The sequence below is a fragment of the Phoenix dactylifera genome, chromosome 18 (genome assembly GCF_051530095.1).
Source record: "Phoenix dactylifera cultivar Ajwa chromosome 18, Ajwa_hap1_PhDact_Kaust_v1.1, whole genome shotgun sequence".
Classification (NCBI taxonomy): Eukaryota; Viridiplantae; Streptophyta; class Magnoliopsida; order Arecales; family Arecaceae; genus Phoenix; species Phoenix dactylifera.
The window spans coordinates 19,552,021-19,623,181 of record NC_143207.1 but is presented as its reverse complement, the minus strand read 5'-3'; the positions used below and the strand labels follow the sequence as shown (position 1 = coordinate 19,623,181).

At 38.2% G+C, this 71,161-nt stretch overlaps 5 protein-coding genes and 1 pseudogene across 19 annotated transcripts in view; 3 read left to right on the top strand and 3 right to left on the bottom strand.

Moving 5' to 3' along the window:
- Nucleotides 1-9,440: 9,440 nt before the first annotated feature.
- LOC103705216 (pentatricopeptide repeat-containing protein At4g14850 pseudogene) lies at nt 9,441-13,132 on the bottom strand (annotated as a pseudogene). The gene has a single exon (XR_015974573.2). The product of XR_015974573.2 is annotated as a pentatricopeptide repeat-containing protein At4g14850 pseudogene (transcript).
- Nucleotides 13,133-15,390: 2,258 nt separating this feature from the next.
- Nucleotides 15,391-31,007, bottom strand: LOC103705175 (trafficking protein particle complex subunit-like protein). The gene is made up of 9 exons (XM_008788799.6): nt 30,449-31,007; nt 27,524-27,585; nt 26,727-26,841; nt 26,312-26,435; nt 20,117-20,197; nt 19,032-19,373; nt 18,743-18,918; nt 17,821-18,665; nt 15,391-17,410 (listed from the first exon to the last, which is right to left on the bottom strand). The coding sequence occupies exons 1-9, from the start codon at nt 30,787-30,789 to the stop codon at nt 15,939-15,941; spliced, it is 3,558 nt and encodes a 1,185-aa protein (XP_008787021.4). The 5' UTR covers nt 30,790-31,007; the 3' UTR covers nt 15,391-15,938.
- A 1,627-nt stretch (nt 31,008-32,634) lies between these two features.
- On the top strand, nt 32,635-44,236 carry ERS (glutamate tRNA synthetase). The gene is made up of 13 exons (XM_039117655.3): nt 32,635-33,017; nt 34,355-34,473; nt 36,407-36,528; nt 38,578-38,760; nt 38,917-39,035; nt 39,149-39,197; nt 39,302-39,403; nt 39,579-39,681; nt 39,801-39,864; nt 40,671-40,785; nt 42,278-42,378; nt 42,710-42,866; nt 43,781-44,236. Exons 1-13 carry the CDS (start codon nt 32,770-32,772, stop codon nt 44,012-44,014), a joined length of 1,716 nt encoding a protein of 571 aa, XP_038973583.3. The 5' UTR covers nt 32,635-32,769; the 3' UTR covers nt 44,015-44,236.
- A 1,390-nt stretch (nt 44,237-45,626) lies between these two features.
- Nucleotides 45,627-48,714, top strand: CDKB2;1 (cyclin-dependent kinase B2;1). Its single transcript, XM_088714515.2, has 8 exons — nt 45,627-45,896; nt 46,607-46,748; nt 47,128-47,189; nt 47,291-47,402; nt 47,550-47,643; nt 47,749-47,818; nt 47,921-48,059; nt 48,318-48,714. The coding sequence occupies exons 1-8, from the start codon at nt 45,679-45,681 to the stop codon at nt 48,423-48,425; spliced, it is 945 nt and encodes a 314-aa protein (XP_088570641.1). The 5' UTR covers nt 45,627-45,678; the 3' UTR covers nt 48,426-48,714.
- A 391-nt stretch (nt 48,715-49,105) lies between these two features.
- Nucleotides 49,106-60,990, bottom strand: LOC103705173 (protein PIN-LIKES 3-like). Of its 12 annotated transcripts, none has more exons than XM_089928339.1 (14): nt 60,792-60,990; nt 60,581-60,661; nt 60,006-60,148; nt 58,807-58,982; nt 58,225-58,304; nt 57,157-57,281; nt 56,360-56,481; nt 55,585-55,830; nt 54,339-54,383; nt 54,057-54,149; nt 52,444-52,544; nt 50,054-50,106; nt 49,752-49,937; nt 49,106-49,545 (listed from the first exon to the last, which is right to left on the bottom strand). In XM_089928339.1, exons 4-14 carry the CDS (start codon nt 58,939-58,941, stop codon nt 49,421-49,423), a joined length of 1,311 nt encoding a protein of 436 aa, XP_089784465.1. In that variant the 5' UTR covers nt 58,942-58,982; nt 60,006-60,148; nt 60,581-60,661; nt 60,792-60,990; the 3' UTR covers nt 49,106-49,420. The 12 variants fall into 12 exon arrangements, with proteins under 12 accessions (XP_089784465.1, XP_038987246.3, XP_038987247.3 ...); XM_039131318.3 differs by having other exon boundaries at nt 60,029-60,148; XM_039131319.3 differs by having other exon boundaries at nt 60,104-60,148.
- Nucleotides 60,991-66,943: 5,953 nt separating this feature from the next.
- The window catches only part of LOC103705171 (ARID/BRIGHT DNA-binding domain-containing protein), a 14,228-nt gene continuing 10,010 nt past the window's right edge, over nt 66,944-71,161 (top strand). For all 3 annotated transcript variants that reach the window (XR_015974777.2, XR_015974778.2, XM_088714638.2), the window contains exons 1-3: nt 66,944-68,350; nt 68,436-68,475; nt 68,654-68,706. Coding sequence is in view for 1 of the 3 variants with exons in the window: in XM_088714638.2 (XP_088570764.1) it covers nt 67,734-68,350; nt 68,436-68,475; nt 68,654-68,706 (710 nt within the window). In the remaining 2 variants the exon portion in view is untranslated. The remainder of the gene's footprint in view (nt 68,351-68,435; nt 68,476-68,653; nt 68,707-71,161) is intronic.

The window sequence follows — 71,161 nt, the reverse complement described above, 5'->3', positions numbered from 1 at the left end:
TTAACTTTTTTAAAAAAGTAGATGCAGTACTAAATATAAGCAACTTTGGAATGTGCTGCTTTTTCATCGTCAACTAAATATACAAAAGTGCTATTAGTGGGCATATTTCGAAATCAGCAACTGATAGCATTTATCAGCCATTATGAAGTTCTGCTTTTAATGGGCACATTTCGAATTATTCTTCATGGAAGGCTCATATTAATTTCTGAATGAGAATAAGAATAATTCACGGAGCATAGAATGTGATACCACCCTTTCTCACTAACACTAACTTTCTTATGTGGTCAGATCACCTCCACAGTCACTTGCTACTCAATTGCATGTTACCGGCCAAACTTTATCTCACTGGGTCAGCATTTTTTTGTTGTGTGAGAGATCCAAGACACCAAGATGACCGGAAATGAATTGCTAAAAATATCTAAAATGAAAAGATAGTAACATGATGCGCTTGCTTGTTGCAAATAAACCTCACCCACCCAAAGATCATTGAAAACCTCAAAGAAAAGAAGAGGAGGAAACATCTAATGACGACAGCAAGTACTACAGTTGAGCTCAGCAAAGAGGCCAGCCAGAAGAAGATATAAAGGAAGAAAAAAGATCTGATGAGAGTTGGCTTATTTTCACTTCAGTGAGCAGATCGTCACACATGTTAAGCTCAAGAACTATTTATCTTTTTTATTTTGGAAGAAGAAGAACCATTTACTACTGTTGGAGAATAAACTCGAGCACTAAGGTACCATTATGTACAGAAATGATGCTGCGACCCATAAAAAATCCAGCTCCAATATGCTGCTCTCTCTTTATAAGCTCAAGTTTCTTTCCATTTTCCAAACTAACATGGTTTGCTTGGACATCAACACAAAAAGGTAAGTCTCTCCTTGGAAGCTTTAAATAGTCTTTAGTCTGGCTTTACCAGTTTTTTCTGATTCTTGGCCTAATATTTGCAGCCAGTATAGCTTCTAGTTCCTGGCTGAAAAGGAGCACACCTTCGGATGGTAAGCTTTAAAGTGAACCTAGAGTAGGAGTGCAAATTGAAGCCATTTTATAAAGATCTACTTCTTGAGAGAGTTAGTTTTGAGGGGGGCGAAATCTGTAAAAATGTTCTATATTAATGATTTCATTCATGAGAAAGAACCACATCTAGGAGGTTATCAAGTTTCTAATTAGTATGTGTAACTAGGCTATTGTAGCTAGGCTCGAGGGAATAATGGTTTCCTCTTAACAGTCCTCCAGGCCAAACCTGTTTTTCTATTCTGAAATCCTAGATTTTCTTGCAAGTCATTATGATATTATTGCTTTCCATAAACAATGAAATTCTTTTCTTTTTTGGTAATTTGGGATTTATTATCCCAGTCTATTATAAATACATCCGTTCCCAACAATGAGATTCTTATCAAGCTCGGTGCCCGAGGGAATCTTTCGCTTGGAGTTGAGAAGTGGGATGAGGTGTACCATGGTAGGCTCAGGCAGATTCTAATTTCGCATGGAGATGCCATCAACTCCATCCAAGTGTCTTATACTGACGGATCAGGCAGATTAGTTCTTGCTCCCAGGCATGGAGGATATGGAGAAAAATTCGATTGTGTAAGCACCCGAAGCAAGTTTTTGGCACCTTTCACATTTGTTTAAACGGACATGCTTGCACCATCTTAATTACATTGCTCTGCAGGTTGATCTAGAGTCCTGGGAGACTCTGACCATGGTGGGGGGATACTACGGGCCCCTGAGAGGAAACAATGCAGGCATTGTAAGATCCCTCGCTTTTGGCACCAATGGAGCCACGTATGGACCGTTCGGCATCGAGGAGGGGACACCATTTCGTTTCAATATTCCTTCTGGTGTTAGGTTCTGGGGTTTCCATGGGGGTTCCGATAGCCGCTATCTTCATGCGATTGGCATATATATCAAATCCATGGCTAGATACTATCTCGCGCCAAAGCCCGAACGAGTTTCTTTCTCACGCTCCACTCGTTCGGTGCCGTGGATGTAGAGGAAGAGGAGAGAGACGTAGAGGGAGAGGAGCAGCAGACGTGAGGAGAGAAGACTATGTTCTTTATTTCATACTTCAAACAGTGCTATAGCCTATAGCCCATCTTTTATAGTTGAAGGTGGCTATGTACGGCTCATATATAGCTCATATATACAACTCATATACAGCAATCAATACAGCTCTTATACAACTTATATACAGCTAACATCCTCCCTCAAACTTAAGATGCTATCGAAGATTCCAACTTAAGTTTGCTAACCAAATCACGATGACACCTCGGTAGATGGGCTTTCGAAAAAATATCAGCAAGCTGATCCGCAGAAGCAACATGTATCAACTAAAGAGTGCTTGATATGATGTCGAATGAAATGACAATCTATCTCAATATACTTTGTTTGCTCATGAAACAAGTCATTATGAGTAATCTGTATGGCACTAATGTTATCACAATGAAGAGAGGAGCGGCTAGTCAAAAGGAACACCCATGTCATGCAGTAGCCATCGAAGCCATGAAAACTTAGATGTAGTATCTGCCAGTGCACGATACTCGGCCTCTGTACTGGAGCAAGAGACAACAGTCCGCTTCTTGTTTTTCCAAGAGATGAGAAAATGATCAAGCGAGAAACAATAGCCAGTGGTAGAGAGACGATCTGTAAGGTCTCCAACACAATCAGCATTAGAATAGGCCTGAATATCCAAAGTAGAGTGGGCTGAAAATAAAGGCCGTGGAATAAGATACCCTTAACGTACTGGAGGATACGTAGAACTGCTATATAGTGTGTAGAGCGTGGTGCATGCATAAACTGACTAACTAGGATGACTGCATAAGAAATATCAGGGCGTGTAATGGTCAGACAGATGAGACTACGAACCAACTGTCGATACAAAGTCGCATTAGTTAATGGTTCACCATCAGTAGGAAGAAACTTAACATTCATTTCTAAAAGACTATCCACAATCTTGCTATTTGTCAACCCAGCACGAGACATCAACTCAGAAGCATACTTAGCTTGGGAAAGATAGTAGCCATCTGAGCTGGATGTCACCTCAAGATCAAGAAAGTAGCTGAGGGATCCTAAATTTTTCATCTCAAACTATCGTCTAAGAAACTGCTGAAGTGCATGAATCCCTAAGACGTCATCTTTAGTAATAATCATATCATCCATATATAGCAAAAGAAGAACAACACCAGCCTCAGATCGGCGAAGAAACAATGCATAATCATATGCATTAGGAGTAAAACCCTGCTGAGTGAGGACTGAACTGAACTTGGAAAACCAAGCTCGAGGAGTTTGCTTAAGGCCATAAAGCGCCATTTAAAGACGACAAATCTTTTCAAACGGATGAAAAAAATCTGGAAAAGGCTATAGATACACTTCCTCAACTAAATTGCCATTGAGAAAAGCATTCTTAACATCCATCTGATGCATCTTACATCGCTTGACAGTTGCAACTACAAGTAAGAAACGAAAAGTGGTAAGACGTGCTATTAGAGCAAAAGTCTCATTATAGTCAATACCATACTCCTGTGTGAATCTTCGAGCCACAAGACGAGCTTTGTAGCATTCTACTGAACCATTAGCACGAGTCTTGATCTTATACACTTACTTGAATCCTACTACAGTCTTTTCAAAGGGCAAATCAGTCAGATCCCATGTATGAATATCGTGAAGTGCTTGGAGTTCATCAGACATAGTCTTTTGCCAAAGAGGATTAGAATTGGCCTCGCAATAATTGCGAGCCTCATAGAGAGTAGCAGGAGAATAAAAACAATGGTAATCACTAAGATGAGATAGCTAGGGTGGATCTTACCCTAGTAGAGTGGCGGAGGTCAGTATTAAGAAGAAGCTCGGATAATCTAGTTGTGATGATTGGATTAGTGGATGATCCAGACCCAGTGGAGTCGGACATTGAAAAGTTACTTGATGAGCTCCCATCTCCTGCAATAGAAGAAGAATCTGGGAAGAGATCAACAATGGGGTTATTAAAGATGGGGGAATATTGAGGAGGACCTGTGAAGAGCGGAGATATGCTCGTAAACATTTTGTGTTTCCAAAATTAGATATATCGGAATATACAAAGCCGTTTGGCTATAGGATGATAATAACAATAACCTTTATGTTCGATACCATAACCAAGGAAATAGCAAAGACATGAGCATGGTCCAAGTTTAGTATGTTCATGTGAAGGAAGCAGGACAAAACTAGCAGAACCAAAAACTTTTTAAAAAGAGTAATCATGAACTTTCTCATAAAGAACTTCATATGGTGACTTATTTCAGATTGTGAGAGAAGTTACCCAATTGATGGTATAGACTGTTATAAGAGCAGTCTCTCCCCAAAAAAACTCAGACAATGCAGCAGAAAGAAGGAGGGACCTGATAGTGTCCAAGATGTGTTAATGCTTTCGTTTGGCACGACCATTTTGCTGAGAGGTGTTAGGGCAAGAACGATGAGATACTATTCTATCTTGTTTAAGCACTTCCATGAATGAGGTAGAGGTATATTCCATTATGTTGTTACTACGGAAAATTTTTCTAAGCCGGCCAAATTGGGTTTTGATCATCTATTGAAAATCACAAAATACGTCAAACAACTCACAACGATCACATAAAAGATAGAACTATCTATACTGTGAGTAGTCATCAAAAAATATCACAAAATATCATGATCCTCCCTTATTTGTAATAAGAGCAGGTCTCCAAATATCAGAGTGTATCAAATCAAAAGATACAGTGGAGAAAGAAACACTTTTATTAAAGGATAAAGTATTTTGTTTTCCTAATTGACAAGAGACACGTTCAAAAGGTTGAAAGTTAATTTTTTCTAAATGATCACCCGAAGCCAAAAACTGAACGTAAGACAGAGAAGCATGACCCAAACAAGAATGCCATAGACTTGAGGATACAACAACGATTAATGGAGTAGGACTAGAGCTAGGTATATGTAATGATGTGAGCTCAAAAAGATGTATCTGACATGTTTGTCTGATATGGAATTTAAAGCAAAAGGAGCTAAGTAATCTAATGCTTCAAAGTATATTTTTCAAATTATTTGGTAAAGTAATTATTAGTGGATTAAATTCTGATAGATGTTTTGTACTTAGTTAAACAAGTCAGGTATGTTAATAATCATTTTAAAATTATATTATATGTTATGAAATCTGAAAAATGTGACTGGGCAAATTATGAAAAATCTATTTTGGCCCTGTCAATTTGTAATATATAAGAAATTAGTTTCGATACGACACCACCAGTGATTAGAATAGTGGTATTTAGATATTGTTGCCACCGATGGTTAATAGCAGTAGATTTGGTATTTTGTGTAACCCATGCTGCTGGATTACGTGGCTATAGCCTATTGATGTTGGGACCCTATTTCAGTTGATAAGAGAAAATAGGTACACATGATCAACCGAAAAGAGCATAAACTCGGTTCCACAGAAAGGAGAGGTTTACGAAAATATTTAATAATTTTTTAAAAAATATGTTTATTTGTGATTTATTTTTCAGCTATTATTTTGTGTTTTAATTAAATATCTAGCATGCTTTAACTCCACTCTGAAGTATTATGTTGCTTATTGGGCTAGTATAGCTCATTATCATATTTTCTATGTTTTCAGATCCAAAAGAATGATAGCACGGGACTGGAGAGTGCACTAGATTCCAAAGATTTTTTTCCAATTATTGACATTTTAATTAGATTAGTTAGATTATTTGATTTATGTTAGCATATGTTACTTTGAAACTTTTGTAAGAGCCATTTCAACAAATTAATGATTAAATAAATTTTAAGAATTTGTTATCGCTTTGATATTATCCATTATCTTACAAGCATGTGCGGTCCGCCATACAGGCATTCGACGTCTGTCACCCTCCAGGATCTGCTGATGCGACAATATTCATGTTCGATTGCTGCATGTACGGTTCCTTCCTGAAGTGAGTTAATTGTATCCCATGATAAAGTCATGGACATAAATTTCTTTTTGATGTAATTATTTTGGAAATTTCACCCAGAAAAGGCACTCTCCTTTTGCCACTTCTATATCTGGCCTCGAACAACAATGAAAGCATGCATTGACTTCACCCGAATTCACCAACTATTGGAATATCTTAGGACTTGTTTGGTTCGCAGAAAGAGGAGAAGAAAAACTGCAATCAACAAAAAAAAATAGAGAAAAGCCTCATGGTTAGTTGGAGTTTTCAAAGGAGAGAGACGAGAAAGTAGCATTCAAAGGAGAGAGATAGAAAAGTAGCATTTCTATGAAAATAAGATTCCCACATCTTATGGAATAAAAAATCCATATAAGATGTGAAAAAGTTCAATTCCCAACGACTGAAAATTAGGTAAAATTTTTTTTAAATGTACTCTTAAGCTTTTAAATAGAATGGGTTAAATTCTTTTTCTTTTTACTAAGGACATAATGAATAATTTACGTTACTTTTTCAAAAAAAGTAGATGTTGTACCAAATATAAGCAACTTTAGAATGTGCCGCTTTTCCATCATCAACTAAGTATGCAAAAATTATTTTTTTAGAAATTATATATCCAGGCTTCAACTTTTCTAAAAAAATATTTCAATGAGAAAAAATTCTTCTCATGAACCAATCGAGCAGACATAATTTGCCTTTCTTCTTGTTACAGAAAAGGCTATTAGTGGGCATATTTCGAAATCAGCAAGAGATAGCATATGTCAGCCATTATATGAAGTTCTGCTTTTAATGGGCACATTACGAATTATTCTTCATAGAAGGTTCATATTAATCTCTGAATGAGAATAAGAATAACTCGCTGATGAGCATAGAATGTGATACCACCCTTTCTCACTAGCCTCAACTTTCGTATCTGGTCAGATCACCTCCACCGTCACTTGCTACTCAATTGCATGTTACCAGCCAAACTCACTGGGTCAGCATTTCTTGGTTGTGTGAGAGGTCCAAGATACTAAGATGACCTAAAATGAATTGCTAAAAATATCTAAAATGAAAAAGATGGTAACATGATGCGCTTGCTTGTTGTAAATAAACCTCACCCACCCAAAGATCATTGAAAACCTCAAAGAAAATAAAAAAAGGAAACAACTAATGGCGAGAGCAAGTACTACAGTTGGCACAGCAAAGAGGCCAGAAGAAGATATAAAGGAAGAAATTTTTTTTTTTTTTTGGGGGGGGGGGGGGGGGGGGGGGGTAGAAGAACTATTCACTACTGTTGGAGAATAAACTCGAGCACTAAGGTACCATTATGTACAGAAATGATGCTGCGACCCATAAAAATCCAACTCCAATGCTGCTCTCTCTATATGAGCTCAAGTTTCTTTCCATTTTCCAAACTGACATGGTTTGCTTGGACATCCACACAGAAAGGTAAATCTCTCCTTGGAAGCTTTAAATAGTCTTTGGTCTGGCTTTACCAGTTTTTTCTGATTCTTGGCATAATATTTGCAGCCAGTACATAGCTTCTAGTTCCTGGCTGAAGAGGAGCACACCTTCGGATGGTAAGCTTTGAAGTGAACCTAGAGTAGGAGTGCAAATTGAAGCCATTTTATAAAGATCTACTTCTTGAGAGAGTTAGTTTCGAGGGGGGGCGAAATTAATCTTTAAAAATGTTCTGTATTAATGATTTCACTCATGAGAAAGAACCACATCTAGGAGGTTATCAAGTTTTTAATTAGTATGTGTAACTAGGCTATTGTAGCTAGGCTTGAGGGAATAATCAAAAGAACCTCGAAGCATGAAACTGTTGGCTGCATGAGTTTAACATAGAAATGAACGAAACAAAATAAATAAATATTGAAGCTAGGCTTGAGGGAATAATGGCTTCCTCTCATGTGAACATGTTCTTTTCTTCTATATGCAGTCACCCTTCCTGCATATTTTGATTTACATGGAAAGAAAGGAACGAAACAAAATAAATAAATATTACACGTACGTAATAACTTGTAACAATTTGTTTCCACAAACATAATAAATTAACAGTCCTCCAGGCCAAACCTGTTTTTCTTTGCATTCTATTCTGAAATCCTAGATTTTCTTGCAAGTCGATATGATATTATTGTTTTCCATAAACAATGAGATTCTTTTTTTTTTTTGATAATTTTGGATTTGTTGTCCCAGTCTATTATAAATACATCCGCTCCCAACAAGGAGATTCTTATCAAGCTCGGTGCCCGAGGGAATCTGCCGCTTGGAGTTGAGAAATGGGATGAGGTGTTCAATGGAAAGCTCAGGCAGATTCTAATTTCGCATGGAGATGCCATCAACTCCATCCAAGTGTCATATACTGACGGATCAGGGACATTAATTCTTGCTCCCAGGCATGGAGGAGATGGAGATAAATTCGATTGTGTAAGCAACCGAAGCAAGTTTTTGGCACCTTTCATTCACATTTGTTTAAACGGACATGGTTGCACCATCTTAATTACATTGCTCTGCAGGTTGATCTAGAGTCCTGGGAGACTCTGACCATGGTGCGGGGATACTACGGGCCCGTGAGAGGAAACAATGCAGGAGCTGCCGTAAGATCGCTCACTTTTGGCACCAATGGAGCCACGTATGGACCGTTCGGCATCGAGGAGGGGACACCCTTTCGTTTCAATATTCCTTCTGGTGTTTCTTTCGGGGGTTTCCATGGAGGTTCCGATAGCGGCTATCTTCGTGCGATCGGCATATATATCAAATCCATCGCTAGACATCATCTCGCGCCATTACCTGAACGAGTTAATTTTTCACGCTCCACTTATTTTGTGCAATATTATTATTAGAGGAGTTAATATCGTTATTCACGCTCCACTATAATATTATTCGGTGTAAACTTCCTAAAGTGAGTTAACTGCTGCATCCCATGATAAATTCATGGATAAATAAATTTCTGTTTGATGTAATTATTAGAGGTGTTTCACTTTGAAAAAGCACCCATACGAGCTCTTGAAGGTGATAGATTTCTCTATTGGCAGTGACGATAGCCTTCATTCTTCTCCCGGGCAGATCTTCCATCGCAGAACGAATAAACCCAGAGTTTGCATGACGTAAAATTTGTTATTGTTTTGTCCAACATTTAGTCTGATCCATTATAGTACGAAAACAAGCTAAAATACACTTAATGTTCTTTTGCATCACAAACATTCTGAAGAGAGGAAAAACTTGATTAGAAGACCTCAAGAACTTTGATAGAATACACTTTGGATGTAGTTAAAATACACTTAATGTTCTTTTACATCATAATCATCCTGGATAGAGGAAAAACTTGATTAGAAGACCTCAAGAACAAAACTCAATAATGTTCATCCGCAAAACTAACAAAGCAGTATTTCGGCTAAGAAGTAATCAGCCAGGGATCGCTCTCCATAACTGTCCCCTAAAAATTTTAAGCAATTTCAGCAGGAGCAGCAGAATTCTGTAGAAATAAGCAGCCAAAAATCTGTGAAGATGAGAGCAACAAGATGCAATAAACTATACGGCATAACATGTATCACTAAAATCTGGGTAGATTCTTATCTTGTAATCAGTGAACAAATAGGGTACGATACATGGCCACACAAAGGTAAAAATGGCAACAAACAGTTTTGGCGGAGAATTGCCCTTGCTCAAGGAATTATACTCTTGCCAGTATATAACAACAGTTCATGGGATTTATATATATAACAGATATGAATTTGTTATACAGCCATACAACAGAGTAAACTATGGATGTTTCTAAAATCTCTTCATCCACCTGGGCTCTGAGTCCTATGTCTTAAATCCAAACAGCAGTCTTCACATAATTTATTCAACCAAACCGAAGAAATTCCCAAATCCTGCCAAAAATTCAGTGTCATGAATATCTTCATCCCCCTGGGCTCTCAGTCCTATGTCTCAGATCCAAACAGCAGTCTGTGCATAATTTATTCAACCAAACTGAAGAAACTCCCACTTCCTGCCAAAAAAATTGGTGTCATGATAAAATAGCCATAACACACCAAGCTACAACTCACCCTAAGTTAGTTTCCATGTTGCTGTTAGTCTTTGCATAAATAGAATGTAGCCTCTTCAGATGAGAAACAATCCTTATTCCTTCACACATCACCAATAATCACCACAAGAACATGACCCATCCCTGAAATGATGGAAACGATTGATATCTCTTATGATAATCTCCCTTGAAACAATCTTGCTGATGAACTTGAATGCCGTGTGACAATCCTTACACACGCGGAGATTTTTCTTCACTCTGATGGGGGCTCCAGCCGGAGTACTAATCAACCCAAATGCAACAGCAAGCTTCTCACTATGATGAGAAAGGAGCACCTCTTTTTCACTTTGCTCCACATCATGAAGGTCGATCTCTACCATAGGAACATACCCGGATTTGTTCATCAATTCACCCAATTCTTCTAGCTTAGCATATATTTCAGTAGTCCTTTCGTGGCTTCTGTCTCCCACAATGAAAGTGTACACTCTGTCCTTCACCTCCATCCAACTCATGCCAGGCTCTTTCTTCACGCTGCTATCTTTCATCAACCTTCTCGCCTTGGCAACATCATCCCACATACCGGCAGAAGCATATATATTAGCAAGAAGAACATGGGTTCCAGACTTCTCTGGCTCAAGAGAAAAGAGCATCTCGGCCGCTTTCCTACCCAATTCTATATTCCTATGCACTCTGGATGCCCCCAGGAGTGCTCCCCACACTGAAGCATTGGCTTCAAAAGGCATGCTATCTACAAGCTCCATTGCCTCATTCAGTCTCCCAGCACGGCCAAGAAGGTCGACCATGCAAGCATAATGCTCGTGAGTCCGTTCAATGCCAAACAGCTCTACCATCGACTCAAAATACTGTTCTGCCTCATCAACAAGACCAGCGTGATTGCATGCAGAAAGAACGCTAGTCAAAGTGATATGGTTTGGAGCAACACCCTCATCAAGCATCTTATGGAACAAATTTAATGCCTCCTTCCCGTGCCCATGTTGTGCAAGCCCTCCAATCATCGCAGACCATGAGACAACCCCCCTCTCGGGTACCTCAGAAAAAGCTAAGGATGCATCCTCTATGCTCCCACACTTGGCATACATATTGACGAGTGCATTCCCAGAAAACACATCAGACATGAACCCCATCTTCAGCACATGAACATGTATTTGTTTCCCTTGCTCATATGCAGATAAACTAGCACAAGCATTGAGGAGGCTACTTAAGGCAAATGAATCTGGCTTAAGCTCCCGGTTTAGCATCTCATAGAAAAGTTTCATAGCTTCCTCCCCTTGCCCACTCAGAGAGTAAGCCGTAATAATAGATGTGAAAGCCACCACATCTCCAAATGGGTGTTCCCTGAAAATTCCTGCTGCCTCCTCTATGCAATTACACTTCCCATATGCATCAATAAGACCATTTGCAACATGAGGATCTGATAAAAATCCTGCCTTGAGAGCAAGGGCATGAACTTCTTTATTCACATTGGTAGCTCGTAAGCTTGCGATAGATTTAAGAACTGCTGACAATGTGGTCCGATTAAAGCTCAAACCTTCCATCCTCATCTTAGAGAAGAGAGACAGGGCCTCCTGGTCACTCCCGCTGTGCGAGCATCCCGAGATCAAAGCATTCCATGAAATCAAATCCTGCTCAGGAATCAAATCAAAAGCTTTCCTCGCATCTCCTAAATGATCGCATTTGGCATACATATCAACAATCCCAACACCCACGAACATGTCTGAATCGGAGCCAGACTTGATCAGATTGCCCTGTATCTGCTGTCCCAGAAATAACATCCCTGTCCCAGCACAAGCCTTCAGAATACTCGACAAAGTGAACACGTTTGGAAGCATTCCAGAGTGCCTCATATCCAAGAACAACTTTAAGGCCCAGCTATCATGCCCATGAAGAACACATCCAGCAATGATAGCATTCCATGAAACAATATCAGGCCGAGCTATCCCCTTGAAAACTGTGGCTGCAGCCTCAATATTCCCCAACTTTGCATACATATCCACCAGTGCATTGGCAGTAAAAGGGTCTGAGTCATACCCAAGCCTAGTGAGGTAACCATGAACTTCTCTCCCATGACGTAAATCCTGCGAGCCCGTGCAAGCATTCAAAACACATGAGAACCCAAACTCGTTCGGCCTAATTCCACTCATCGCCATCTCACTAAACAGCCCAACTGCCTCCTCGCACCGATCATTCTTAACATGTCCCGCCAGCATTGCATTCCAGGAAACCACATTCCGACCAGCAATGCCGTCGAACAGCTTCCGGGAGTCTGAGAGGAGGCCGAATCTGGCGTACATGACAATGAGGGTGTTGGCGACGAAGGCGTCGGATTCGAACCCAGTGACGATCGCGACAGCATGGATTTGGGTGCCAGCAATGAAGTCCGAGGAGGCCGAGCAGGCCTTGAGAACGGTCGGAAGGGTGAACTCGTTGCTCCGGATACCTAAAGATTGCATCTTTTGGAAGGCCAGGAGGGCCTCGCGGGTGAGGCCACCGCGGACGTAGTTGGAGATGAGAGCGGACCATGAGACAAGGTCCGGGTGGGGTATTACGTCGAAGACCTTGCGGGCGAGGTCGGGGGAGCGGGAATCGGGGCGCAGAGGGAGGAGATGGCGGCGGACGAGAGGGACGGAGGAGAAGCCGGACTTGGTGAGTTGGGCGCCGGAGATCGGATGAGAGTCGGCGGCGGCGGCGGAGAGGGAGTAAAACGGGGGCGGAGGCGGCGAGGAGAGGTGGGAACGGGGGAGGCGCGATGGGGGGACGGCGGCCGTGGCAGCGTTTTGCTCTTCCAGGAGAGATTTGGCGGCGGTTTGGAGAGAGCGAGAAATGCCGGTGGAGAGCGTCTTGGAAAGGGATAGAGGAGGAGGGAGGCGCCGCGATTTCATCACCCATGGAGCGTGGGCCTCGCCCGGCTTCGGCGTCGCGCAAGTTTTTTTGACCGGCGCAGTCCGGGTTTCCCGTTCGATGCAGACCGGTCCAGCTCTTTTATCTTCTTATTTTTTTTATTTTTCTGGGTACGAGGGGGAGGAAACCACGAACTAAGGTCTGCTGTATACCGTTCTCCGAGCATCAGCCTGCAGCAAAAGAGCAAGATGGGCTGGAATAGGAATAGAAGAAGACCCAGCATATCATAACAAATGGTATCAGCATACGATATTTTTTTTTTGTTAGTCAAGAGGAGACTATCTACAACTCTGATGCTTTTAATAACCATAAGACTTTAGTATAAAAAAAGCTTTTATGCTAGACGCATAGCTTTTTTTTAACTTGTCTATGATTTGTCTTTTAGCTTCTACTTTGTTCATGATATTTTTAATTTTCTAGAAGGGTGCATTCATGAAGGACATAGACTGTATCTTTCACAGTATAAAAGTATCTACATTCCTTCGCACGAATTCATCATTTGATCATCTATCATACAGATCTCAAAACACTCCAAGATTTGTGTACATTCATCTGTATAGATTTTAAAGCGACCCGAGAATGATCCAATGGTGGATTCGTGCTCAAGAAAGCAAACCTTCATACAGATCTCAAAACACTCCAAGATTTGTGTACATTCATCTGTGTAGATTTTAAAGCGACCCGAGAATGATCCAATGGTGGATTCGTGCTCAAGAAAGCAAACCTTCCTTTCATGCAAAAGATACACTCGTGTTTGCCAATAAAATCTTTTAACTTGTTTTACTTTGATGCTTTAATGCATTGTTTGTTTTGTGTCTAGATTGAAATAACCTCTCCACTCGCCTGGATTGGTGGGTGCTACAACCCTTGCAGCGGATATATAATTTACTAATCTCAAAGTTGTTTAGCACTTATCTCAAAGCTGTTGGCGTGCAGGTCGAAGGGACTGCCAAGCAACAGTTGAAAATGTCAAACCTTTGGACCATCATCCTTTTTAACTCTTGCTTTTGACCATAGATGAATGATGATTCTTTGCCTTAATTTCTACCTTCTGATATTGGTGATCTTCTATGGGTGTTAATTGGTTGATTTTACCAAAAGTCCACCTATGCTCATATCTTTCCATCTCTAAAGTTGGGTTTCCAACATAACAAAAAAAAAAAAAAAAAAAAAAGTTGGGTTCCCTGTAGATTGGATTCGGACCAGTGACATTGTTCAAACATTGTAAGATCTGGCCCTGGGATTGGCCTCCTCTAAGGTTGAGAAATATTGTTTGGCTAGATAAGACATCAAACTGATACACACACTTTAAGCTAATGTTCTCGTAATTCCCCTCCTGTTGATGCAACAATAAGAAGCTGATTGTGGTCAAGTACAGGTGAGCTTGTGATGTCAAGGATTTACATCATAATATGGGAGATAAGCAAGTGTTTCTTCGTCGTCAGGTAGAATATAATCCTAGTACTTACCCTTTTTAAGATGGTTACAAGAAAGTAATCAAATAGTGTAGATTAATTGTGTAAAATGAATGACAGACCGCATATCATGTACCCTGAAATCCTCGTGGCTTTCAAAAAATTGTTTGTACGGACTTTAAGCAGATATTTATTGCTTTCAAAAAATAGTAAAAGTTTAAAAGCAAGCAATAGCATAAGTTTTGTGCAAGTGCTATTTTTAACGTAGTATTTCAATTATTTGTTGAAAAAGGAAAACACAAAAACAACAATAATATAACCCTTTGAAGCATCGACTAATGAAAATATATATAACTCATTTTTTTCTCTATTTCACAAAGGAAAAGTTAGAGATAAAATTAAGATATGAGAGAAGACAAGGATGTCATATATAACACAACATTTCTCCTCCAATTCACATTATTTTCTTTTTGAGAAGTTCTTACAGTAGTCATTGCTTTTCTTTTCTTTTTTTTTCCTGCAGCTCGATCTCCTTGAACTGTTCAGCCTTTAACTGTATTTTTGCAATAAATAAAATGACATCAAAAGACAAAAAATTGGTTATGTAAAGGCTCAAATTTGTCGCCCAGCAGGCAAAGCATGATCTTCTTCCTATCTGTTTATTTATTTGTACATTGTTTGACAGATATTTGTGGCGAAAGAAGTAAACACTTCATTGATTTATTACTTCTGACAGTGTAATCAATTTCAACAATTAAATAAAAACAAGAATTGCCCAATACTCTCATAGAGATCTTACTGTAACCATGCAATGTCATTCTGCAAATAACTGATGCTTAAAGACGATCATGCAATCTTATTTTGTGATGCACCGATGCAGAATGCCAGAAAACAATCTGGGTATTTTCATAACCATAATCATTAGCATTAAGCCCTCTCCAAACCATCTGCCAAGTAATGTTTCTATTTTATCAAAATAAATTATGTTTCATGTGATTTCCCTGTATTAAAAACATTGGTTCATAATCAGTGAACGGAAAAAGGCAACCAAATAGGCATTCGTGAAGAAAAGCAGATGATATACAATTTATGAACAGATAATGTCAACTTAGAATAGATATAGAAAAGCAAAAAATGGTGGTTTTTTATTGATCTAAATGTAAACATGTATTACCGAGACAAGTGATATAGGTTTTTTTTGTTTAAAAACCTTGCCTCTTGGCCATCTTCACTATGGAAAAAGGCCTTCATAAGAAGCTATGCATCCTCAAATCAACTAATCTGATACTGACCAACAACAACCAAATGCAGATTGCAAGAATATTTCCATTTCCTATGAGGCTTGGTATGAGTAAAAAGAAATTACGAGTATATATGCTTTTGATCTGATGCAGCCCTGCAAGACAACAGCCCCAAAGAAAAATCAACACTGTTCACCAAAACAAAGTGCAATGATCTGATAACCAATTTGAACAGACAAAACCCCAAAGAATAACAAATTCTGGTGTATTTGCAACAAGCGCTCTCCCACGCAGCAATGCCGATTTTCTATATCAAGACAGAAAGTCTATATTGCCTTTGCACTTTACAGGGAAAAATTGAGCCTTCCAGCCTAAGCTGCATCAAAGGTGTGTCTGAAGCAAAATGATACACAAACCCAATAAGATTTCACTGAGATGAAACAGTTTCTTGCTTGCTCTCTTCCATATTAAACTTAGGTTCAGAAGGATACACAAAGACAGTTGCCGCAGCAGCTGTTGTGTTCAGCGCAGCTGAGTATCTCACAGAAGTTACAGTGATCCGTGGCAGCTGGTGTGGACCCGAACCCAATGCAACAAGCTTGTAGCTGATGAGGTGCTCAGCTTTTGGCAGAATGAAGGCAGCATCATTATGAGGACCACAAAACACAAAGCTCTGAGAGTCCCCAAGTGAGTACTTGATTTCCTGAAGTAAGCTTGTCAGGTTTCTAACCCTTACATAGAATGAGAAAGGGACTCCTAGAATAGCATGAGCAGGGCACTCCAGATTCACAACTATTGGTGGCTTCTCTGATTTCACATCAGGCAGCCTCTGTTTTGTGACAACAATAGAATCTTGCTGCTCACTACCAAGTTTTGAATCTCTTGTCCAATTTATGCAGACTGTCCCCACATCAAGATTTAGGGTATCAACATGTGGTGTGACTGAAAAGACCCCTTTGAATTCTTCACCTGAAACTAGAAGGACAGGGTTATCCATAAATCCACCGATGTGTTGCACAGAGCAAGAATTTTGGCTGTCATCATCATCCATTTCAATGGACATGGATAGTAACCGCAATGGCACCTCACTGCAGTTTCTAGCACTCACAATGAGGATGCTTATTGCATTCACAGCAAGTGACACCCTATGTTCATAACCAGGCAATGCTTTGACTTTGGATAGCAGCAAGGGTTCTTGGCGAAATGGCATCATGAAACGGTGGCTAATGATGATTGGGATCTTGCCTTCAATCTGCAAGCTCCTGTGCACATTAAATCTCTGGGAAGCAGCTTCTGTGGAGTTTGTGCAGTAGCCAAGTGAAACGTAGAGCATGACCGATTTTGGCCTGTGCCATTTAATCTCTAATTTGCTGGACCATGACTCTCCCACACCCAAAATCGGAATAGAGACCACTCCAAAGGAATGCTGAATTTTCCGGACGTTGTCCAAATCTGTCTGAGATTCATCTTCCTCAGGTATCCCAGAAATGCCGAGAAGTTCGACGTGCTTTCTATCTGAAGAAAATGATTCTGCATCTCTTGGACTCATCAACATGCCGCCACCTCTTGCATCCACAAGATTGATCTTCAACTCACCAGAATGAACTGCATGACCTTTGGATTCTACTGTGACAGGAACAATAAAGTTTTCTCCAACTAATGCAGGGCCAGAAGTACCCAGAATGAGATCAACCTGAGGTTCCGGCTCTTCAACCTGGATAACTTTTTGGCCATAGAATGCCAGTCCAGGGTCCTTAGTTGGAAAGCTCTCCACCCACTCCTCAAATTTCCACAGCGGCAAGTCTTCCATTGAAGCAGGGCTTTCAGCTCGGCAAGAAATCATGAAAGAATGCCCTATTTTAGCTGATACTGACAAGCATTCAAGCTTTCCACTCTGTCCTGCAAATACATCCCAGTTTCAGAAGATAGAAGTATGGTAAGCGCATGTACCAACTACTGGTTGCAGAAAGAAGGTAGCGAAATTTAAAAAAACAATGCTCTCATCCACTGGAGCAAAACACTCACGGTGGAACATCAATTATGAAAATCCAACAGATGGAAGAAATTAGGCATGTTGATAATCTAAAATCACCTTGATTATATTATTCAAATCCTCATGACAAAGGAGAGATCAGAAGATTGCAAGCAATAATATGCTGGGTCATCAATGATGAAGCTTGTTACATTAAGACTTATCATTAAATTCAGGTGCCGTATCACCAGACGGCAGGCCCAAAGAGTGCAAGCACCACTGAGATCATATGCCTACTGGATTGAACAAAGAAGAGGATAAAAATGTGAATGCCTACCTGATTTAACTTCATATGTCAATCGAAGCCACTTGTTGGTAGACAATGTAAGTGATGGAGCAGTCTCTACCAAGCTTCTTTGATCATCCTCTGTGAACTTTTCTGTTGAAGGATATTTCTGGGCATTGACAATTAAGAAATTACAGGTGGACTGATTAAATTGAATTTCCAACTGATCAACCTCAATAGGACAGGGTAGTTGTGATAGAAGTGAGACAGTGATCATTGTGGGTGAACCTGGCTTGACAGACTGATCATGAAAAGCAACGGATGCAAGAAATGCCACTCTGAGGGGGCTTACAAGATCAATATCAAGACAAATGGGTTCATCCTCTGTTACATGGAGAATGCAGCTGCCATCAGTTGTTACTGGCACATGTTCTCCTTTAAGGAGATTGAAAACTTCCTCTTGTACTGTCTGCCTCATTGAAAGGGTGGCAGGACCAGCAGGACCATACACCCTTTTATTCTCTGAATTTTCCACTCCAATATCAGAAAAAATTGGCAATGCAGCCATTTCAAGAGAGTATTCAACAAAATCTTTTGCTGAACCAAGTCTCTGTGAACACTCCCGTAAATAACCCAAGCTTTCCCAAAGCAAAGTGACCCAACCCTCTTGCCGATAAAGACAGGCAACACCATCAAAAAGCTGCTTTGCATTACCAAATTCCTTTGCTATGAAATACTCCCTCGCCATTCTATTACCACAGTACGAAGCTATCCTTGGAGCTTTAAGGCCACTAAATGATTCATATGCTTTTCTAAACAGGGCAATAATCTCGTATGTATCTTGAAATCTCTGTGCTTCCATACGAGCATAGCTCACATACTCTGAATCAGAAAGACTGCAAAATCACCATAAAGTGTCAGTATCTGCAAGAAACAGCATCACCAATTCCAGGACCCGCAGCAGAAAACTTACGGAAGCACTGTGATCGTATCTCCTTGCTCAAACAAGCGGGCATATTGACCAACATATGCTGAGGGCATCACAGATTCTGGGACATCGCCAACTTTAGTTGATAATTCAGAGTACTCCGGCATCGATGCACAGCACTCCAAACAATATCTCTTCTCCCTCAAGTAATTTGCCGCTAACTGTCACACAGATAAACAGTAATGTAAACAAAAATGGGAAATAGAAAATGAAAAATATATCCAGATCATGTTCTTGTGATTATAAGACAATACAGTCCAAGTCCTGGCAGCACCTGATAGTAGTATGCCGGTTGGAATTCCCAATCAGTCAAGGGATTTTCAGATGTGCCAAAACGAGGAGAAAGGGTGCTTGGAATAGCTGCTGAGCTTGTCTCTAGCAACTCTGCAAAAACCAGGAACTGCCTACTGAACCATTCCCAGTGAAGAAAAGCAATTTCAGGTGCCCCCACTAGCCGTTCATACCCTGCAATGTGTTTATTGAACCATGTAATTGCTTCTACAACTTTTCCACCATGGAGTAACAAGGTTGATATTTTGAAGTGCAACTGCTCAGCCACAGCTTTTATCTCAACTAGGCGCTGGATGGGCGGCAACCTAGTTGAGGTTCCAATCATCTGAATATTAAGAATAAAAATTCGTTGATTATAATTAAAATAAAAAATATATATATAATTTTGTAATGGAACATTAGTTTGTAGCTTGGTTATAAAGGTTCTTGGCACAGATAATTTTGCATAGTCTTACTTCATTGCACCAAACATGCACAGTGCAATCTACGACATCTGAAAAGTTCAGCATCAGCAAAGAAAGACAAGTAAACCACTATTAGATCAACACTATTTGCCAAATGAAGCTGAGTCACAAGGTTGGCATTTGGGAACAATTCAGACAGAAGTAAAGGCTCGGAATTCAGGAAAAATCTGGCAAATTTAAGACTTCAGAAAGTTAAATAACCAAAAATTAGGAAAGAAATAACAAAAATAAAGATATTTTTTTTTAAAATATCAAAATATTTATTTACATAGATATAAGTGAAAGGCAAAAATAATAAATGATGCAAGAAAAACACTACTAACTCCAATAAGTAGAATTATAAGTTTGCAACACAGAAAGATTCCTCAAAGTAGTGGTGGATAGCTCACGAATAAGTCGTAAATTTAGTGCATGATTTGTAAAAACTGGATCAATTCATTGATGAAGAATAATTCAGCCAAGAGAAAAACCAAGAATAATTTGAGAATTTTTCAATGATGTTGCAGACTATGACTATTGAATAAAACGTCACCTCATCAACAATGAAATAACTCCATTAAAATAGGGCATTAACAATACAAGGAAGAATTGGAGGGTGCAGTACCTCACGTAAAGCACGATAGCCATCCTCATAGAATCGCAATGCTTCTGCCCAGTCTCTTCTGAATTCCGCATAAACAGCAGCCTGATGTTATTCATATGAAATAATCAAGCTCTCACATTCCATGCCATTTGAAAAATAGAGTATCTAATCCAGTTCTTACTGTCTCACCAATACAAGAATACAAATGCAACATCCACAGAAATATTAATGTTAACAATATTATTAAGCAGGTTGTTAAATCAAGCAAGAACGGTTCACTCATTGTATTAAAGACAAAGTGCCAAACAAGGAAAAAAAAAGGGAAGGCACATAGAACTTGTATCCAATAGGAACCAATTTTTTGTTGAAATGAAGCAAAAGATTGACAACAGAAGGTGGTCCCCAAATTAATCTACCATGGATTAAAAGAGATGTTAATGGCCCATGGAGGTCCTTTGATTCAATAAGCAACTTGTGTGAGGTAAAGACAGGTTTAAGTTCAACCGTGCTTCATTCTACAATGAAGCTAAATAACATATAATGTTGTGGGAGGGGGGAAATGGCATCGCTAGCATGGTTCAAAAACTTGGTATTCACAGTTGGAGTGGTAATAGCGAAAAAATTGATTCAAGTGAGTGAGCTTCAAAGAGTAATTACTTTTTTTTTGCAGTAAATTAAAAAACGTGCAAATTCTAAATTTAAACATTATTTATCTTATAAATCAAGAATATCACAAGGATGTGCTGTAAATATATGATAGAAGATAGAACATTTTGGCAGGCATGCATGATGTTTTGTGCATGAGCTGAAGAGAAAGGCCACTATAAATAGCCAGATTTAAAATGCAAGAGGCAAAGAGCCTTGTCTACGTCATGTACTCATGTTTGACCCGAGATACAAATGTTTTAGGACATTCATAATAAGACCATATAATACATGCAGTTTTCATTTGTGGATGTAAATTATCAGCACAAAAATTTCAACGTAAGATCAGTCCAGCAAAAACTCAGGCAATCCAAATATAAAATCAGGAATTTTTTGTCCAATTTTAATTTATCAAAAATTTTGGACAACTTCAGGGCAATCCTAATTTTTACCCAATCAAGTTTTCACTTGGATTGGGAAGTTTCAAACAACAATCATTAGGTAGAATCTATGCATTAAATTTAAAATAGGTGCAAGGGTTCCTTTTGATCTCCATTTTCTTTCACAAAAATATCGTAATTGTCTGCAACTATAGGAACTACTACCCATAGGAGTTGCACTGATTTAGAACAAAATGATGGAGAATCGATTAAGATGGTATGGGCAACATATGAGAGAAATCGAAGGAAGCTCCAATAAGAAGTCTACTTGAATCTTTGTCAAAGGATTTCTGCAGGGGAGGGAAATCATTAGCAGACAGATTCGAATACCCAACCCAATATTTAGGACAAGGCTTGATGGTTATGATTATGATTATGTGTGTTGTGATTACAGAAAATACTAGCAAATTCGGAACAACTAACCCCAAATTGAGATAATGTTTCTGCTTGGGTTTATGTTTTATTGCTTTCCATTAACCAAATAATGTGCCTCACTTAATCTCTATGAGGATACCATTTGGGTTTGTTTTGCGACTGGTTCTCAACCTAATGTTGATTGTCTGTGCGTAGAACTAAATCCCAAGCAACTGCAGTGTAAGACAAAAAAGGAGTCTGATAGGAAGCCTTGATAGCAAAATTTATAGATTATGCAGCTGAAACTCATGCAATTGGGGAACAGTCCTTAAAACTTTTATACTTGGAAGTTGTAAGTGAAAAAAGCAAAGAATGATAAAGAAATTTGTTGCCCAAGGTGATAAGCCAAGAGGGGGGGGTGAATTGGTTTCTTTTACTTTTAACTATCTTACTTGTGTTAAATGATGAGTTAGTAAACTTAAACAAATCACAATACAAACAACAAGAAGTATAGTGGTTCGGTGCTCTCCTTAGCACCTACGTCCACTCCCTAAGCGACCCCTTGGGAATTCACTATAATCCCGCGGATTACAGTTGGATTGTTTTCCGGGCTCACAATCCAAAAACCTTTACACTTTGGTTTTCCGGGTTCACCAAAAACCTATATTGGTTTTACGGGCTCACCAACGAACCTTTGTTGGTTTTACGGGCTCACCAACGAACCTTTACAATTGGTTTTCCGGGTTCACCAATCAACCTATTCCGTTGGTTTTGCGGGCTAACCAACCAACCTTTACAAGTAGTTTAACAAATAAAGAAAGAAGATTTAAACTCCTAGATGAGCAAATAAAACAATATAATCTACAAAGAAGAGTTTAGAAAGTATTTATCGCTTGTAGTGACTTCTCTCTTCTTTGTCAAGGATGCTTCACTCTTCAAGGGAGGATGGAGCTCTTGATGACTCTTTGAATATGCTCAACCCCTTTCTTTGATTCTTGAATGAAGCACTTGGATGAAGAAGATTAGGGCACTTTCTCTTTCTTGTGTACTCTTTGATATTCTTTGGAAAGGATGTTCTATCTGATGAATAGTGCCACTTTAAATAGTTTCCTACATCCATTGGACAAGCCCCAATGGTTAGAATTCAAAAACTAGCCGTTACTTACTGTTGGAAGGACAAAAAGTACATCTGCAGAACTAGCCGTTATGCTTCTGCCCGTGTTTGGGTCGGCTCAACCTGTCCTTGGGTCGACCCAACTTTTACTTGGGTCGACTCAAACATTCCTTGGGTCGACCCTCTCAGAAACACAGAAACTTGCAATTCAGCCTTCCTTCACTTGGGTCGACCCAACCTTTCTTTGGGTCGACTCAAGGTTCAGTTGGGTCGACTCAACTTCTTCTTGGGTCGACCCTAACAGGATTTCCAGAGAACCTTTTCTGTCTTCTGTTCTGTCTTGCCTTTGGGTCGACCCACTCAGGGTTTGGGTCGACTCAAGCTTGGGTCGACTCAACTATATCTTGGGTCGACCCTCTCAGTAAATCCAGAGAACCATTTTCTGAGTTGTTTTGAGGATCTTGATGTTTGGGTCGACTCATGCTTTCCTTGGGTCGACCCAACTCACTGTTCATTTGTGCCATTTTTGCAGAAGTGTGCCAAATGCTTTCTTGATGTGCCGGGGTCGACCCAATCATCCCTTGGGTCGACTCAATCCACACTTTGCTGCATCTCAAGGTTAGATTCATTCAAATAAACAATGAAATGTATCTATATCAATTTATACAAATATACTGAGAGTAATAGACTTATAAATGAAGTATCGATTTAACTTATAACATACTCTAGATAATTGCTTGTTAATCATCAAAATAACACTATCATCCTCAAAATTTAATCGATAATATATTCATACTTGCTTGCACATACTCCTATGTGGAATAAATCTGTGTACAATTTAGTAATTAGGATGTATCAAATGATTAAAGTGATTTTTTTATACAGAAATGAAAAGAGGAGAATTTATAAGTCTGATCCACGATTGTTGGGTTTTGGAGGCAGTACTGATATTATTAATAAATATCTACTTTTTCTTTGTAAAAACTTTCTCTTTCTCCTTCAACGTCCTTCTGTATACTCTCCCACATGCCAAGTGCATTAAACTAAAACTGGTAGGATAACCCATGGGAGGGTTTGATGTAAATCAGGTCGATAACGATAATATCTGGCTTAATCCTTTATCTACCATTTAAAATTGTGTCTTATAGCTTACTCCATATTGGATAAAGCTAGGTTGGCAATTGAAGTTGACACGGAGACAAAAGAAACACAATAGAAGTTGCAGAAACAAGCCTTAAGAGGATATCTTTGCCTTCAAGATAAAAGAGTTAATAGACTGTTAACTTTATTGCAAAATCAATAATGGGCCATCCAAATTAAAGATTCACACCATTGATCACGATCTATATCATTAAAAATGTTTAGAAACCAAAAGGCACATATTTTTCCTAGCCTCTAACCTATGCATCAAGTTGGAGCAAGAATGAACAGTTAAAATGATGTGAGACTATGTTTTGCTATGAACTAAGCATTATGATTTGTATATTTTCAATCTATATATGTTTTAACATGTGTAGATCTTGCTATATAAGATGGATTCTCAATTTAAATGCTATAATATATTTTAATATAATATGATAATAGAAACTGTATTTTTTGACCACATGATGCATAGGTTAGAGATCACCAAAATAATATAATATTTACTTTTAGGCATTTTTAGCAATATATATCATGATCAATACTGTGAATTTTTACTTTAAATATCCCATCATTGATTTTGAACTTGAGAGGAGCGGATACCCTCTCATATCGAGAGGAGCATAATATGGATGTATGTGTGTGTATGTGTGTGCATATGTAGGGTTTTGCTACAATGCTTCATAAATTCTATGTGCTTTATTCTGAACGATCAATACTCTTTGTCCATTGCAAAAGCAAGGTTAGAATGGGACAAGAAAGAAACAAAACTATTACCGATTAGAATTGAAAGAGGGCATGTATACAAGGCAAGTCACGAAAATAATTGAGAGAGGGTATATGGCTGTAAAACAGAGAGAAGAGGACTGTCTCTCTCCCGCAATATCTGTTTAACAGAATCATTTCCTCCCTCCCACCGGCAGCGACAACAACCCTCTCTCCCGTGAGACCCCTCTCATCTTGAGGCCACCACTTTCATCTTCCATATACCCTCTCACTCTCTTTCTGTTGACCTGCTTCTCTTAGCACTATCAAGCTAGTGCTACCACAGTTGCACCACATCGATTAGGCAACTACTGTGTCATAAACAATGATAGATGGTGTTGAAGTGGCAAGTGAGAGAAGGCAACATGCAATAGGCTGAAGCAGTAGAACAAAGCAACAGTGAAAAAGTGAGGCAATGGAAAGGAAGTGCAGCAAAAGATCAAGGCAAGGGCAACAAAGTGGAGGTGGAAGAGAAGGCAGCAAACTATGGGCCGAGGCAGGGTAATGGAGTGAAGGTTCAAGAGGGGAGGTGATGGAGAGAATGCAACTAGGTGATGGAGAGGATGCAACTAGCTGCGAGCCAAGGCTAAGGCAAGAAAGGTGGAGAAAGGAAGGGGATGGGCAATGGTCTGAGCCCTGAGGCAAGAGAATGGGAGGGCGTTAAAGGATGTGCGGCAGTGGAGAGAAGGTGCAAGGCAGTGGGTGAGGCGAGATAACGGGCGAAGGCAAAATGGTGAAGAGTGGAGAGGCAGTGGCAGGCAATGGTTCAAGAATGGGTAAAAGGGGAGGTTGGAGGCAGCAGAAGCAGACAACTATCCGTACAAAAATTATAACTTTATAACAAGGCAAGCAGCTATTAACTGCTTGCCTGTTTGTTTCTTTTGCTGAAATTTAAAGAAGTCTCAGATTCATCCAAAAATTTCTGAAGCATTACCAAAAAGCACTTTAGCTCTCTTTCTATACACCCAAGCATATGTATGTATTCGTAGAGGTATATGTATTGATTTAAGCATGTATATATATGTATATGGGGTATAAGAGACTACTTGCATTGCCTTAACAATCTTTCTTGACATAGAGGAGACCACAATATAAAGACATCTCATCTTGGCATCTGATGCAGTGTATTTCCATATCAAGAGATTGTTAAAGGAGTGCAGATAGTCGTCCCTTATACCATATGGTGTAAGGCATGGAAAGAAAGAAACCTCAATACGTAGTGTCATATGGTTTCTTATACTTGTCTTTGCACTAGGTATATAGTTTTATTAATTCCTAAGTTTGCTGTAATGCGTGTTCCATTCAACAGTACAGGGCATGCTTTTCTTCTTCTCACTATGTCCATTCTTGTTTTTATACTGAGCTAAAGAGCCACACCGCAGAAGCTTCTAGAGTTCACTGTTGTTTTTGATAATTTAATTGCTCCCCTAAATAAAATTTTAAAAAATTACAGTGCCAAATGAAAAATTGAAAATGAACGTTGGGGAACTTCCATTTGTTCATTGAAAAAGTGAGCTTGCAATGCATAGACGTAACATTCAAAAACTAGATGGATGAATATAGGAAACATAAATCATGTGGCTATTCGTGAAATCCACAAACTTGGATAAAAAAAATGAAAGTAATATCATGCAATGATGCACTTCCCATGCAACTCAAAAAGTTTTCACTGTGTAAAGAATGGCACATGTATAATTTTGAATAATCAAATAATACGAACTATGTTTGCAGAATCAGTAAAAAGAACGAAGCTCTTGCCTCAAAGCAGTAGCGGACATTCAACTCACTAGAAGTAAAGCTCTTCTTCTCTATGCGGGCTTTTATCTTCCGTCCTTCTTCTCTATAATATGTGTTGCACAACTCAGCAAATATGCTTGCAAGTCTGCATATGGTTTCATAGATGAATTAGCTTGATCATAATACCACCAGTTGCTAGTCTGCCACATAATGAACAACCTTTGCTCTAACCATATCGGAACAACTTTACAAATTCATGTTTCACTACATTCTAAGGTTTGCAAGACGCAAAATCCAGAGACTTATACACTGAGGAATCTAAAAATTCATTTAACAAATAAAGAACGTTCAAATTTCTGCAATCAGTTAAGCTTACCCATGGAAATATACATTAAAGAGCATACAACAATCAAGGACCAACGAAGTTTTTACAGACCTGTTGAGTGATATTCTTAATTCTGATGCATCATTCTGAACAAACACAATCAGGTGCTTGGAATCGATCTCTGCACGCTTTCTCAGTGCAATCATAAGGTCTTCACTCACTTCATCTGCATTAAACATGCAAGTGACCATACATCTTACTTGATTGATGACCAAAGGTTTAAAAATCTTCATATGTGGAATGGAGCAATATGCACAAACATCATACGCATCAAGAAGAACGACTAAAAGCATGGTCGGCGGAACCGTCCGATTCAAGGCGTCCCATGCCGTACCAGCAGCGGACTAGGACGATTCCGGTAACAAAATCGAGACCTTGTCACTGGAGGGGGAGAAGGAGAAGGAAAAAGAGAAAGAGAGAGAGGGGGAGGGAGAGGGAAAAGAAGGAGAGAGGTCAGTCGGGGCCCCTGCCTCCTCCACACGGAGGCTCCCCGGCCTCCGCCGACCTCTCTTCTCCTTCCTCTCCCTCTCCCTCCCTCCCTCTCTCTCTCTCTCTCTTTCTTTTCCTCTCTCACGTTCTTCCTTTCCCCCGCCTCTATTGTGTCAGTACAGGGCCGACACGGCACAGCGCGGGGCCGTACCGACCCGTGCCGCCGGGCAACTGGTACAGGGCCTAGTACCGGCACAACAGATGTTGGTTAATAGGCTACACCATAGATTGATTCATTAAATGTAGATCAATAAATAGTAGTCATTTGGCATCTTGCACTGACAACATAGAACCTCATATCACTTGTTGTTCTAATAAGAACAGATAGGGTAACTTAAGAACCTAACCTAATTACTTACCATTAACACTTGTCTGCACGAGCACAACTACCAATTTGGTACTTCTTCCACGAAGCACAGCTCTGTCAATTTAATGCATGAGATTAAAGGCATCAAAAAAGAATGGATATGTTGTAACACTTAAGACCAAAGTACGGAATACACCCACTAAAACCAGATCTTTAACTCAATAAGCATATGTTACTTTCAAATAAGAATAAGAACAGCACAAAAATGGAAAGTGTAACTAAAATGATTTATAAAGAAGATGAAAAACTAAGATTTCCATGCATGAAAACCTTCAAAGGTTAGATACTTCTCCAAATGGCATTGTAAAAGAATAAGCAAGCCATTTTCTGTAAGTTTCATATAATAGGATCCCAGTTCCAACAGTTTACACTGCAAACATCTCTCTCTCATGCATGCACGTGCAGAATAGTAACACTGCAGCAGTCCAATACTCCTCTCATATGAGTTATGAGGGTAAAACTTACCCCTATTCCATCTTTTTTCTTAATGGAATTAAAGCTCTATGTAAATTATTCCCTGTCAATAAAATCATAGTCATCTTTCGATCTATCTGGTCTCAACCTTTGACCAAATCCACCCTTTCTCTTGGTATAATTGCCCATATATAAGCAATTAGGACCTATAACCAAAGTACTTCATTCAACATCGTGTGTCATCATAATATTAATTACTAAATCATTTAATATGCATCACGTATGTCCAACAATAGTATGAAATAACCACAGTAACCCACAAGCAACATGGATTGATTTTTTTTCTGAAATACTTTTACTACTGTGCTAAGGTTCACTTTTAATTGTTCATTACACAAATTCATTTGGTTTCATTTCAGATTCCATTAAACCAAAAATTTTCTTGCATGCTTATCTATCCTTCTAATATAGTGGTGTGAAAGCCTTTAACATCTCATTGCATACATTGCACATGTTTGTGAATCTCTGTTTGCCACCACATTTGTAGCTCCTCTGTTGCTACTCCTATTTTTTAAAAAAATTAAAGAAATATTTTTAGTCATATTGGGGGCCTCAGCCTTCAAAGATCCTTTGATGTTATACACATGCCAATCACTAGTTATACACAATGCAAGTGACGGCTAGTATTTTAGTAGACCCAGCTTCTCCCATGAAACCCAATCTAGATATTGCAAAAACAAAGCTAAAACTGAAAAGTTGCACATTCCCTTATTGTTAGATATTACCACTACTCTTTACTCTATTTGCCTTTGCCAGTGTCTCTCATGCATTATCACAACTATTCACCACTTCTACCCTCTAAGGGCACAAAGAACCATCTTCAAAAGCTTAGCATAATAGGGGAAGGTAACGATTCCCAAGAACCTTATATAACTTTACAACCTCCATCCTATTAAATCATATTGTGCCACCAAAACCTCATAAATCTCCTGCAATGTCCCCAAATTCCAGAGAGGAATCACACATAACTGTAAAATTACAGTTATAAACAAAGAGGTTGAATAAGCATTAATTTCCCCAGAATCCAAATCCAAATGAGTTATAGCAAAGGCATCAGCACACATATCGACGAAGTGATCAAAGTTAAACATATCGGCATATGACAAAATAGAAGAATGGATTTCATTGCCTTGAACAACCCCAAAGAAAGCATCTGAATATTTCTAGTTCAGATCTTCCCATGACAAGATCCTGGAAAAGTTTTACTGATTTGCAAAGAAGGCCTGCATCAATGCCAGGTTAAATTTCATAGGTGAAATGCTTAGCTCCACCCTTAAGCCATTCAATAATGCAAATTCCAATCAAGTCCTAAGCATGTGTGTTAAGCGCATATAGCTATTAATTCGAACACGGGACACCAGCCTTGAAGAAAGGCCCCTCTGGGGTACTTTTGTGGAATAGAGTTTCAAGGGCTCCTGGTGCAGGAACAAGACCAATGAAATGGGGTGCCACTACGTGTGATATTTAGTATAGCTGAATGTTATCTAAGCCTGCATTTCCCAAGAATGTCCAAACAAGTGTTAATATGTAGAAAATGGGAAAAATGATTAATCCCTGATATCAAATCAAACACATGCATCTCCTTTTTCTATTTAAAAATCTATGTTGTGAAAAGGGGGGAAATATTTTTACCAAAAAAATGGGGGGGAAAATATAAGCAGGATCCCCTTGATGATTATTTTGTTTTAGATTCTGAACATCCTTTTAAGAATGTATTCGCAAGCACCATGGAGCAGGTTATGATGACTGCTCTTCATCTGACCAATTCATCTTTGTCAAAATCCAACTTTGGCAAAATGTTAACTTCCGCACTTCTAGTTTACTTTGTCATGTACTATTTCCAGATATGCCTAACAAGCACAAAGCCTGTTACCTTTATGTATTGAGCATTAATGCACTCAGAAGAAACAAGAAAATAACTAATAATTCTTGTTCTATTCTATAATGTAGTTTATCTGGTACTCATATCTATGTGCATGATCACCAAGCGTGCATCGAAGGATGTCCTCCTTGGCTGAAAAACAGGCGCACTCATCTGCATTTCTCTAAACCAAACTGCCTTTTACTTAAGTCAACAGCAAGACTCGAAAAGTTCTAATTTTTTTTTAAAAAAAAGCGTGTAAGAAAAGAAATAAGAATTTCAAAAAGAAAATGCACTAAAATAGACAACAACATAACGCATCAAAGGTCAAAAAAAAATGAATTAGAAAAGGAAGAAAGAAGAACACAAAGAGAATGGGCACCATAAAGTTGATCAAAAGTTGATCTTTTCCTAACATTGCCTAGTGACGGTTTAAGCCAGAGAAGTTAAAGTCAATTTAACACCTGAAAAAAATTTGAAATTTGCGCAAAGTTCCATCTTTTTTTCCTTTCATCTGATGCTACAGACCTGTATATAAACTAACATACAAGAACACAGATTCGAAGAGGAAGGGATCCGTACTTTAGGTTCTCAAGATCGGTGCAGAGCTGTAGCCACTGCGCGGGGTCACCGGCGACTTGCTCCGAGCTAAAAAGGGCGGCGGCGACGGCGGGGATCTTGGTCCGGTGTTTTAAGAGCCAGTCCCTCTTCAGGATCCCCGCCGGCGGCGGGGTAGAAGCAAGGGGATCCTTCTGCTTCCGAGCCAAAACGGAGATCTTGGAAAAATCCGGCAGCGCGAGGGTGTTTATGGGGGGCTGCTCGGAGTGGAGGAACGCCGAGATCGCGTGGTGGAGCTCCGGGCACCCGACGAGGGAGACGAGGGAGACGGGCGGGGTTCGGAGCTCCTCGGGGTAGTCCTCCATTCTCCGCGACCGAAGGGATGGGAAAGCTAGGATTTTGAGATCGGGTGTGGTAGATTCAACTGGATCACGAAAACCCTACCTAGGGTTTCGAGGGGAGAGAAAGCGAGAGACGAGCGAGAGCGAGCAGGGAGCGAGAGATGCTCTCGCGCTCCCAGAGATTCCACTCTCAAGGTAGACGATCAGAGGACTCCACGGTCTTTTGATCAACCGTTCGTTTGTTGTCGAACGGTTCTGGAGATTTTATAGCTCCAAATCAGTGGAGACCAGACCATTATTAAATAGATGCGAGCTAATTCCAGACTGCGAGGTATGATACCGACGAGAATTATAACGGAATGTGATCCTAACATAGGTGCCTCAACTCAAGTCGGCAAACCATTTGCCTAAAGTATTTTTTTTCTCTCCTCTGGTAAAAAGAAAAGTTCTAAAGTCCAATTACTTAAATATTTTGAAATCAGCAACCAATGGAACCCTAAATCAGCAGGAGCCAAAAAGACTAACATACAGCAGATCAGACAAATGGCTCAGGGTTATACCACCATGTAGCTGAAGTTTGCATCTTAAAAAAAAAAGTTTGCAGTAAAAAGTTTGTACCTATATAACAAGTTTGCAATTAAAGTGTATTTTTGTCTATAAATTTAATCGGATTTATTACAAGATTGCATTCGGCCATTTTATAAAATCATAAATGTGACATCTGCCTATGCTTCATCTTTAATAAACTCCTAATATCCATCCTTCCTCTCTCTTGATGCCTTGCCTATCGCTCATCCCATTTTATCCTTCCTCCTCCCAATGTCTTCTCTCTATGCACAACAGAATAGCATATCTTGAAATATATATCTTATATACATAGAAATATACATATGCATGTATTATTATATATTTTTGATTATTCATCAATTTATAATTTTTAGAAATATTACATTGATTTATCCAAAATTTGAAATGTCACACTGCGTCCGGAATAAACTCTAAGAAAGAGTATATTTGTATATATAAATTTTATATTTTCTTAAAACTTTATTTATTTATTTTTACAATATACCATTCTTTTTTTTTTTTGGTCAAAAATAGGAGGGGAGGGGAAGGGACCAGCCCACCTGCGTAGCAGCCCCATTATTGAGCCCCCCTTCCACTAGGGAATATTCGTGCCTTCCCCGACCCGTGGGGTGAGCCCGTGCGTTTCGAACCCGGGCAACTTGGGCGGAAATATCGCCCTCTTACCACCAGGCTACTACCTTGGTGGCACAATATACCATTCTTTAAAAAATATATATATAATGTCTAATCATTAAAATAAAGTACCGCATATTTATAATTTATAGATTTGAGCTATTAGGAAGAGAATTGGTGCAAGCTAACAAAGAAATCTCTCAATGAGGAGTTCATATAACTAATAAAGATGATGTCGCACAATAGTTCTGGCTCTGATGCTGCTTGTCCAAACTGATTCTAAAAGTTTAAGTTGTTGAGAAGAGAACTGGCCAAGCTAATAAAATCTACATGGCATCTTTTTAAGAGTTTAGATTGTATCTTTTGTGCAAATCAAAAATTCGCTTTTCTTCGTACAAATTTATTATTGGATTGCGAAATAGTTGTTTTGAGATTTGTGTAGATAGACGAATTAAGAAGTTCGAAGTGTCTGATATTTATGCGAGATGCCATCCAATGGTTGATATCGTGAAAAAAATATCTATCAATTTTTTAGGAAAAAGATGTAATTTGGATATTTTTTTATCAGTTAATGTGAGATTATGATAATAGACTATTATACATAATTATGGAAGCCAAGAACATTTTTATCATAATATAATATGTCCATAGTAAAAGATTAGCTGAGAATGATCATGTAACGTTTTTTCGGCAAGTTTGAGGATAAAAGAAAACATTTTTTTTTAGGGCGTATCCTCTCTCAAGGTAGCATCCTCTCTTTCCCCATTTCCACCCTTCAGCGCGAGAGCTCGCTCAAGAAGGGTAATGGCGACTCTCGTGGGATCGCCGTCGCTTTGGATTAGGGTTCGTCCGGATCTCCCGCCTTCCTTCCTCCGCCCGTGCCTTGTCTCCAAACGCTACCTCTCCATCAGCCGGAGGAGTCTCTCCGTCTCGGCTTCTTCCGCCGCCGATCCGGCGGATGGCGAGGTCCGGGTCCGGTTCGCTCCGTCGCCCACCGGGAACCTCCATGTCGGGGGAGCAAGGACGGCTCTTTTCAACTACCTATTTGCCAGGTTCATCTCTCTCTCTCTCTCTCTCTCTCTCTCTCTCTCAATCACGGAGATTTTGAGATTTAGGTCTGTATTGTGTTTTCTTTTCGTTGTATGGAAAAAGATGGGCATACCTTTTTTAGGGTAAAGTGGCGATCTTGTAGAAAATTTTAGTTACGTCTCTTTGCTAATTCTTCGAAAAGTTGAGGTTTTGGATTTGGTGCACTTTATGTGGATTTCTTTAATTCTAGAATTTTAATTTCTCATAAATTATTGGCATAGTTATCGTACACGTTAACGTTCTTTAACTGCATTTCCTCAATATGTCGAGATCTTTTACCTCATTAGGCCAATGGTAAGGCTCAAATTTTACCGAGAAAAGAGGCTTGAGTGTGTGGCTAGTGGTGCGAGAATGAGTAATTGGTCATTTTTTGTTCCAAAGATGTAACTATTAAACTAATTTCAAATTACGTGGACTGCCAAAACGATGTCCTACAGTGGACCGTTTCAAACAACATTTTTGAGATTATTTTTTATATATACTACTGAAATACTCATTAGAAATCATGTTTCAGTAAAGAAATGAAAGTTCAGATAATTCATGTTTTAAGTAATCCTAACAGTATATTTCCTGCTCTCAAAACTTGGATTTGCTCTAAGCCAGGAAAGTGTTCATGAAATCCTTCAGACTTTCGTTCACATCTTTTATTGTGATTATTTTCTATCAGTGCTTAAATATCTCGAACTGTTTCTGAGACTTTGGGGAATGCTTTTTTCTTGTTTTGTTTTCTTGGATGAGCATTTTCCTCTTATCACTATCACAAAGACATTGAATTCCCTGCCATCTCAAACTCTGCTGTAATTTTGTACTTTTATACCACTGCTAAAATGGCTGAATATATTATACAAATGAAATAAAAAGGCTATTGACCACCCAAACAGGAAAAAAAAAAATCATGCCCTTGGGGAATCCTCCATTTTTTGACATCTACCTATGTAGTCTTTCGTTGATGTTGATAATAGCTCGAGAAGATAAATTCAGTCTGTGGTATTCCAAAATCTGAAATTTAAGATGGACTATACTGGTGAGTGGTTTCAACTTTCCAATTCAGGAGTTTCAAAAATGCCTCCTGAATTGGGTCTTTTGAATTACTTTCTATGTATTCCATTTTCGGTATTCATTGAAAAATATTTTGCTGCTTTTGTTTTCAGTTGAATTGTCAACATGCCCACTTTATAGCTCATGCCTTTTTATTGTTTTTTGAAATTCTATCATGTCCACATATTTTAAATGTCATTAGTTAGGGAAGTTATTCTCTTATACAACATTTTCGTCATGATAAATATATTTTTTTTCACAGGTCTAAGGGTGGAAAGTTTGTTCTTCGAATTGAAGACACTGACTTAGAGAGATCTACTAGGAAATCCGAAGAAGCAATGTTGAATGATCTTTCTTGGCTTGGTCTTGATTGGGATGAAGGTGTTTTTTTATTAAATATTGCTAGATTTGAACATTTTATTTTTCTTTACTGTTTGCCATGACCTATCTAATAGTATCAATGATTCGTTTTGCTTAGAGAAAGTGCTCATAGAGTACATTGCATTGGATGGGATACCCTTGTTGCATCCCTTCAACTATGTGGAAAATTTTCTCCCATGGAGATGTACCGTTCAAAAGCACCAGCCATAACAAAGTCATCAAATAGCATGCTGCAATATTTTAATGAAATAAGAACTGCTGGAGAATGCTGCCAATCAATTCCATGAATCATATAGTGGTTCCCATGCTGTTACTCTTGGCCAAGCAATGACACTGAAAGGAGCTTGTTACAGAATAATTCCATTTATTCCTTGATTTTAACCACTTAGGCCTCCAATTTGTCGTATTGGCATTCTTTTCTCCTTGGTCCTTGCCAAGAAATGCTCTTTGTCTCTTTAGTTACCACTTATGCCACTGGTAGTCTAGGACATCGATAGATATATCTTTTTGGATAAATTTTCAGTTATTTTTTTGGAGACTCTACCTTGGTCTTGACATGGATTTATCTTTCAATCTCTGTGGTCTGCAATAATGTATTGATAAGTGCAATATTTTCATTTAGATTGGATCTAATGTGAATTTGGCAAGAATTATATAGTCCATGTTATTATCACCAAATCTTTTCAGATCAAATGATGATCTGCTAGGAGAAGTCTCTAAGTAAACAAGATTGCGAAGGCACTGAGTTGTTTTTTTCCCATCAGATGTCAACTAGAGATCTTACTTACCAAATTGGCAGCACAATTGAAGTTACCTGAAATTTGATGCACCTATCTTGCTTACCTCTTATAGTTTATGGCCTGTCTAAATCAGAAAGCAAATGACAATATTCAGAATTAAAGCTTACCACTTTAGCTGTCTTTATAATTTCATCTTTTTTGGTCAACCAGAGAAGGTTCATTGGTTCATGTTTTGAACATGATGTCGCAAGTCAAAACTTAAACATATGATGTTGCTTGCCAACATGAAAAAAAGTTATTATGATATTATGTAGAGATATCTTACCAACATTCTACTGATTGAAAAGAAAGAAAGAAGCCTTTTTAAGTTAAAAAGCTTAGATAGTTTGCATCTATACTCTTGTAAATATGACTATTGCATTTTTACCTCTCAAAAATCACTATTTGCATACGCATCTCCGAACTCACCTTGTTTTTTGCAATGATGCTCTGTCAGTCAGACTTTTGGCTGATGGCATGATTAGCTGTTTCACATGTAAAATGACTCTATTACCTGTTATCATCAACACCCTTTAGAAAATTTTAACATGCATTTTGTTTTTTGAGGAGCTTTGTTTGCATAGTTTTTTAGGGTATGGATGCAAAGGGTAATAGAATCATTTTAAAATGGCTGCATATTAACACAATCAGCCGATGGTCTAATGGGAGGGGCATCACTGGAAGAACATGATAAATTTAGGGTTATGTATATATGCATAAAATTTCAAGGAATAAATACACAACAAGTCATATTTACAGGGGTACATATGCAAAAGATCCTTTTACGTATTATGTACCATCTGCTGGTGCACGTTATTCACCCATAATACAGGAGGAGTTGGTTGGCATGGTATGTGATACTATATTTTGTGATCTCTTCTTTTAGAGAAAATATGGCCATGAAGTTATAAGCCAATGTTATGTTTCCATTTGTTTGGTGGCTTAATTGTGAACTGCAAGGATTATGAACCAAGTTTCTTAAAAGGACCTGTAGTTGAGTTTTGCAATATTTAAAGCTAAGTTGAACTTTCCTATTGTTGTAAACCTTTTTGGTACATTTTGAATCTTTGTAATTATTGCAGGAAAATGTAAGGTAGGTGTTGTTGTCTTTAAAGATATAATCTTTGGTTGTCTGAATGTTGATATATGTGCAGGCCCTGGTGTGGGTGGAGATTATGGTCCTTATAGGCAGTCAGAACGAAATTCCCTATACAAACAATATGCTGAGAAGTTGTTGAATTCTGGTGCTGTTTACAGGTGTTTTTGTTCAAATGAGGTAATTTATGACATATTTCTATAGTTGATCATTATTTCTTAGACTAGTTTCAATAGTTTAAATGTCTAAGAAGAAAGTTAAAGTGGAGTCCCTGTTTTGCTCAGGGATATTGCACAATGTACCTGATTAAGCCCTCTGTATACCACTCTTTTTCACTCCATCCCACCAAACAACCATTTTGCTCTAGCATGAAAGAAGTTGCTGGAGGGGCAAAAGGGTGGTTTTAATTGTTGCTTTCATGTCTTGTCATCCTAAATAAAAAAATTTTGACCCAAGGTTTGCTGTGCCGGAATCGAGGCTCGGACCAGTTGCCCAGCGGCATGGGTCGGTACGCCCCCATGCCGTTCCGTGCTAGTCCGTACCGACATAATAGAGGAGGCGGGGGAGAGGAAGAACAGGAGAGAGAAAAAGAGAGAGAGAAGGGGGAGAGAGGGAGGGAGAGAGAAAGAGGGGATCGGAGGCAGAGCCCCTCCTTCGTGGCCCTCCACGCGCTCGCCAGCCTCTGCCGGCCCTTTATCGGCCTCCGCTCTTCCTTCCTCTCCCTCCCTCCCTCCCTCCCCCGCTCTCTCCCTCTCTTTTCCTCTCTTTCCTTCTCCTTCTCCCTCTCCGCGCGCTCACCAGCCTCTGATCTTCCTTTCTCTCCCTCCCTGCCCTTCTCTCTCTCTCTCTTTCTCTCTCTTTCCTTCTTCTTCTCTTCCTCTGTCGGATGCTTTTTGTTTTGGTTGCTAGAACTATCCCGGTCCGCTTGCAGTACGGCTCGGTACTTGCCCTAACCTCATTTTGACCAAATAGTATAATAGATTTATTCCAATGATCCTTTCTTTTGCCATTAACTTCTTGGTCGATGAATAACCTAGACAGAACCCGAATAAAACCCACTTATCGAGTTTTACTTTTCCTAGCTACCTTTTTGGCACTGGAATAAAGCAGGTTAAAGGAAGGGTACTTGGGGGATTCTAGAAAGTTAACATGCACCCTTTTAGTTAATTCTTCTGAAGCTGGCTTAAATTATTTAAAATATTCGAATAACTCGGGTAAACCATGCTGGAACTAAGCAGGTCCTAACTCCTAAGTGATTCCCTTGGTTATACTTAACATAGAAGTATTTCTGAACCAGACAAGGCTTAAGTAATTTGTGCGTATAAGTCAGTTCTTAGGTGGTCTGCTAAGTTTTTTATCTAAATAGTTCTCTAGGATTTATGGCATGTGTTTAACGTAGAGTGTACTTTCTGTCTTAATGTCTATGGTCTAAATTTAAAGCATGGTCGAAATATATACTTTGTATTCGACTCTAGTACTTCGTTAATTACTCCAACTTGATCTCAGATTTCTTCATTTTATGTTCAACTCCAAACATGGTTACTTTCTAAATCGAAGGGTGTCAATTTTCATCAGGAATTACATATTGTTGCAGCATCACCTTAATAGTGGGTTATGTTACTAAGCCCAGTATTATTATGACAAATGTTATTCTAGGTGAGTTAGGGAACAGGTGATTAAGATCAGCTTCTTTTCTCTCACTCACAGTCTCTTTCTCTCTCTCTCTCTCTAACTTGCTTTCCATGCAGTGATCAGATTAAGAACTTGCTAACTCATTGCACTTCTTGACTAATTGCTGAGCTACTTTTCAAGAAGTCAGTATCTGCATCTTGCACTCAAGTTTGAAAAAAAAAAAGAGGATATAGTGATATACCAAAGGATGATCCATTATATGTTCCACTGACCGATTTTTTCACTAGTAGTTACCTTGAGGACTTGTTAAGTAGCCAAATGTACCTAACTTCCTAAGCATTTTAACTTTGATAAGACTTTTGTACCTCTACAAGATAGAAGAAGAAAAATGCATCCTCTTGTTTTTGTTAAGTGCAAATGAATAGTTCTTTAGGATACATTTTAGAAAATGCACTGCCAGTTACTTCATGAGCTGCTGCAATTGGATTTGAGAACAGTGTATCGTACTTGTTTTCTAGTTCTTAAATTATTGTTGTTTTTGCCCAACTTTTTTCTAAAATTATGGAGCATTTTCTTATCAACAGTCGTTCTTTCTAGGAACTAGAACAAATGAAGGAAACAGCAAAACAAATGCAGCTGCCACCAGTATATATGGGGAAGTGGGCCACTGCTTCAGATGAAGAAATACAGGAGGAATTGGCAAAAGGAACACCTTATACCTATCGTTTTCATGTACCTAAGAAAGGGACCTTGAAAATTAATGATCTTATCCGTGGTGAAGTAAGCTCCTGGCCTGCTTGCTTAATGGGGGGAATGCTGATCTTTTAATTGGGATTTCTAAAAGTGATTGTATCATTATGGTTTTGCATTTGTAAATATCTTGCCAATTGTGCAATTGAAATTTTAGTTGCTGATTCATTTGATAGTTTCATAAAGGTCGGTTGGAGCCTAGACACACTCGGTGACTTTGTGATAATGAGAAGCAACGGCCAACCAGTATACAATTTCTGTGTCACTGTTGACGATGCTACCATGCGTATATCCCATGTTATTAGGTAGTTCCTTTTTTTTCCTTACTGTCAATGAGCTTTACTCCTTAAGGTTAATGGTCTTGTATAGAATAAGTTTGACATGACGTCTCCCTTTCACGTTTTGTTTTGCACGTCAGGGCTGAGGAGCATTTACCAAACACCTTGCGGCAAGCACTTATATATAAAGTGAGTTTGCTCTGTTTTCGATCTTTTTTCTTTTTGGATTACTTCCCTTTTTATCTACAGTTGGTGGATGTGATAGTATGAACATGATTAATATTATTTTGCAGGCACTTGGATTTCCAATGCCTTCCTTTGCACATGTTTCTCTAATTCTTGCCCCAGATCGAAGTAAATTATCAAAACGTCATGGGGCAACTTCAGTGGGACAGGTACTTGCTAAAGTGTCATAATGTTTAGGAGATAGTTTCGTGGTTAAGATAGTACAATGACATGTTTCAAATATATTATTTTCATTTAAGCATACTTTTTGTACTTGTTTAAGTTTCTCCAACACTTCTAGTAATTTAGATTGTGGTCTCTGTTTTTTTCCTCCCTTTTATTCAGTTTAGGGAAATGGGATATCTACCTCAGGCTATGGTGAACTACCTAGCACTCTTGGGTTGGGGTGATGGAACAGAAAATGAATTTTTTACCATTGATCAGCTTGGTAGATTTTCTTGTTTCTTTTACTGTTCATGTTTTATTAATACTTATGCTGATAACAGTGAGAATGGAAGAAATTTCATTATAATTTGCTCATCCGGCTGTACTTTTTATGTTTTGTAGTTGAAAAGTTTTCTATCAATCGTGTCAATAAAAGTGGAGCAATCTTTGATTCAACAAAGTTAAGGTAAATACTCAACAAGAAATAAGAAGGTTATCAATTGCACTTCTTTATCAATTGATGTTATATCTGAAAGTATTTTCTCCTTTTTTCTATGGCATGACTTGATTAATAACAATATGCCGAGTTTAAGTTTGAAATAGTGAATTGAGTGACTCCCTATTTCATGTAGTCAATTATAAACTCCCCCCCCCCCCTCTTCCCTCTCTTTTCTTAAAATGGAGGACAATCAATAGCACATAAAATGAATTGTGGTCCCATTTCCCTTGCCAACGAAGCTCCTCTTATCTTAAGGGGGTTGCCTGCCTCTCATGCAGTTCACCACTCTCTTTCTGTAATATTATACCAGTATCTCATTTGATTTTATTTTTCACTGCTTCCTTTAATTTTTCAAAACACCTAATTCTCTAGCCATTTTTGCACCAATCCTGTCTGCCTTAGTGTTTTTTTTTTTTTTTTGACCCTAGGCATGTGGGTGATCATTGAAGACACATGCTCTTGCTTTTAAATATTTATACATAGCATCTCTATCAGGATTTTTTCATGTTTGCTGCAAAAGATGTTTGCCTGCATCTGCCACTGGCTACAGCAGCATAAGTTCTATGATAATACAGCAGTTTATTCGGTAGATATTGGTTGAACCTTGGTCGTTTGCAGGGTTCTTGTTTCTTAGTTGTTGATGTTGTTTGGATGGTTGTAAAAACAAAATAATTATGCCCACCCAACCAAAAATAGAGATGGAGGAAATTGATGTTGCCTGACTAATTTTTGTTATTGTTTACGTGCTAACATGGTCTTTCTGTTGCAATTAGGTGGATGAACGGTCAGCATTTAAGAGCCCTTCCATCAGAAAAGTTGATTGAGATTTTTGGAGATCGGTGGAAAAGCACTGGTATTCTCTTAGAATCTAAAGGCAAATTTGTAGAGGTAAACATTTATTTTTTTACATTTAAGTGGCTATCAAACTGCTATTTGCCTTTTATTAGTATTTTAAGGGTTTTTAGCTTTTTAGGTTACATTTAAATCATGTGCATAGATCTTAACTTTTGGACATGTCTGACTTCGTGAACTCTCCAATATTAAATCTGGTTTTAAGTTTTAATTATGTGAAGTGACAAATGTCAAAGCTTTGTAAATGTGTAGTAGAATCAAAAGATTTGGATGCTGGCCAGTACATACCATGCCAGGCTTTCAACACAGTTAAGCAAGGCAGCGATTCACCTTTCCTTTGATATTCTTAACTGAAAATTCTTTCTAGATGCTCTCCTTGTTTCAGCACATCATAAGACAGCATAGTATCAATGTTTTAGAACACGAAAGGCACAAGGTGAGCGGCCAAGGGGGCAATCAGCGCTTAGGTTTTAGGCGGGCGCCTAGGCGGCTGCTCAAGCACAGCCCCTACTGCAGCTCTTAGTAGCAACACCAGCAGCAACCAACATTGGTAGCACCACCACTGCTGTTGCAGCAGCGGCAACACCACCAGTAGCAACAGCTTTTACTGACAGCACAATTAGAGCAGCAACCAGTCCATAGCTTGCACCATCTTAAAAAAAAGGGGGGAAAAGAGAGCTAGAGAAGAGGAAAAAAATTCTAAAGTGAAAAAACTTATCTCTAAGTGTCGACAGCTATTGCTTTTTCATGGTTCACCGCTCCCCGACCATCGATCTTCGACCAATGACCATGCCTTTTCCTAGGGCATGCTCAGTTAGTGTTAGAAAGTAGTGGATTTGGAGAAATGGGGGAAAGGGGAACGAAAAATTGTTAAAATAATTTGGATTGAGTACTGGGTTGATGGGTACCTGATCCATCTAGTTGACTCGTAGTTGCCTGCTTAGCATGCAAGCACTAGCCTAAAGATGTGCTTTAGGCATGGATGTGTGCCCAGGCGCCTGCTTCATGGCAGATGAGTTGCTTGGGCCCAGGCAAGGTACCTAGGGTGCCCGATCTGCCTAAAGGCCTAGGCAGATGCCTGGATCCCTTTAGGAAACCATGCACAGTATGTACTGCACCATGCAGACTGGCACCGCCTTATAGAGCCTTGGTTAAATATGATGAATCTTTTTCTTCATCCCTGAGGCATTTATTGTCCCTGAATTGTGTCCACAACAACTTCCGACTTGATATCTTTTTTATTTACGAAGCAATTAGTATTTTGTGTCTAATTAATTATTGGTAGGTGATATAGTTGAACCAAAATGAAGTAATATATATCGATCTCTTTCTTGATAATCTATGAGGTGTACAACCAACAAAAAAAGATGTAAAAGTCAATTGCATACAGGTGGACAAGCAATGATGGTTCTGGCTATTTGTTTAATGCACTTCATGCACACACTTAAGTGAACTCCTACTTTTAAAATTGTTTACTTGATTTTGAAAAGAGTACATGCTAACACTAACAGCATAAACCCATGTACAGGATGCAGCAGAGTTGTTGAAGGATGGGATTGATTTGGTAACAGATGTAGATACGGCTCTGTTGAATTTGCTTTCTTATCCATTGGACTCTACGTTGGCCAGGTGATAGAACCTTCTCTATTTTGATGAGAATGACTTTTATTTCTTAACCAATATAAGATTGTTATAACATGCTTTTGTTATAACACAACTTTGTACACCACTGTTGTGGTGTTGTTTCATGTTGCTGAGACTGTTTCACTTGTCTAGAGGGAAACAGCTGGTTTACCCTAGGGCTTTCTTCTCGGTGATGAACCTAGGTTGGCCTAGTTGAACCGTACTTGTTAGTCTTAAACCTGAGAAAGTAGTTAGGTGCAGTAGCTTCAAGTGATTGTCTCTACATATCAAGTTAGTGCCTTTGATTCTACTCATATGTGACATGTGCAATCTGCAGTGCGGAATGTAAACCTGTGGTACAAGATAAGCTTTCTGAGGTGGCTGCTAGCTTGATTTCTGCTTATGATAGTGGAGAGCTTCGTGAAGCATTGGAGGAAGGTCATGCTGGTTGGCAAAAATGGGTGAAAAGCTTTGGCAAGATATTGAAGCGCAAGGTTAGTTTATGAGGCCACATGACATCCTACTTGTCCAATAGCCCAGGTGACCCCTGGCAATGGACTTCAAGTACATAACAATAATGTGTGGCATAAAACTTCTCCGGCCAAGGTCTCTTTTGATATTTTCAAGATTTCAAGATATTTGAATTAATATGCTATGTTTCTCCAGTTGCTAGAGATATGACTTCCCCTTTTCCTTCCCAGTCATCTAAAATGCATGAAATTAGAACGAGATATCAAAAATAGCTGTTTATTTAAGATCTGATTGCTATAGCTTGGGAGTGGCGTCTGCTTACCAGGCAACTTGATAATCCCACAAGTAATAGATGTCTGATGAAGGATAGTGCATTTGTAACCGCAGTTTAATTGTTTATTCTTGCAAAATGACCATTCGGGCGGTCTTTTTTTAGTTGAATAATCTCTAATGAGTTTCAGAAAGATTTTCTTTTTAACCCTGGGACCTTGTTAAAATATCTCTTTCTTTGTCCCTGATGAAATAGCCTGTCTCTGATTAATGGATAATTGAGGATAAATTTAATTATCATGCCACCCTATGATTTTTGTTGTTATCAAGATGACACACCTAATCTATTGGGAAGTTTGCACACTTTCAGCTGACAAAATAATTCGAAGTTACCCAATCAATAGAAGTCATTCTGAAGTCATATCAAAGTTTATAAGCAGTCTCAAAATGCTTCCTTCTATTGGCATTTCTTCTTTCATATGCTCGAGACACCTTACTAGCCTTTTGTTAGCACTTCAGTTTCACAAATATAGATCCTCTCTTTTTTAATATATATATATATATTATGTCTATCACCAATGCAGATTCAATCTCCAATATCATCCAATCTGAACTTGCATGTTTAGTCTTTCCGGCTGAAAGATGTCATCTCTATGTTTTCTTTCAGGGGAGATCTCTCTTTATGCCCATCCGGTTACTGCTTACTGGAAAGCTTCATGGCCCTGACATGGGGGCCAGCATAGTCCTAATATATGAAGCTGGTACTTGTGGAGCAGTTAGTCCTCAAACAGGTTTTGTGACATTAGATGAGAGGTTCAAAATTCTTAGGGAGCTAAGATGGGAAGCCTTGAACAAGGAAGGAGAACCACATGCTGAATCTGTTGCTACTGTAACTCAATGAGTGTTCTTTTAACCTTCCATTGAATTTCCAAATTTATTTGGTTGAAGGGTTTGGTATTATTTTTGCCATCAAATGAATAGTTTCAGTGAATACGGGTTCTCTGTAACACCTGTTTTTGGTTTGGAAGCAAGTTGGTTGTAACATTGGCTGTTCAGTGTGTCTAATGCATGTATTATGACCTCTTTTTGACAATGACTTAATAATATATATGATTTTTTTTCCCCTCTCCCTCTTGCCAGAGCTAAGCAAGAAAAATATATCTGGAGTACCCTCGGAACTTGGAGATCTAGCATATTGTTTGCAAGGATTTCTGTTACTGTGAGTGGTTCAAAATCATGCTTAATAGCGTGATCAAATTAAAATGGTTAATGCGTGCAGGGATGTTGATATTCATGCATATGAATCTTTGTGCATTCAATTCCTTTTTTTTCCTTTCCCCTTTCTAAAGCTGAATGCAATATTTCAAATGAGAGTTTTCCAAGGCTTGGAAGATAGCTGAGGTTCCATTGACCTGATCCCTATGCTCTGTTCATCTGTATGCCTTCTTCCTCTCCTTTCACACCCATCCGCATCTCTCGGTTGGACAAAGGAACGAGCATTTGTTGATAGTTCAATTTTCGGCAACCGTCTGATGCTGCTTTTTATCGACTTGGATGATGAGGTGAATTTTTTATTTCAATGGTGGGTGATTTGTGTAATGAGCTAAATACCTCCGACAATGGTGGTTAGGAAACCAATCAAAAGATTCTGGTAAAACTTCACAATTAGCAATAAATAGTGACAACACCAGGGCTGATGATTCTTGCAAGTTAGGAGCTGATCAACATAATGCTCGATTCCAATGACTGAAGATCATGCAGGTGAACTCGTACCATTTCAATGACTGAAGATCATGCAGGTGAACTCGTACCATTTCAGCATGATAAGAACTTGAATTTGTTGAGGAAGGTAGGAGAGGAGAAAAATTTGAGGAAGGTAGGAGAGGAGAAAAATAAAAGAAAAAAGAGTGAGAATTTTATTTCTGTTTCGTCGGACTCGAAAAATAATATAGACGGTTATAGTATCACACTAATAATGAAAAATATTATTGATTGATATAGGTTGTTATGCGATCTTTAAAATTAAGATCATGCTAACAAAAAAAAATAAAAAAATATATTATGCTGCAGATTGTTATATGATCTTTAAAATTATGCTAATAATTAGCAATAAATAGTGACAACACTAGAGCTAATGATTTCTTGCATGTTAGGAGCTGATCAATGTAATGCTCGATTCGAATTATTGAAGATCATGTGGGTGAACTGAACTCGTACCATTTCAGCCATGATAAGAGCTCGAATTTGTTGAGGAAGTTTGGAAGCAGAATGCCAGACAAGATTATCGGCAAGTCAAGCTGGCTGGTTGGATTCTCTGAAAGCATAGCATGAAAGATAGGGCCTCCATTAAGCAAATGGGCTGAGCCTGGGCCAAGCATCAAAAAGTTTCAATTGGAGCGGCCCCAAACAACTATGGGCCAACCATGCAGTTTGAATTCGAATTTCAAAAATTCTATCCGTTAGTGCATCGCACCGGAAACCCTAACGGCTATTTTTGCTCGCATAAAATCCCCTTCTCTCCCAATCCCTACCCCAAATATCTGCCCGAGAGATAGAGAGAGAGAGATGGCTGCGACGGCGAGAGCCATGGATGCCTACGAGAAGCTGGAGAAGGTGGGAGAAGGGACCTACGGGAAGGTCTACAAGGCGAGGGAGAAGGCCACGGGAAAGATCGTGGCCCTCAAGAAGACCCGCCTCCCCGAGGACGACGAGGGAGTCCCCTCGACCACTCTCCGTGAGGTGTCGCTTCTCAGAATGCTCTTCTTCGACCCCCATATCGTCCGGTGAGCAAATCTTTGGTTTCCATTGCTATGTATTTTGGGGGTCTTTCTAAGTCGATGGATTTTGATTCTTCTCTTTAGATTCTGTCTTCTGGCTACGGTTTTGTATATCAGTTTTTTTTTTCTTTTTATTTTTGGCTATAAATCTTCTTATGATTCTTGGTCCTTGAATTTCATGAATTAATCAGAGTTTTTTTTCTTGATTCCTGGTCTTGACTAATATTTCCTGCACGGTTTCTTGGTTTTATTTCCTCTTTCCACTAGCGATTTGTCGCTATTTTTGTGGGTAATGTTATTCCTTTGTGCCCGTATGGCATTTGTTCGAGCTTTGCCTCTGTTTCATGTGGTAACAAATATTTGGAGAACACTGGGATGCTATAAAGTTGCTGTTTTGGGATTTGTTTTGATGTTTCTATCTTGTGTTCTTTTAGTTCTTTTTTTTTTAATTTATTTTGGGAACAATGTTTTAATTTTAGCATTCAGTTGGATGATTTATATCTTTTAGATCTTGCCAATTTGCTGAGATTATAATAAAAGATATTTTTTCGAAATTTTGTAGCTCCTTGCTACTTCTCCCTATTAGCTAGTTTCTCTTTTTTAAGTTCACTTTTTGGGCATTTTTATGCATTGGTCTTCTCTCTCACCTTCCAAATTTGTCCAGATTAATAATATCGAGGCTTCTGTTAATTCTTCGCTTCCACTATCATTTCCAGGCTGTTGGATCTCAAGCAAGGCCAGAACAAAGAAGGGAAGACGGTTCTTTATCTGGTCTTTGAGTACATGGACACTGATCTCAAGAAATACATCAGAAGCTTCCGCGCGAACCAGGAGATGATTCCATCCAAAACCGTGAAGGTAACCTTTGTAACAGCTTCTCAGAGACACATATATAACCATGAGTTTTGAACCAAAATTTTTACCAAGGTAGCAAAAATAATTTCTAAAGAATGGATTTTTAAATGGTTATTCATGGGTACATATTTCCTAGGTATTTTCTGCTTTATTAGTCAAAATGACAATATCTTTGTTTTCTTAAATGAAGCAGAACCAATCTATATTCGGCCATTGGGTTTATCAGCCATTATTTATTCTCCATATTATCAATTATCCGAAAGTTATATCTGCAAGTTTTGCCTTCTGCTTTTGGAAATTCAGCATTCAGAATCATGGCCTTTGGAGTTTTGCCTTTTAGTTGAATCGAGATCCTTAGGAGTTGGTATTTTTCTTCCTGCAGATTTTAATGTACCAACTGTGCAAGGGTGTAGCATTTTGCCACGGTCATGGTGTACTGCATAGGTAAAATATATATTGCCACCACCCTCTTTCTAGTTTGTAGCTTGCAAACAGCAGGTCCCATGTTTCTTGATTCACATCTCGTGCTCCCTCTTCATTTGCAGAGACCTGAAGCCTCACAATCTTTTAATGGATCGGAAGACAATGATGCTTAAAATAGCAGACCTTGGACTAAGTAGAGCATTCACTGTTCCGCTTAAGAAGTATACTCATGAGGTTTGTTCTCTAGAAATTATCTTCCACGATTGTGTTCAAGTAACATTATCTTGAGGATTGTATTGTGCCATGGCACCTTGGATGCCATAGTGCTTCTTTTGTTTAAGTTTCATGATTACTGACTACTAGGATAACTATATGTTTCAGATCCTGACACTGTGGTATAGAGCTCCTGAAGTGCTTCTTGGGGCCACACATTATTCAACACCAGTTGATATGTGGTCTGTTGGCTGCATATTCGGTAGGCTTTCACTTATTTCTTTGAAAAAGAGAAGCTTTTTTTCTTTTCTTTTTTTTCTCTTGAAGTAGCCTAAGTTGTGCTTTGCTTGGTTTTCTTACGTTCTAGCTGAACTAGTAACAACTCAAGCACTATTTCCTGGAGACTCAGAACTGCAGCAGCTCCTTCACATTTTCAGGTGAAGTTGTTTCCAATTCCTTTTCTTGTGTTGTTTCCATTTTAGCTTTGAGAAAATTCTTTTCTTACTTCATATTGATCATTTGTTTGCTTATTGTTGCAGGTTATTGGGAACCCCAAATGAAGAAGTGTGGCCAGGAGTAAGCAAATTGCCTAACTGGCACGAGTATCCTCAATGGGGCCCCAAGAAACTTTCTTCCGTGATTCAAAATCTTGATGCCGATGGAATTGATCTGCTTTCGGTGAGTCCAGCCTGCATTCATTGATCTGGTTTTCTGTGTGCATAAAAGGAAGCATATTGCCTTAACATATATAAAAACCGAGATGTTTACTTTCCACTAAAATATTAAGCTATTTTTTTAGAGCAATCAAACGTTGAGCTGAAATGCTCTTATCTGTACTTTTTATTTGTTGTAATGGAGTAGAGGGGGTAATGTCTTTCTATCTTCTAATCCCTGCTGCCTGTCTTTTTAACACAAGAAAATTTTCACATTTTGCAGAAGATGCTGCAATATGAGCCTTCAAAGAGGATCTCTGCAAAGAAAGCAATGGAGCATTCATACTTTGATGATGTGGATAAAGCACATTGTGCTGAGACCTTCAAATAGTGGGTACCAAATAGGTGTTTTGGTCCAGAACTATCAAGTTTCTTGTTGTTTTGGTGTGTATAATTGCTTCCCTCAAGCATTGGCAATTGGAGTGGGGAGTTGGTGTGTATGACTACTACGATCTAATCTTTGCGATGTTTTTATAGTCTATCTGAGAAGGGCGGGCAACCAAAACATTTTCAAGAATGCTAACATGTGTATGCTTTGATTTAGTACTACTCTGGCTATGTTATATGGGATTAATATTTGTTTCAAATTTTCATTAGACTTGCCATATTGAAGTACAAAAGTGTGACAATGGAAGATGATTTCAAAAGAGTTCAACAATGGAACAAGCTGGAATGGACAGGAAAAAATTGTTGACTTGCATATGTACTTAAGGTATTAAATTCCTCCGTTGGACCAGCAGAAAACAGTAAGGGCCACAATCTTTGGAATGGAACTTTCTTGGAATGGCTTTCTTACATGTTAAGACTGGAGTTATATTAAAAGTATCCTGCTCCAGAATTTTCATCTTAGTATGGAAGTGGAGAATATACTGAAAGAAATTCTACAAGCTTTTGTCATGGTGGCAACAATAAAGTATGAGGGAAAAATGCTATTCCATAACCACTATTCCTCATGTCTGGACCAAATCAACAATCTCCTTTTTTCAACTCACATGGTAGAAACTTATAATTAAAAAAAAGTAAGGCATTAATTTTCCAATCAAAATACATATGACTGTGGTAAAGCCCAATGAAGGAGGGTGTGGCTATAGTTGAATTAGCACTCCTTTCAATTTTCTGACTTCTATATTCGCAGATTTGCTTCATATTTGATTCTTTTTGAGAACCAGCTTCATGTTTGGTTTCATTTCAGACCATGTTCCATGAAAACACCTCCCACAAAAACAATCAATATGTGGAGCTTATGAGAAGCCTGATGTGTGATCCTTAGGGTTTGATGCTGCCAAGAATTATTCTTTTTATCCCCTGTCCTGAACTTAAAACTGATCATGATACGAGCCACATGAAAAAAGTGGACCACAGGGTGAGTGAAAATGAAGCCAGGGCATATGCCCAGAGAAAAATGACAGAGCACTCACTCTCACCGGCACCAAACAATTGAGTAATAGTACCTGCCATCAAGCATTTTGGTTATATAGGAACTTCGAAAAATTATCACTTAGTTAATGAATCACATATTGAAGAAAAAAATTAAATCACTAGACAAATAACTTATCAGCAAGGACTGATAAGTCCCAGGATTGTATGGCTCATCACAGAACCTAATGAATCATATCAATTTTGCACCACAATTCCATCTAGCAGAAGCATTTCTTACCAATGTTCATCGCAGGTGGAAGTGCATATTGCACCAAAAGAATGAATTGATATAAAGGATCTGAATGCACCAGGCCCAGATGAATGGCCCCTTTAATTACAACTATGCCTACTAGGGGCAACATGATATACCGAACAACTATAACCCCAATAATAATTGACAATCGGATGCCTGAACTTCGCAAGCCTGTAAACATGAACCAGATGCATTTATTTGCATTTATGTTTTGGTTTCTAGCAATGCAATCTACTCATGGAAGTGAAACAGAAGCACATATTCCATAAATACTGAATTACTAGTACCTTTGATAAGATTTCCACCCATTATCAGTGTGAGTGTTGGAATTGCTCCATCACTTCATGCAAAAAAAAGGAAAAGATCAATAAAATGAAAGCTTAAAAAGTCAGCAAGAAAAAAGGCATGATTACTGCAAAGCCAGTGAAAATGAAAAAGATAAAGCAGTTCCCCCCTTTAAAAGAAGGAAAGAAAAAGATATATCAGTTCCCATTGTATGATAAAGTGGAAGAACAATTGATGTCATAATGAAATACTATGTATATTCATGTTTGTATGAGTGCTCTTTATTTTTGATGAACGTTAACATGTAAATGGAAGCAAATCAGGTTGTGGGCTATCCTGTTACTTAGTCATGTCCAAGAAAAACAAGGACATTGTAGAGCTGTCCAGCAGTTCATGCGTGGAAACAAATCTGAACCATCAAATGCATGCATTATTTAGTTTGGCTTTGTTATTACAAACTGATTGTATGAAACTGCCTTAAATGTGGTCTCGTTGAGGCTGTTTTTAAGGGTGTTCTTCCCTTTTACCCCCCAAAAAAGAAAAAATCTAAATCACAGAAGCTCTAAGTCTAGCTTACCCTGGAATAAAGAGTTGAGATCCACAACGACAGAACTGATTTCTGAGATTTTTTTTTTGTGATGGTTTAGAAGTCCAAGAACATATAGTTTAAATTCCAGAAAGAGAGTGCTGTTAGTATGGAACATGATCAGTGACTTTAGTGTTAGATATCAAAAATCTTGGAAAACAGTATATTGATTGTAACCATATTGCTCAGGCATGTGTATTCTACTTCACTCTGTTCTACTTCTACAGTTAGTATTGATGTCATGACATAAGTTAAAATTGTAGCAAATAGCTGTAGAGAAATGTTTGGCTAATTTATGATGGGACTATTAAGTTGACTATTCCATCCTTACCATTCTAATAGTTTGTCTAATTTACCTAGTAACATCATGAGAACTTCTGAGAGAGTGGCATATATTCCTAGAGCTATAAAAAATGGCAAAAGACATGTTCTCTTTCTTTACGAAAAGGTAGTACATATGCACATGCAAATTGCACCAAAATAGTCGCTGCAGGATTTAAAACCTGTCTGCTCCAATGGGAGAAGCATCTGTTGATAAGTTCAGAAAAACGTGCTCCAGCTTAGTATGTAATCTTTAAACTTTAAAGTTAAGCCGATCCAGATGTTTCCTGTAATATGAGGTTGATTCAAGTATGAAACTCCTAGGAGGCTTTAATTCGGTGATGATGGCATGTCAATAACTACAAAAAAGAAAATATCTAAATATACACACACACAATATATATATATATATATATATATATATATATATATATATAAAATATACGTTATGTATGAAATATGAATGTATTTATGTCTGCCTTAAACATCTTTTCTTCCAAAATCTTGAATTTGTATGGAAAAAGGTGTCGCCTTCTAACAATAGATTTTTTCCAACAGAACAAATAGACATAAACTGTAGTTTGAGAGCCTCATTCCTTCCATACAGCACTAGCTTTGAGAATTGGGGTGTGATGGATTAAAATTTGAGAAATTTTCACAAATCAGGGCTGAGTTTGTACCTAAGGCATATTTAAAAAAAGAGAAACCTACCATATACCTTTCTTGGCTGTGCAGCTTAGGCTCATGCAACCTGGAAGCGACCTTCCAAGATTTCCCTATACTTGTAGAAAATCTAGATGAAGAAGGCAAAGTCTGATGCAGGGACCTAAATATATCTAGTCAAGAATAAGATCATTAAAAGAGAGCATTCCCTGTGTGACTAACTTCACCTATCATATGTTTGTAAACGTGACTAATAAAGTTGTATAAATTTGTGGCTCACAACTTATGGACAAATGTTGTTCCAGCACAGCTATTATATGCATTTCAAGGCAAGGTGAGCTCAAGCTTTTTTTTTTTTGATATTAGGTAGTAAACACTGAAAGGAATCTTGTTTAGAGCATCATGTCTACCATGTAACATGAGTTTCATAGGAGTAGAGTAGCAATCCAAATACCACAAATCAGTAGTACATGACCAACAAAGTTGTATGAACTTATGGCTCACAACTTATCTGTGCAAAATTTCATGAATGACAATTGTCATTGCAACACAGCTATGACAAATGTCATTACAACACAGCTATTATATGCTTTCATTTTAAAAAAGAAAAAAAAACTCAGCTATTATATGCATTTCAAAGCAAGGTGCGCTTAAGCTTTTTTTTTTTTTTTTCCTTTTGGTATTAGGTAATAAACACTGAAAGGAATCATGTTTAGAGCATCATGTCTACCAGGTAACATGAGTTTGAGTAGCAATCCAAAGTCTACAAACTAGTACAAAGGATACTGCAGTAAAATCAAAATTTCAGCCTAAGGAATGTACCCCAACAAAGCAGCTGACTCTTGAATCACACGGAGAGGGGCACCCTCACCAATCATCGCTTTTCTAATTTGAGGAATGACTCCAATAACGAAACCAACAATCTACAGAAGAAAGTAGAAAAAGATTGTATCCATAAAATTTTAATAGATGATGCACCTAATAATTGTATATCAAATTCCAACTCAGGCTCTTAAAACATGCATATAAAAAAAAGATATTTCAGTGTCTTGTTCCCTAGTTTAGTAAATAAATATAATGTAAACCCATGGCTAAAGCACTTTGGTGATGGCCCTCTGCAATACCACATTCTGAGTGCTAATTCTTTTATATAAGCATGGCTTTTTAACAGGGTGTAAAATTGTAAGTGTTGTTATCAATAAATGTTTGCAGCCATCTTTTTTTCTGTTTTTTTGTATAAAAAGTATTCTCCTTAGATTGCCTTCCTTTGATGATCTGGAAACATTTTTGAGTCATAACTGCACAATATTGATGTCAGGAACCAAAGAGTCCTTTGGGATCTTTCCTTTTTCCTTTCCCTTTTGTGCATCTTAATGATGGCATTTGATTTGTCTCTGTAGTGAATAATAGAGATGATGCGACGGTATGTTCACTTAGTTGGTTTTGGTTTTCTACATTGATCAAGTTGGTAGTCCTTGCTATCAATCTAGCATGAACTATATGAAGAATCTTGTACTTGTTGCTCCACCTTTGCTGCCTTTTAGTCCACACTTAGAGATGCTCCGTACTTCACTGTGCAAATATGTAATTGCTCAAGATGTTGTACCACCTTCTTGCAGGTATTCTTAATATCCAATAAGAGATGAAAACATCTATTCCTTCGAAGATTCATAAATCTTACTCTTTTATATGATATGAGTTTCCTTGTTTAAGGTGTCTTATATCAGAGTACTAGATAAGCAAAGCCAAGAGTTTCCTTGGATGTAGAGAAGTGTGACATTTTTTTAAAATTCTCTTCTTCAAGCTGATAGATTGCAATGTGCAGGACGTGGTGGCATGCCCGGGATAATACGATTAAGAACGGCTATGTTAAGGATGAGCAGCTAACTTGAAAGTTCAAACCATCATCCCTGACCGACATATAGTCAAGGGAACCATTCACACAATATGGTGGAGCTTCCAAATCTGAGTCTTGAGTATAGTCTCAAGTCTCAACAATGAAAGCATCCTGTTTTAACAATAATGTTGGTATTTTGATGCTAGTCATCCAAAGAAAGATAAATTAATTTTAGATATAACTGAAATTTAATCATTTCATTATATTAGGCTGAAAATTTGAGTTTTTATTGTTTCAATTAGAGGAGTCAGGTAACATTTAATGAAGTTGTTTGCCTAGTGAAATCTTGAACAACTACTTTTGATTTATAATATTACATGATTAAAATGTGATTACGTTTCTTTAAAGACGTACTAATATTGACCAACTTCTAGTCATTCTTTCTAACAATGTAGAAGTACAGTTGTGCATTTAGAGCATTTCAAAAAAAAGAAACAAAAAACATCTTAATTTTATTTATTGACATATATTCAGCATGGATCATAGCAATAACTTATAAAATGGTGCTTTTGCAGAAATATGATGAATGACGGCATACCACTCCAATAGTAGAAGGAGCAAACAATTTCTTTAAGTCAATTACTCCTGACAATGTTGACAGCAATTTTCGAGCTTTGACTAAAAATGGTACCTGCAAGGTATCTCAGAAATGTTCAGTCACATGTGATGCAATGAGAAATTCTCAGGGAAGAAATTGTAGATCGTGTGGATGGTTCTTGCTACACAATCACTTGAATCAGCCAATTGTTGCCCTAACTGATATAAGACATATAGTTAGGCTTTACAAGTTACAGAATAGACTAAAGGAACAGTTTTATACCTTTACCAACCATTTTTTTTTCCTATTCTTCTTTTGTCCTGACTCCTGGCGCAGAAATTTAGGAGGCAGTAAAAAACATTATGAGGCTACTAAGAAATTTTAAGCGAGGTAGCGGTAGGGAATACTTCACCCCAACATATATAACACTGAGATTGCATATAATGAACATTAATAAATGACTTTTAAATTCATGTGATGATTAATAAGAGCATTTTTTTCCGGATGGAGAGGTAGCTTCTATTTGTTTTGGTTAATATTTTAGCCACTACGCTTCCAAACCATTACTAATTTGTTTGAAAGTTACTTGAAGTTGACCTTGGGTTCAATGAATGGGGTACCTGCATATGTAAATGCAGATATGCAGAAAATATGTATCATCATAATTTCAAATTATTTGGAACATATGTGTTGTGAAAAGATGATACTTTATTAAAGTCTTCACAAAAAATGCTATTGTTAAGGTATATGCAAAGCTCTCTGACATTTCGACAATAGGAAGTTATGAAGTATGAGGGTTTTGTAAATTCTTGGTTCCGTTGTTTAAATCTACAATATCATGAGTTTGAGGACAATAAGTACATCTTGAAAGGCGTGTTTTGGTAAATACTATGTGGAATTGTGGATAATTCAGCCCACAATGTTTCAAGGCACACTCTCATCTTCTCGGTAATTATAGTTATAATGTACAAATTTATTCGATACTCTCTGTCAGCATCTTCAGATCGTTCAAAACAAGGACCGCCGAACCGAGACCGGGACCCGTACCGGTCGACGGTCGGTACAGTTCGGTACCGAACCGAAACTGGTACGGCTAGGACCCACAATGCCAATAATACCACAGTGTCCACAGTCAACCCGGTCTGAAACCGTGTTGACTCGGTGCGAACTGACCGATTCGCACCTAGTCGGCATCGAACCGGTTGGTTCCGGTCCGAAAAAGACCAATTCTGGCTATGGGCCGGAACCAAATTAAAATAGCGAACCGATCCGGTTTTGCACTGGGTCGGTTCGGTACTGCCTGAACTGGGCGGTTCGGCAAACCTTGGTTCAAAATGTATGTACTGACTTAGATAGTTAGATTGATAAAAATTATTTTTAAATGAATATATATCACAATAAGGGATTTGCAATAAGGGATTGTATTTGCCAATGTTATACTAATAAAGCTGATTTTTATTACCATGGAGGAATAAAAAATATTGGAAACTGATTAGAGCTATAGAAAGGAGTAGAACTTGCGAACAACCTTCATAGTGGAGGACTCATTGGACCTAGATAGAGGAAGTGTGCTTTCATCTGCATAATGACTAGATGTGGAACAGTTATAAGTTGTAATTGCCCCATCTGTGCAGCTCCCTGGAAATAACCTTGTGCTTCCTTCTGGAAACTCCATCGTATGAGGGTGAAAATTGGTATTCATTTTGCCTTTTGCAGCACCTGAAGATACCCGCACAATATTGTAGACATAAGACCACAGAAAGATTGCGCCAATCTGCAATCATATAAACACAGACAGACTTGAGATTTTTTTTTTCATTTTCTATATTACCTAAATGATAAAAATTGCAGTAAATGATAAAAAATCAGTCATCATTTGTCACATTTACAATTAACAATCATTTTGGTCGATCCAATGCATTAAAGTATCACATACCATACTAGTGACAGCAATAAGATGGCATGGTATGATACCAACCCATACAATGCCATGCAGTGCCGTAAGAGGCAAATCCCCAAACACATGCCGAGGCTCATTTTGCAAAAACAGGGTAATGTGCACAGCACCATTGTTACAGACCATCATGCACACGGTACTGCAGCACTTCCCATGCAGTGCCCATATCATGGCTGGCAATGGCATGGTATGTAATGGCATGGAGCAATATGTGTTGAAACCTAGATTCATGACATGATTGTGGATCTGTAGTTCATTCTTGGTAACGATAAAGATTTACTGTATTGCATGTGCAATGCCAAATATAACTATATAGTTAGCGATATTTAAGAAAGAAAAGACTTACAGCCATCGAGAGAGAAGCATATGCTAAGCCATATGTATGACAAACATCGGAAGCACCAAAAGGACTGCCTTTTTCTTTACAAATAGCAGGGACAATAATGAGAAGCATATTGCCTAAATTTCCTGTTAGACCAATTTCATAATTTATTAAAAATATTCTGCTGGAATCATGAACCAAATGATTGAGATTTATCATGCAAAAATTAAATACTTTTCAAAAGATTTGTTGCCAGAATTACTCGATCCTTTCCCTTGAATCACTAAATAATGCAGATTAGCTGCCGATATACATTCAACAGATCCATAATACAAGAACAAGAAATACCAAGTATACTGACAGGTGGGACAAACTATTAATATTCAAGAATGTCATGGAAACTTATTTTAGACTTTGACCAAGAAAAGAATCCTTATGCACTTTGTTGGGAAAGCCGGACATCTTTTGGGAACTAACAATTAAGATCATGAAACAACAAATTGATAAAAAAACATACTAAAAATCATATTAGCAGCAAGAAGAATACCTCTCTAAGTTTACACTGATTATCTATGAAAATTCTTCGTAATGATTAATAAGTAAAATAGTTAACAAACTACCGTCCGAATAATACCATGAACAAGTTTATTTGAATTATAGGTTGAAGAATAAGTTACAAAAAGTAGATACCATACATAATGCATCACAGATTCGTGTCTAAATGTCAGATAAGCCATTTCACCATGGAAGTGCCTAATTTATTGCTATTTCTGCAGATTTATAAACATGAAATATATCGGCTGATGTATATCTTTCATTACCAGCTGCACAACAGCCCAAAATAAGGCCCCTCAAATTGGTAGGAGCTCTGGTGATTTGGATGACAAGCCATCCAAATAATGAACCGACAATGAAGGTGAGAAGGATATTGATTGGCATAAACCACCTGCACGCATGAACAGAAGTGACTATTACCTCTCTATTTTTCTCCAGATGGACTTAAAATAGAGAAATATCCTGAACAATTAGATAAAAGACAAGTCCTAGCCATTCACTAAAATATAACATTGTTGTTGACTCCTAAGTATATATTTCCAATGTGCGTCTTTTGAGGAAACAAATGGAAAAGCATGCAAGTTCAGATCATATGCAACCAAATGAACCAAAAATGAATATTTAATACAAGCATCATAGTGGTTATCTGAAGCAAAAAAACATCAGTCGTTGAGGTCCAAGGATTATTTGGCAAGCAATGATGTGGGGCTATAACAAACGTATACAAGGATAATGTCATAGAAATGCAAGCGGAGCAATGTAAAATGGTGTATAAGAAATTAAGAATGTAGCCTATTCTTGAGTATTACAATTGTGATAGAAGAGAAACAAGTAGAATTGCTGAGAGTAAAGGCTCCTTTATTTGACCATGAAAAGGTAGCAGTCATGTTAGTAGAAGTGCTATAAGTAATGATACATCCAAATGTATCCATATTCAGTTTCCAGGGATTCACATTTTTTCGCCATATTTTGTACTGCAACTTACAAAAACCTGAGCGAAGTTGCACACAGACATCTGGATAAACTTTATGCTTTATAGTAATCGTTATCTATGCCAAGAAGCGTTGCTGCTAAGAGGGCCTGGACTAATTTAAGAACCAATGAGAAAGAAAGGTCATTTAAGCCAATCCTTAAGGATGGAAGGCAGGCTTATATATTTTATGCTTATAATGGTCTCGAAACCATTTAGAGAGAAAATAGAAATAAGAATTAGGCAAACCAGAAGATGCAGAAGTATCGGTAAAAGAAAGTAGGAGGGTGCTGGAGTTTCATCAATTACATTGAATGACAATTTTGCTATTAGGAACTGGGGCAAAGATAAATAGAAAACCTACAATAAAACCATGCTCTCCATAGTGATTGTTCGAGCCAAATTGGTTGACACAAGAGCTGGATTAAATACAAAAAACACGACCTGCATGAAAACAGAGTTTAGCAGTTATCTTAAGAGAAAAATTATAATAAATTAATTAATAAAACAGGAAACACAGGGGTGTATAGTGCGCTCGACAATAAATTAGGGAGAAATGGTGAGGGCTAGCTTGTAGGAATCCTCTTTTCATGCTCATGTTATGGGAATAACATTGGTAGGGTGCAAAAGTACAGGGATTTAGCAGCGTGGTTGATGAAAAGGAGATGGTGTGGCCAAATTGAAGCAGAACCGGCATGCAGCATGTCCAAACAGATGTTGCTTCCTGTGCTTTCACTAACTAAGAAATCACTTCAGAAAATAAAGATTTCTTTTCGCTTAATCTGTCCAACCGAGCCTTTTCCTTTTTATGAGAAAAAGACCGTCTTATTTATATCAAACCACAGAATTTACAAACGGCAAGAAAAACTAGAGCTTCTGCCAACAAAAATGTGCATGTTTAGTACCCCGGTAAGAGCACAAGTCTGGAATAACTACCACAACTTACATTATTCAAATGCTTCCTTGCATCTTCGCTCAGAATTCCAACATTACTTGTTGCGAGAAATGATCCAACACCAGTCACCAGAAGAACATTCATAACCGGCACCGTTGCAGTGATAAAGAGTTCCAAAAAACCCATATCTTGGTATCCTTATCAGCACAGTTTTTCCCCTCCCCTCTCTGTAAACAAAGATCTCATATCAGTATCTTACTTTGCAAAAATATTAAGCACTCAAACAATGAAACTTTGCAGCATAAGAGCATGTCTCCCTTCTGTCAGAAAGTATCCGCATAAATTAATGAAACCAAAGAGTTTCGAATTGGCTTTCGTTGATCTTAACTGGAGTTTTTCCTTTTTCTACATTCATTAAGCATTAAGCATATACTTTGTGGGTTGGCAGTAAATCATAAGTCATATCAGAGGTAATTTCTACTTCTTGGAAGACAATTAAAACCTTTAAACAAATCCTGTCATGAATAGACTATGAAACTGTGAGGCCCAATAGTCCCACATCGGAAAGACTCGTTCCAAAGCCTGGGCATATGAGGCGGGTGTCTCCAAATCCTGCAGACGCGTTTTGGGTGGAAAACAAAACCGGGGAGGGGTGAAGGACGCTTGCGTGAAGCCCCAGAACCGGACAATATCTGGCAGGGGAGCCCCGTGGTCCCTCCTCATGTGGCCCCCACGTGGGCATTGGGTGCCTCACGTGCCTCGCGCAGGCGGGGGCGTGACATAATGGTATCAGAGCGGACCCGGCTCATAACCTATGTGGACTAGGGGACACTGCAGCACGGATCTATTGGAGCTGACCACGGGCCAATCGTGGTGTTTGTGATTAGATTTGAATAGATATGAACCCTTAGCCTGACGAGGACGTTAGGGCTTGAACGGAGGGAGTATGTGAGGACCCGTGCGGGCGTGTGTTTAGTCCCACATCGGTTATTCGCTGGGTAGATCTTGGGTACTTATACAGGATCAAGGAACCCAAATAATACCTTCCGGCTAGCCATTTTGGGTGAGATCCTGGGTTGTTACAGAAACAACTTATGCTATGAATAGATTATGAATAGACTATGAAGAGACTATGGAAGCCCATTTTCTTCTTAAAAAAAAAAAAAGCCTTTTTTTATCTATTCAAACAAAAACTCCTTCAAAATTAGAAAAAACAAGAAATATACACCAAATTATTCTCGGCATCTGACCAGTTTATACTACATAATGATACCGGTATTTGACCATGTATGTCGCTATCCCCTTACAGGAACCAACTTGAACCTCAAAACCGCACTTTACAACTTACAATTCTCAAGTTATTATCTCAAATAAGGGATCCAAAGTCGGAAACCTGCATGTTAAGTATGCCAGATTAGAACTCTGTATTAAAATGACAATCATGAGAGAAATTTATAAAGTTCTAATCTTAACTAGACTCACAAATTAAAGTATAAAAATAAAACTGCACTTGTCAAACATTTACACAGATTTGTCCTCATCAAGCATTTACGATTACTCGCGGTAGAAAGAATATCCCAACTTGTTTTCTTCTCAAAAAAAAAAAAAAAAGGAGATTCTCTGCATCAACTATCTCCAAAACTTTCCAATACAAAAGAAGCTCCTATTGGAACTTCTCCCTTTGTTTTTTCACATCTAGTATCTCTAATTACTAACAAATGGAGAATCTCACATAAAAGAACACAAACACGACTCGGTCCGATAAAACATTTAGGGAAACTAAAATTCGACATTGCAAAAAAAAAAAACAGAGAAGAGAGATCACCAGCGATTCAATTGTCACCAATAAGCCTTCATTGCCTTCAGATAGAATTCAGAAAATCTATGCTGCTCAGCGATCTCGGTGCTGTACCACAATAAAATAAACAAAGTATGCTTCCATTCAACCAACTAAAAACAAAAGAGAGCAGTAAAGGAATAGAAATAATTCTTTCTAGAGCAACTTTTTATGTTTTGAAACTTCATTCTGCAATTACCTTTTCTGAAGAAATTCTTGGGTGGCAAAGCCTCCCTCCATCTCATCTCATCTCCCCCTCTCTCTCTCTCTGATTTTTTGCAGCGGTCTCTGAGATCAGAGATTCCGTCACTTTTGACGGAAGGCAGTTGAAGGGATCATATAAGAAAAAGTTGATGGGTTGGCATGCAGCCCACTTTATAAGAAAATCCAAGGTTTAAATTCTTTGTCGCTTTTTCTTTTTATTATATATATATATATATATATATATATATATATATATATATAAAATAAAACTCTATACCCACAAAGAGGCAAATCAACCCCATGAATTGCATGAAGGCCCTTCTTCCACAGCACTCCCCCTCCTGTGGTCCTGTGGAGTACGACAATGCACCGATGCACTACTTCAGGGAAAATATCTGGTAGCATATTGGATCCTAGGCATTAATTCTATTGGTTTAACCATGGCGCGGTCATGTTCCCAAGCACCGTTAATTAGTGTTATCTTGGGATACACGGTGAAAACTTTACATGCTGAAGTTCCCCATGAATAGATTGATAGGAACTTCTGATAAAAACCCACCAGTATTAAAGATACTTTGTCTTCTGTTTCAAGAGCAATGAATGCAATGGGGGAGCCACATAAGTATATATTCAATAATTCAAAAAACTAACGTTTATCCTATTAAAATTTAGTTTTATCCTGGGTTTTAACTCATAACTTAATAAACTATTAATCAAACTATTAACATTAAGTAGAACTTAATATTAAAAAATATAAAAATAATTAAAATAATCTTAAATTACGTACCAATAACCCAAGGATATAAAGACATTCTTTTTATTTTAAAAAATAATTTTTATATAAAATAAATGATTTTGCTGATGCCATAATTTATTTGTTCTTGAATGATGACTGTTTTTTGGGCGGCAATAAAGTTTATACCATGATACCGAGGAATTGACAGCAATGATGAATATTGTTGCAATGATTATTTTCCTTTCAATAGTGACCGATTATTTCACCAGCACCGAATAGATGGATTGAAGGACATTATAGAAATAGATGGATTGAAGGACATCATAGAAGTCAACCCAGAACTGACAGCAAAAAATGCTTAAGCAGTCTGAAGAACAATACCTCATCCTTATTGGTCAAGATTTGAACCTACAAACTTCACCCTAGACACTGGTTTATATTTATATTTTTTTAAGTAGAAACCTGGGGACACCAATCTTTTAATGATGATTTTTTTGGATGACAGTGAAGTTTATACTGTGGCAACGAAAAATTTGCCTTCAACTCAGAATTAGATATTGACCATAATATATTTGATTCATGCATAATATTATTGGAAATAGATATAAATTTTTGACTACTACTTGATATTGGCAAATAAAATTTAGAAAAACGACATTTGTATATATTTTGACAATCCAACTAACAAAAATTTAAATGGGAAATAGAAGTTAATTACGTGGAGAATCCTACTAGCGAAAGTCTGCTCGTTGCATCTAAGGACATGGCCATACTTAAAAAAAACCAAAGCAAGCGGTGTCACCACCGGTCGCCTCTCATGGTGAAGTGGAAAGTGGCCATGGATGCACCGCAGTTTGAACCGACTCCTGGTCATCGGACCGAGGAAACGTAGACTCATACGGCTCTTTCCTTTGGTGCAATCACGGCTGACATTAGCATGGATTTTGTCCCACATTAGCTGACGTTGTTTCAAAGGCAGGCGCTTGATGTGGACATGTCTATTTCATTATCTTTTTTTTTAAGAAAAAAAAACAGACTGAGGGAAAAAGAGTCTTTCAAACAAAATAAACTCCAAATACAAGCCATAAACCATAATAATAATCGGAGTAGTAGTAGTATTTTCTTAAAAAAAAATAGAGAGAGAAGGAGAGACTTTTATATAAAATCAACAGTAGTAGTAAGTAGTAGTAGAAATTTTTATTTTTAAGGACGAAAAACTCAAAGTGACATCCAGTAGTAGAAGAAATTTTTATTTTTATAAACCGGAAAGATCAGAAACTCAGAGTGAGACCTAAAGCTGCCCTATAACGTGAGATCCATATTTAATTTGCTAGGTTCAAGTTCGCAAAACCTAATCCACTTCTCTTCTGAGTGGAGTCTATACATATGGAGTTAGATCTGACTCAATGATCAGATTCATTGGATGTTGAAATCAGGGTCTAACATGTAAAACCCAAAAGCCAACTTTAAAGATATTTTTCATGCCAAGCTATATATATATATATATATATATATATATATATATATATATATATATATATATATATATATATATATATATATTTCCTTGTGTGTTTGTAGAAAAATGATCCAGGTCTGCAAACGTTTGTCACGGTCCAACAAAGCCTAGCAGAGAAAGAGATTGCATCCCTTACGAGATATTGTCCGCTTTGGGCGCTACGGGGGGAGACATTTCCGGCCCGCGCGTTCAGCGTTGACGGTGGGGGGGATGCCCTCACGATTTTGCCCTTCAAAAGGCGCCTTGTGAGAAAAAATTTTGGCCTCCCCATTATAAGGCACAGAGCTTTCCGCTAAACAGTCCATATGGTTTTAGCAAAAAAAAAAAAAACAGTCGATATGGGACTAAATTTGGGCCCTCCCACAACACTGCCCTCCCAGCAGGAAGGTCCTGTGTCGGTTTTATCCGGACAGCCCCCCGGGCCTGAGAGGGGGGCGAGGGAGGGTACCCCTACCTGGCGCGCCATCTGTTGCGGGGTTTTTTGGGCCCACGCAACAGCACAGTCTCAACCGAGCCGAGCAGAAAAAGAGACTGCGTCCCTCACGAGGTATTGTTCGCTTTGGGCGCTCCGGCCCGCGCGTTCAGCGCTACGGGGGGAGACATTTCCGGCCCGCGCGTTCAGCGTTGACGGTGGGAGGGGGATGCCCTCACGATTTTGCCCTTCAAAAGGCGCCTTGTGAGAAAAAATTTTGGCCTCCCCATTATAAGGCACAGAGCTTTCCGCTAAACAGTCGATATGGTTTTAGCAAAAAAAAAAAAAAACAGTCGATATGGGACTAAATTTGGGCCCTCCCACAACACTGCCCTCCCAGCGGGAAGGTCCTGTGTCGGTTTTATCCGGACAGCCCCCCGGGCCTGAGAGGGGGGCGAGGGAGGGTACCCCTACCTGGCGCGCCATCTGTTGCGGGGTTTTTTGAGGCCACGCAACAGCACAGTCTCAACCGAGCCGAGCAGAGAAAGAGACTGCGTCCCTCACGAGGTATTGTTCGCTTTGGGCGCTCCGGCCCGCGCGTTCAGCGCTACGGGGGGAGACATTTCCGGCCCGCGCGTCCAGCACTGATGGGAGGATGCCCTTACGGTTTTGCCCTTCAAAGGCGCCTCGTGAGGAAAGGTTTTGGTCTTCCCATTATAAAACACAGACCTTTCCGCTGAACGGTTGATATGGGACTAAATTCGGGCCCTCGCACAACAAGGACAATCCTAGAAAACATTTTTCAAACAAATGATTGAAGAGTGAATAATCCAAGAAAAAAGATTATGGATGGCAAGCTGCGCATAGAAATTATTTTGTTTTACTAAATAATCTGAGTGCTGGATACGTCATTGGGCCAAGGAGTGCGAAACTGTTTCCCTCCAAGTGATCCAAGGACCAAGCCAAAATATGTCTCTCAAGCTACTTTTTTGGAATTAGGATAGGACCAAGAGTATACAATCCAATGATCCGCATCCGGATTTCGATTGGATCAGATTTAGATATGCATTAGAATATTAAAAAATCTGAAATTTTTGAATGCTGATATTGATGAATTTTAGGGTTTTTTTTTGGATTCAGATTTGGATATTTTGATACAAAGGTACTTTAATTGAAATACCCAAATACCAATAATTAGTTTAAAAATAATATACCTTGAAACTTGCTTAATGTTTAACATGGATGATCATACATTTTTATGACCGATAAAAGAGTTACATATTTGCTGTCCTCCTACTTCTTTTAAACCATCAAGATATTAAATTGTATCACATAGTATTATATTTATCTTTTACTCTAACAATATTATTCTTTACCAAATTTTGCTTATACATTCTGAGTAATCTTTGATTTATATCCATATCCATTTATAAGAAATATGGATACAAATTTTAATATATGTTTGATATCCATATTCATATTCCGAGGCCTTATATCAATGTTAGATCAGTATCCACTTATTTTCGAACTCATGTTAACAGTCAACATGCTACTCAATCATATATATGTATGCATGTATGTATACCACTATCTATACTAGTTTTAATATTTTTCTTTCCAAATATAGCTAAGACTTTTTTCCCACTTAAGAATCCTATATTATTGTCTTATTTTCTTCTTTTTATGGTGAAAAATTGAAAATGCAATAATGATTTTGATAAACATCAATAGGGTTTTTCTTAGAGATAGCCGTGTCGGGTCGGATATAGGTTGGATCAAAAATTAGTCAATCTAAACCTAATCTATTTATTAAAGAAATCAAAAATTTAGATGTGAACCCCGACATTCTTATTAAATAGGGGTAATCCGATCCGACTCGTATAACCCATTTATTAAAAAAGTCAAGTTCGATAAAAGAGTGGAACATGTTAAGTAGGTTTCTGACGGGTTAAATGGATTCAAACATGTTAAGCGGGTAGGGTTAAACATATTTTGAATAGATTAAACATGCCTTGAATAGGTTGGATAGGCTAAACGGATTATCTAACCCTTCCATACCCAAATATTAAATAGGTTAAATAGGTCAGATATATGAAACTTGAACCCAACCTGAATGCTGAACAAGTTAAATGAGTCGACCTATTTACGACCCAAATTCGTTTAACCCAAACCCAAATATGCTTATGGCAAATTGAACATGAATGTCAGATCACATTTTACCAACCTTATTACTATTATATTGCTTTTATATAGTGGTTTGAGGCCTTGGCGTGGCTCTACTACTTACCAACTTCTACCAAATAGAACAGGCGAATCAGTTTTTTTTTTTTTAATATATATATTAACTAGTTTTACCACACGTGCATTGTAATTATAATTTTTCTTACTCACACTTTAATTCCAATCTTTAATCTAATTTCCATATATTTTTATTTTGAAATCCTATTAATATATTCCTATTATTATTTAAGTATATATTGATAAGTATACAATAATGAAATAATCTAAGAACCTAGCTAATCCAACGAGAGCAAGTTAAAAAATACAAGAAGATATAGATCCTATACCATTTCCATTTGATCCTTTATTCAACTTTTTCTAATATTCAATAAACAATATATCATAAAATAATATAGCCGTTAAATTACTTGCTTTTTTTTTTCTTTCTAAAACATGGGATTTCAATAAATTTTGTGAAGGGATTTACTTGATTGGATTGTCTCCCATGAGAACTTGACAAGATTATACTTCCATTTTGTTTCATAATTTATCAAAGCAACAAACAGTTAAATTATCCAAAATATATGAATTAATAAAATTTAATATTTAATTCATTTTACTAGCTTAGAAAATAAAAAATGATGATACATTTATTTGTACCAATTTAATTCCCATCATTATTTGTAATTTTCTATATTATCATTTGTTTCAAAAATATCCAATCCAAAAATTATTCATGATAATGGACAAAAAATGGCATTACCTACTTAAGTAACTATATATAGGATTGAAAAATTTTAGTGAGAAATAAATTAATTTACTCTTTAGTTAAATTCAATAAAGACCTTACTAGCTTGGCCACTTGATATCCTGTGGCTATATAATCAATAAACATTGAAAAAGAAGGAAAAATGATCAACTGCAAAAAATAAAACTTGGAGCTCTAAATGTGAAACCGGCATAATAATAAAAAAAAACAGTAAGAGTTAGACTGGCAAATTATTATTTTATATATATATATATATATATATATATATATATATATATATATATATATATAATAAAAAAATCTTTATAACAAAAAAGGGAAAATCTAGAAGTGTCTTGGAGTCCCCTGCCTTCAATTAACACATACTGCACCTATCACGTGCCTTGCACGTGAAAAGTACCAGTTCCCGAACCGGCCATCCCTAAGCCGGGCCCGGTCTATTTCCGGTTCAGCGGGAGCTGTATTTACTTCCGGGTAAGGGTACGGGCGGTGATTGGAACTTAATCTCCTCCCTGCGAGAAGCTCGGTTGCCGAGATCCATCCCGTCTCCTTCCGTGCCCTGTTCTCGAAGGATTTAGGGTTAGGGTTTTTGAAGTGGCGTCGATCGAAACCCTAATCGCGCTTGGGAATCGTCTGGAGGTCCGAATCCAAGCCATTCTTCAAGCCCTGGCGCTCCTCGTGGTTTCCGGTCGCCGAGAGGAACAGTGTCTCGAGGAAGCTAAGTTCTTTCTCTTTTTTCTCTACAGAAGTTAGGGTTTTTAAGCGATTTTCTGTCTTTCCGCTTCGCTTAGTTTTTGTTACTGGATCCGTTATTGAGAACTTCGGGCTTTCATTTCGATCGGAAAGGAGATTCGAACTCTGAATCTTGTGGGGCAAGTTTAGTATCATGAACGGGGTGCGAGGAAGAAGAGGAATTAAGTCTTAGGTTTCGGTATCTTTCCTCAAAAGATTGAGAAATTTGGAGCTTTTCTTTCCAGTGGTTGGAAGTTAGGGATTTTGTGGCAATCCCGAGAGAGGTGGTTTTGAGGGACTCTTCTGAAGAGTATCTCTCCATTTATGTGAAGTCCCTGGGGGAGGAACTTGGATTTTTGCATGGGTTTGCGGGAATCGGGGCGGTGCTGCGCTGAGGAGAAGGATCAAGAGTGAATAGGGTTTTGGGAGGAGATTTTTAATCATTTCTTGATTCAGAAATTCGCGGAGAAGCTTAAACTAGTTTTCATCAACTGTGGAGTTTAGTCCGGCTACCTAGTTCTGATCAGTTCGAAGAGCTCATTTATCAAGATGAGTGAGACAAAGGATAGCACTGAATCATCAGACCAAGAAATGCCAGAACTTTCAGAAGATGAGCAGATCGACGAGGTGGCTGAAGATGAGGACTTCTCACCTTTAATCGAGAACCCTATGGGGCAGAACTCTGAGTTGCAAACAGAAGCTTTTGCAGGAGCTTCTCGGGAACCTGCTTCTGTTGAACGGATTACTAGAAGCGATGACATACTGCCTGACCTCAAAAATGTTGCTGAAGATCCTGGTCTGCTGATTGAGAAGGACAAGGCCTCAGATCACAATGAGGCATCTGATATCAGGACTGGCAAGGAGAGCAAGATGGATAGTGTACAGTTGGAGAATGGGGGCAGATCTACTGCAACAGATAATAATGCAGCTCATTCTGAGGAATTTACGGAGGCCTCACTGAAACAGGAAAAGGAAGGTGGAGAATACTTAGCCCATGTGGAGGGTTCTAACCAGTCATACACTTTCAACTCTTTCCTGGATGGTGATGATTCTGGAACAGAGGAAGAGCAGGCAGCCTTCATGAAGGAGCTTGAAAACTTTTTCAGGGAGAGGAGCATGGAGTTTAAGCCACCCAAGTTTTATGGAGAAGGGTTGAATTGTCTCAAGTGAGTGCCGGGCCTTCAATCTTTTTTCAATATTTTTGCTTTGCCGTCATCATGAACAAGTTTTTTGGCACTTTGCTGGGACCAGGTTATGGAGGGCAGTGACTAGATTGGGTGGTTATGACCAGGTAGAGTGATGCAATTTTAACTGGGTTGTGCTCTTGATTTTTATGGATTACGTGAAATATCGTTTATTTATAGTAATTCAATAGACAGGAATAGAATATCTGGAGGCGCAACTATGCATGTGGTTAGTGTCTTTTATGCAGCCATGTGGTTGATATGAATATTTCTGTTCTTTTGTAGGTGACATCGTGCAAGCTGTGGCGTCAGGTGGGAGAGTCTTTCAAGCCCCCAAAGTAAGTTCTTTTCTGATGTATCTGTTTTTGGTTTGTGCTGTTAATTTTAAGTCTTGCATGTCCAATGTTCATCAGAATGTGTGATTGTTTCCCAATCATAGACACTTGCAATTTCCTGACAAGTTGAAATCAACTCAAACCTGGTTCAAATCTGCTGAGAACTCCCTCTCCACCTACCTGCACTCCCCCTCTCAAAAATCTCATAAATAATAATTGCCTTTATTTGCTTGCGATCTCTGTATGTAATTCTTATGTAATTATCAACTGATCTAGCCAATCAAATAAGTAGCTGGATTAACGAACGCCAAGATGGCTGCCCCTCGTGTTTGATCAATTTTTGGATTTTTTTTTTAATTAGAAAGATTGCATGCTTCATATGAGGTTGTTAAAATGGTTAACTTGGACCATAAATTCATTAGCTTTGCCATAAAGTTAAACTGTCATAAACATGGATGATTCTTTTGTCAAGAGACTAAAAGATATCATAATCTACTTTCTCCAGTTTTTTTCATTTAATAATGGGGAAATTACCGACATGAAACCGTATATCGAGTTGATAGTGTTGCTATTATAGTACAATCTATAAATAGTCTGTACATGAATAACAATAATATTGCAAAATATGGTTCACATTAATATAAGATAAGGATGAGATGCAGATGTATTACAATGCAGAATTTCACCAACTTTTATAAAAATGATTTAGGAAATTTAGTTACTTAGTTTTCAGGGTTTCGCCACTTGTCCATGATGGAAGGGGACTAGGAGAGGACTGCCCTCCAATTATTGTTCAATTACTTTTATGGACATTAGCAAGACATCTTTTGAAATTCAAATTACTAAAGGAATTAAAATCTTAGGTATGGGAAGGATGTTGCTGTCTTGCTAGGGTGGCACAAGAGATCTGCATCCTGAAATGTTCGGGTCTGCCTTTTTGGATATGCTTAAAGTACCAGAATCTAAATGATGCATCCTGTGGGTTTATAACTCTTAACTAACTCTTTAGGCGCTAATGCTTTTGAAGCTTGGACATTTTATCGCTAGCCAGAGACACTTCTTGAGACTCCAGATATGGGTTCGTCTTGCCTAAATCAGTTGAAAATATTTTGGAATGGAAATGCATCTCAGCTTAGGTCTCTAAACCTGATAGGGGAAGAAATTATGCTGTGGATGGATCAAACATCTTCTCACCAAGGCTTTACCAAATACTGAAATAAAAGCAATTTAGAGCATATGATTTTTCCCCATATAGTGATACAGCAGGACAATAATGACTTGCTTATTCTTAGTTGCTCAAATAAACCTTTACAATATATATTTTAATCTCAGGTAGCTGGCTTTTGTTTGACCCATACTTCTCTTCAAAAGATAGTCAATGCAACACTTCAAAAGAAAAAGAATTAAACAAAATAAGTTCCTAAGGGACCCTCTTTGCTTGGTTTTGACAAGAAGAGATGTAAGTTCTCTTGGTATTTGACCCTATCATTTTCCCCCCTATTAGAAGTGTCAAACAGAGAAATTCATTATGGGATTGGTTAGTTAGGAGGCTCTATGCACACAACTAGTGGTGGGTCTTTGGATTGTTTAGGGCAATCCTTTATTAATTTATACACTTATCTGAAAAGAAACAATTTATTATTCAAGGTTTACTTGTAGTTGGTTCCATTTCTTTTCATGCATTGATCAGTGCTTATATTGTTGTGTGACCAATGTTCCATGCTTTACCACTGGATGTGCAAATTCTTTAGTTCTCGTCATGAATGTCACCCTACTTCCTTTGGGCTTGCTGTACCAATTAAACTTACCATCTATGGACACGATTCAATAAGAAGAGTTTTAAAATGGGCATATTATTCAAGCTATTGTGGGAACTTTAGGTAATACCCTTTTGGTGGTTGAATGTTCAGTTGCCAAGATTAGTCATCACCATGCTCTCTCTCTCTCTCTCTCTCTCTCTCTCTCTCTCTCTCATGCCTTTGAATGTTATGACTTGCAGACTGCATTTTTTGAGGGATTCATGAGATTTGCTTGAAATCAATCTTAGTCTTGTCATTGTTGCATCTGAACAGATATCTTTTTTCCAATGTTCTTTAATGATTCTGCTGTTCATGTCATAAACACGAGAAGCATTTTTAGGATTGATTTCACTCTTGTTGCTGATGATTGATGAATAAAGGTGATTGCTCTGATGCCAGCATTGAGATTGCACAACCTAAGATGATGTGTAATGGAGAGTATAGGCAATCAAACTTCAGATTTTTTTTTTTTTGCAATCACTAGTCAAACAGTAACTTCAGCAAGATTTTTAGTTGAATGCTGTTGATTCGAGTCTCTTTAGTTATTTTGAGCGTGGCTTGAATTGTCGAAACCGATCGGTCTGTACCAAGCTGAGTGGGTCAGATAAAATCTAACCATATCCATATACATATGCGAATTGAAACGGATTTGAATAGAA

Excerpts from the sequence above, each read along its gene's own strand:
- LOC103705173 (XM_088714509.2), bottom strand. The coding sequence starts at position 58,941 with ATGGGTTTTTTGGAACTCTTTATCACTGCAACGGTGCCGGTTATGAAT. Across the intron at positions 55,831-56,359 it reads ATGCTTCTCTCTCGATGGCT|ATTGGCGCAATCTTTCTGTG; the intron begins GTAAGTCTTTTC and ends ATATGATTGCAG. Across the intron at positions 54,384-55,584 it reads ATGAGTCCTCCACTATGAAG|GAGTCAGGACAAAAGAAGAA; the intron begins GTTGTTCGCAAG and ends TTTCTGCGCCAG.
- LOC103705175 (XM_008788799.6), bottom strand. The coding sequence starts at position 30,789 with ATGGAGGACTACCCCGAGGAGCTCCGAACCCCGCCCGTCTCCCTCGTC. Across the intron at positions 26,842-27,523 it reads CGTGCAGACAAGTGTTAATG|ATGAAGTGAGTGAAGACCTT; the intron begins GTAAGTAATTAG and ends TGTTTAATGCAG. Across the intron at positions 18,919-19,031 it reads AACCGGCATACTACTATCAG|TTAGCGGCAAATTACTTGAG; the intron begins GTGCTGCCAGGA and ends TCTGTGTGACAG.
- ERS (XM_039117655.3), top strand. The coding sequence starts at position 32,770 with ATGGCGACTCTCGTGGGATCGCCGTCGCTTTGGATTAGGGTTCGTCCG. Across the intron at positions 39,036-39,148 it reads CGTATATCCCATGTTATTAG|GGCTGAGGAGCATTTACCAA; the intron begins GTAGTTCCTTTT and ends TTTGCACGTCAG. Across the intron at positions 42,379-42,709 it reads TTGGACTCTACGTTGGCCAG|TGCGGAATGTAAACCTGTGG; the intron begins GTGATAGAACCT and ends TGCAATCTGCAG.